Source organism: Dioscorea cayenensis, chromosome 17 (genome assembly GCF_009730915.1).
Source record: "Dioscorea cayenensis subsp. rotundata cultivar TDr96_F1 chromosome 17, TDr96_F1_v2_PseudoChromosome.rev07_lg8_w22 25.fasta, whole genome shotgun sequence".
Lineage (NCBI taxonomy): Eukaryota > Viridiplantae > Streptophyta > Magnoliopsida > Dioscoreales > Dioscoreaceae > Dioscorea > Dioscorea cayenensis.
In genome coordinates, this window is record NC_052487.1 from 17,827,279 (window position 1) to 17,891,088 (window position 63,810).

At 33.0% G+C, this 63,810-nt stretch overlaps 6 protein-coding genes across 12 annotated transcripts; 3 read left to right on the forward strand and 3 right to left on the reverse strand.

Annotated features, from left to right (window-relative positions):
* Positions 1-7,285: 7,285 nt before the first annotated feature.
* Positions 7,286-8,713, reverse strand: LOC120280244 (GATA transcription factor 12-like). The gene is made up of 2 exons (XM_039287018.1): positions 8,313-8,713; positions 7,286-8,066 (listed from the first exon to the last, which is right to left on the reverse strand). Exons 1-2 carry the CDS (start codon positions 8,625-8,627, stop codon positions 7,359-7,361), a joined length of 1,023 nt encoding a protein of 340 aa, XP_039142952.1. The 5' UTR covers positions 8,628-8,713; the 3' UTR covers positions 7,286-7,358.
* An 8,214-nt stretch (positions 8,714-16,927) lies between these two features.
* On the forward strand, positions 16,928-21,470 carry LOC120279981 (protein NONRESPONDING TO OXYLIPINS 2, mitochondrial-like). 4 transcript variants are annotated; one of them, XR_005542225.1, is made up of 5 exons: positions 17,091-17,116; positions 17,190-17,302; positions 19,406-20,951; positions 21,030-21,082; positions 21,150-21,470. XR_005542225.1 is itself a non-coding variant. In XM_039286670.1 (3 exons), the coding sequence occupies exons 1-3, from the start codon at positions 16,995-16,997 to the stop codon at positions 19,429-19,431; spliced, it is 261 nt and encodes an 86-aa protein (XP_039142604.1). In that variant the 5' UTR covers positions 16,928-16,994; the 3' UTR covers positions 19,432-19,678. The 4 variants fall into 4 exon arrangements, 1 of the variants encoding a protein (XP_039142604.1); XR_005542224.1 differs by having other exon boundaries at positions 19,406-20,943; positions 21,020-21,082; XR_005542223.1 differs by having other exon boundaries at positions 21,020-21,082; positions 21,150-21,469.
* A 600-nt stretch (positions 21,471-22,070) lies between these two features.
* LOC120280019 (nuclear pore complex protein NUP35-like) lies at positions 22,071-25,530 on the forward strand. The gene is made up of 3 exons (XM_039286719.1): positions 22,071-22,715; positions 24,359-24,470; positions 24,971-25,530. Exons 1-3 carry the CDS (start codon positions 22,159-22,161, stop codon positions 25,307-25,309), a joined length of 1,008 nt encoding a protein of 335 aa, XP_039142653.1. The 5' UTR covers positions 22,071-22,158; the 3' UTR covers positions 25,310-25,530.
* Positions 25,531-26,598: 1,068 nt separating this feature from the next.
* On the forward strand, positions 26,599-27,141 carry LOC120281196 (mavicyanin-like). Its single transcript, XM_039288084.1, has 2 exons — positions 26,599-26,737; positions 26,828-27,141. The coding sequence occupies exons 1-2, from the start codon at positions 26,599-26,601 to the stop codon at positions 27,139-27,141; spliced, it is 453 nt and encodes a 150-aa protein (XP_039144018.1).
* Positions 27,142-45,097: 17,956 nt separating this feature from the next.
* Positions 45,098-45,908, reverse strand: LOC120280831 (dehydration-responsive element-binding protein 3-like). The gene has a single exon (XM_039287785.1). The coding sequence runs from the start codon at positions 45,771-45,773 to the stop codon at positions 45,189-45,191; it is 585 nt and encodes a 194-aa protein (XP_039143719.1). The 5' UTR covers positions 45,774-45,908; the 3' UTR covers positions 45,098-45,188.
* Positions 45,909-49,391: 3,483 nt separating this feature from the next.
* On the reverse strand, positions 49,392-52,133 carry LOC120280656 (mannan endo-1,4-beta-mannosidase 2-like). Of its 4 annotated transcripts, XM_039287566.1 has the most exons (7): positions 52,017-52,131; positions 51,828-51,921; positions 51,494-51,739; positions 51,232-51,429; positions 51,035-51,157; positions 50,113-50,327; positions 49,392-50,036 (listed from the first exon to the last, which is right to left on the reverse strand). In XM_039287566.1, exons 1-7 carry the CDS (start codon positions 52,058-52,060, stop codon positions 49,631-49,633), a joined length of 1,326 nt encoding a protein of 441 aa, XP_039143500.1. In that variant the 5' UTR covers positions 52,061-52,131; the 3' UTR covers positions 49,392-49,630. The 4 variants fall into 4 exon arrangements, with proteins under 4 accessions (XP_039143500.1, XP_039143497.1, XP_039143499.1 ...); XM_039287563.1 differs by having other exon boundaries at positions 51,494-51,937; positions 52,075-52,133; XM_039287565.1 differs by having other exon boundaries at positions 51,494-51,921; positions 52,075-52,117.
* Between the last annotated feature and the right edge of the window lie 11,677 nt (positions 52,134-63,810).

Below are 63,810 nucleotides of genomic sequence, written 5' to 3' on the forward strand. Positions count from 1 at the left end.
AGTGTAAGATAAGAAATTATTTTAAAATGAAAAATGCAGTCAAATTTGAGTTTATACAAAGCTCTATGTCTTTAACTCAAATAAATTATTTATCTTTACAACCTTTTATTACACACCGGATTTTAATAATATATTATATGACCATAAAAGTTAATATTTCTGTTTGTTATAATTTTTTTAGGCATTGTACTTTACCTTATGTTCATTTTCATTTTTATATTTTAAAAAATATTTAATATAGTTCATATACTATATATTTTAATAAACTTTTCATTTAACACTACTCTAATGATCATAATTCACTCCTCTATCATCTGTCAAATGCATATATATTATCTTATAATGTTTCTATCCACATCAATTCTTAAACTTTGTCTTTAATTTTATTGTATATATAATACAGTTTTTTTTCCTCCTCATTCCACATAATTTAAACAAGGATACTAATGAGATGATTATAACATGCTATATGATAACTCATCTTTTATTTCTGCATAAGTTTATAACAATGAAGGATTATCTCTAAACCATGATTTTTATATGCTTCAACCTTTTTATATGGAAAGACTAGAGTGTGTGTATTTTTATTATAATCAAAGGGAGAAATTGATTACAATTGTATAACTTTCTTTGAAACATTGAGAAAGTGTATTCAATTAGTGTGTTATGTGAATTTTTGTAAGATAAATATGATATGATGAATTGTAGGTGTTTTGATTTGTGAGAGATGCTACTTAACAAAATTAAAAACTTCAAACTTATGAGTTGTTGTTCTATAATTTATTATCAAACATTAAGCACATAAATTTGAAAGAAAGCAACAGTTGGATGGGGTTAATACTCTTTTCCCTCTTCTTAATTTGTAGTTTTTCTTTATTTTGATCTCTTCATTTAATTTCATGATTGGCACCATCTATGATTGACGAAACAATTATTTTATGATGACATGGCATCTAATGTAAATAATTTTTCTAATTTTGTTTAAAAATATTTTTTTTTTCACAAAACATTTGATATCAATTATTTGTAATCACTTTAGTAACTATTGTACAGTATCAATTGTGAAAAAAATTTATCAACTGAGAAGCCAACTTGAACAATTTTTCTATAAGTTAAAAATCTAAATGTTATTTTTAAATCAATTCTTTTAATACTGTACAATGGCATGTTCTTCAAATACATTGTGAACAAATAGAAGTCACAAATAAAAATGTATGAATGTGTGATGTGTGACTAAGTAAATTAAATCATATTTAAACAAGAAAAAAAATGGGTTTAAAGCATTCAAAATTAATCTTAAGGTGTTGTAATTAAATAGTGTGCAATTATATTGATTAAAAAATAATTAAGCAAAAGTTAATTTTTGCTCAATAATTAAGCAATCATATTGATCCATTTTTAATCCGTTTGTTATTGTAGTACAAATAGATCTCCATATTCGTTTGTAATATTACAAATAGATCCCTGTCAGTTTGTAATATTAAAAACGGATCCTTGTATCCGTTTCTTTTTTCTTTTTACTTATAAATATTTTATTTTTTAAAATTCATTTTATCTTGAAATAGTCAATATATTTAGAAATGTAAACATCTTGAGTTTTTTGAAAAACTTCTTCTGAATGTTTATATATTTAAGTTATTATATATATATATTAACTATATATATATATAAATTCATTAAAGAAAATTATTGGTGTTGTTTATGTATATAAGCCATTTAAAAAATTTTCAAAATAATTTTTATCCTAAAAAGATATACATATAAAAGGAGTTAATAATCTTACAAAATTATATCTTCAAATAATTATTATATTTTAAAAATTTATATATTTGAAATGTTACACGGTTAAGAAAATTTTTAATTAATTAAATTATTTGTAAGCAATTATTTTTTTCAAAAAGATAATCAAATTTTGAAAATTTGGAACTAATATTCATTGAATCCTAATCCTATAAATAAGTATCTCCACATTAATTTTTTTTAATAAATATTTTTCAATTTAGCAACATAAGTTTTGTTTCCGTTTCTAATTTACAAATGGAATTATCTTCCGTTGTTAATATTAGAAACAGATTTGTAATCCGTTATTAATTCGTTGGTAATTTACAAATGGAGTTAGAGCCGTTTCTAAAATATAAACGTTTCAAATGTTGAAACGGATGTAAATTCCGTTTGTAAAATTGAATCGGATTGATAATTCATTATTAATCCATTTTAAATTGGTAACAAAACAAGTCGGTTACTAAATTACAGTTTGTAATTCAACATCTTCTCGTAGTGATTATGCACCAAGATGGATTTCATTTATCTCTATATGTGAGGTTTCCCAATAGTATCTCCAAGGAAATACTTAAATTTTTGAATTCATATGATAGTTAACTGATTAAGGATCCCATATTGATTAATGTAATATATATATATATATGTTATGCATCAAGATGGATTTCATTTATCTCTATATGTGAGGTTTCCCAATAGTATCTCCAAGGAAATACTTAAATTTTTGAATTCATATGATAGTTAACTGATTAAGGATCCCATATTGATTAATGTAATACATACATACATATATATAGATATATCTTATTAATTTCATTTCTATATTATCACTTAACCTAGAAAACACATTTACTTTGTATATTGGTCTACTAATCAGAAAATGAAGAGCAAGCTATAAACTCAATCTATAAGATAAAACTAGATGATTACAAAAATGTTTCGTTGAGATATGAAACATTGTTTTGATATTTAATCATAAGATTGAATTGATAATTTGATTAAATCAAATTAATTAATTGTGATTTTATCTTTTCTTTTTCTTTTTTTCCCCTCTTTCCCAAATTGAAATTGGACCAAACTCCACCTTTAATTACTTTTCTGTGATATATATCTACACACCAATAATAATAATAATAATAATAATAATAATAATAATAATAACAACAACTGAGCAAACTATGGGCCAACAATGACCATGAACTTCAAGTAAACAACTAGCTTGTGTACCTTTCAACTTGTGGAAATTAAAACTAAATTGTACACTTAATTTTTATTAAATGCAAAGAAAAATTCCAAAAGTTTTAACATGAAAAAGGATATACAGCTATATAAATATATTAAATTTAAACTAATGTAGCCAATTTTCCAAATAAATAAATAAATAAATAATGAGACATTTTTACAGCATGAGTTTTGTATGAAAATAACACTAACCAAATTTAGTACTATCCAACTTGTTGAATTTATAACTTAGTGCATAGAAAAGGAATATATGTATATATATATCGAAGGATGAATTAGGAAATAGAGCTATATTTAAATAAAAACTAATCCAAAAATAAAGAAATTAACTTTTCCTAATTTTTGCAAAAAAGACCCAAAAATAGAGCTTTAAAACTCTAGAAGCATGAGAATAGAATAAGTTGATATACTATATGGTTTGTTCTTATTTATGAATAATGTTTCATTCTTTTTTATATATATATATATATAGCCCTTTTTTATATATCATTTTATTTTCAGAGAATTTGCCTAAAATGATTCAGTTCTTTAAATAACTAAATTGAGTCAATTTTGAGCTTAGAAAGATGTGAACATAACTAAAGTTGAATTAAGATGAAATACTATCAACTGGATGCTAGTTTAATTATTTAAACAAATCTAAACTAAATTTGAACTTAAAAAAAAATATAAATCAACCAAAATACAATCAAATAAGAATGAAAATTCATCAATTATAATTAAAAAATTGTAATATATATATGCATATATATTATTAGAGTCTAGAGTAATATACTTAATTATGAAAAATCCAAACCAAGTGAAAACAATAAAATCAAACAAGATACAAATTTAAAATATAAAATAATACAAACTTTCAAATTAAAAATAATGGTCCAAAATATTCAAACATACAAGTACATCAAATTATTCAAAGGAAAAATTTACCAAAAACTCATTACTAACATGTTTAATTAATCAAGTACTTACATTATCACGACACAAACAAAATGAACAAAAATACAAACTCTTAAATCTTAAATCAAGAGGGAAAATGATGCAGCGGTATACTTGAACCCGTTGATTCGCCTTCAAATGTTGGTAACAAGTTGTCCAAACCCTATTGATCAAAGATAATCAGGAATTGGGAAGAGTAAGATCTTATTAGTCAAGAAAATGATGATCACAAAACTAATTTTCCTCTTACCTGTAGGCTTACATTAAATAAGCGAAAATAGCACTAAGAAATGAGATAATTCAAAAAATTTACAAAAAATAGTAAATTCTCAAATATCAGCAAGAAATAAAAGATCTAACAAAATAAAGAATATTGCCACAAATGGCTCACAAATAAGAGATTTATATCCTAAGATATAACGAAATCAATTATTACTAAAAACGGTAAAATTAAGGTTTTTGATGCCTAAATGATGGAATTGGGCCAAATTTTGGTATGACTCACTTGTGTTTTTTGTTCTTTGACATGTTTTCCATCAAATAGACCCGGTCAAATCATAAAATCCCATCGCCCGCCAAATTACCAAAAATGCCCTTGCCTCGTACTTCTCCATGTACGTACATGGCACGTCCTCTATACACCCGTTATCAGAAAATTCATAAAAAAAATTTAAATAAAAGATGAATATAAATAGATAGATAGATATGGTTGGGTCCAAGTGCATGTACCAAGGTTGTGTTTGAAGTGGTTGGGTCCATCAAGTTTAGTACATACTTTTTAGCACGTTAATGGTTGGGATGGTGGGTGTTCAATCAGATACAACTAATTCCAACCACTTGGATGCACCCTTATGCCCCTACCAAACCCTTCATCTTTAATTTTTTCAATTTCTCAAACTTATAATTCGGCCAAGCTTTAATTTTTCTCATTCAATTTATAAAATAAAATCAATAGTTTTATAACATTCGTTTTATTTTATCGAACACTTATGATATTGTACTATTTTATTCTAATATAGACAAAATTATAATTTACTTTTTACAGAGGATCAAATATTTAACATGAGTTTAAAGTTTTTTATATTTTTTCTTTGTCTTGATTTATTTTGTTCGTATCATATTGACATTATTCTATTTTGTATTTTTTCAAACTATTGACTTCTTATGAACATTGTATTGGTTTGAAAATGACTTAACTCAATATTTGCATTGTAGATGAACAGAGAGATGTTTTGTCCTCATATTTTTATGTTTTTTAGTCGATGTTCTTAATTAATATGTACATTAGAGAAATTATTTTGTTTGGGGAATATATATATATATATAGTCCTTTGAATTGGCGGATGAATTTATGAAAATTTATTAGTTAATAATTATATATATACAAACATACATAATTAATGAGAAGAATAAAAGCAAGGATGGAGGCATGCATGTGAGCACCTCTTGCTTTGTTCCCTTCTAAACAAACATTATAACACTATTTCATGTCTTATAGTTAAAAGTCATATCTAAAGGGAGTTTGGTTGGGAGTTTAAAGATAAGAGTTTGGAGATTTATTTTTTATTTTTGAAGTTGAAAGAAAAACATTTATTTATTTCAAACACCAACCAGAGTTAAATTCATAAATCTTTAAAATTCGATGTATTTGTATATACATATTCCACTTTACATATACAGATATACTATGAAAATAGTATAATACCCGAATTAATCTTTCTACTTTTCTTTCTCTTCAACTAGTCTTTATATTTTTAAGAATAAAAAAAAGCTAATTGAGAAGAGACTAAAAGAGTAAAAAAAACTAAGCAGCCCCATTTTCAAGAGTAGAGGGACAAAAAAAGAGAGAGAGAAAAATAGAGAAACCAATTCAGATATTATATCATGTGAAAATATATTAAAAAATATATGAGTGCTCCTTTAGTAATAAAAATAAAACTTTGTTAATTTTACATAGATGTAATGAATAATATATTTTTTTAAATGTAAAAATATATATAATTATTTTATCATTTTAAAATGTAATAATATACTCAAATAATTTTTTCTAAACAATGTTAATATATTGAATTTATAAAAATAAAAAAAGAACTTTAACAATAATTTAAGTAACACACTAAACCCAAGGTAGAAGATAATAATAATAATAATGGAGTAGTTATAAAGAAAAGGAGTAATAATAATGAAAGAGTGGTGTTGGATCGCGTGAGAAGGAAGCAGATACATCATACATGCCCATGGGTTTTAGGGCACTCACCCAACATTATTCCACACACCCCATCTTCTTCTTTCCTGTTTCCTTTCTCACCATCTTCATGTCTATACCATGTTCCTCCACCCTTTCCTTCTTTTTTTTTTCAATAAATAAATAATGGTGTAAAAAAAACAATATAAAAACAGTAATCATCTCATACGTTTTCCAATGCGCTTTATTTTATCTATTTATTTATTTATTTACAATAAATGACAGACTGTTACATAGATGCACTAGTTATAGTTCATATCAAGTTAATAAATTCTCCACTGAAAGACCTATCGGAGACCTGTTAAAATAATAGTGCATGAATAGTATTGATATATTAGCACGGCATAAGATTTTGACCTGGTGTCTGTTCACCTACTGCTATATGAATCCACTTTGCTATAGCACTATGAGGGAAGAGATTCATGTCTACTCCTGAAACTTTATTTTTCAAATTTTATTATTTTTTTAATAAATGTGATTAAACTTGTTATTTAATTTGAAATTATAACTTTCACTTTAATATTTTCAATAAATATTAATTAAATAAAAAAGACCAATATATATGTGGTCAAACAAATAATTTATCATTTATCAAAATAATGCGTAATTATTATTATTACTCATAGACATAAATGATTTTTTCCCCATGTTCATTATTACATAAAATGCCTAAAAAAGTTATGATTTTATTAACTGATATGAAAATATATATTAATTTTAGGAATTACTATTAAACTTTATTAATTAGAAAACAATTCATCAGTAAAGATAGTTGGCAGTTAGATGTCCGTACAAAACAATGACAATAATTAAAAAAGCGGTCTAGATGATTCGACCAAGTAGGCCATGATACCGAGCCATACCCTGCCCTTTTTTTTCAACTTAAGACCCTGGAAAAAATGGAAATTAAATCAAAGGGACTGTAATGAAAATTTTCAAATCATTTAATGGACCTGTTTTGAAATTTTAGCCATGTGCGCGGTTAGATGACTTCCGCCCATTTTTTATTCTTTTCTTTAAAGAAAAAAAAAAACAAAATAAAAAACAGAATTATATCATTTAAAGATCAAAATAGTTAAAAACACAAAGAAAAAAGGGACACAAAGAACAAGAGCTAGAGCTAGTGAACCTACCTAGCAATGGAGGAACTAGGGTTTTAGATGAGCTGACGGAAATCGGGGCCGATGCGGTGGTGGATCAAGAAGTCATCGCCGGGAACGGAGTCGTAGCCGCCGGCGGTGGAGATGAGGAACTGCTGCTGGTGAAGGACATCCTTCTGGCGCCGTAGTTCAAGCACTTTCCGATGAGAATTGGAGTGCTTGGAAAGCACGAAAGTAGGACTCGAAGCCGGTCGGTACTCCGGCACGAGCCGGCCGGACTTATACCGGACGCCGCACGCGTTGCAGAGCGTCTTCGGCCCCATCGGCCCCGTCCTCCACTGCGGCGTCTTCTCCGTTTGGCAGTGCAAGCACTTACGCCCGTCGGATGCGGCGTATGTCGGGCCTTCCGATGGATCCTTCTTCTTCTTCGCCGCCGTGGGTTTCTTAACCGGAATCTCAGAGACGGCGGCGGGGGAGGCGGCTGCATCGTCGGCGGTGGGGGAATCAAGAGGGGAGAGGGCGAGAAGGCGGGAGGACCAGTTACAAGGTGCGGCACGGGATCGTTTGCTACGGGCTTTGCCGGGGACGGGAGTTTCTGGGAGGAAGCGTGGCTGAGATGCGGCGGCGGAAACGTCGCCGTCGGCTGGGGTTGACGCCGATGAGGCCTTGACGCCGGAGATGAGCTGAAGCTTCTCCATGTCCTCGCTGGAGAACGACTCTTCTACCAAGTTCGAAAGCCATTCCAGATCCGCGAGCTCATCGTACTGTGAATTCATAAAATTATATATATATATAAAAAAAACAATTAATTAATTAATTAATTAATTAATTATAATAATTATATAATTCAAAACGGAATTCAGTTTCGGAGGATCCTCGATCATGCGTACGTTTGCTTGAATTGAAGAGGCGCGATAATTTGAATCTTAATCTAATTTTTTTAAAAATTTTTGGCGGAGAAATCAAATCTGAAGAAAATTCGAGAAAAAAAATGAGAGCGGGATCAGTACCACCGGTTCACAAAGGTCGCCGGAGAGAGAGAATTCACCGGAGAACCGAGCACCATAGCCGGAGAGCGATGAGTTGCAACTATCCACGGCGGTGATCATGGACGCCGACGATGAATCACCGCAGCTCCCACCTGAGGCATGTGATCCCCCCTCATCGGCATGGACGTCGGAAACGATGGGTTCCTCCTCATCATCGTCCTCGTTGGAGAAATCAAGCAGGTCCTCAACAGCAAACTGGTCCCCTTGCTTGTCGGCCGGGTACTGAGAGCCGCCGCCACGGCACAATCCGCCATGAAGGTACTCCGGAGCTTCCATCGGAGAAGAAGATCGAAGAAGACGTTAGGGTTTATTGTGAGCGTTTCAAAGACGAGACGAGACGAGACGAGAGAGAGAGAGAGAAAGAGAACGAAACGAAGGAGAGCTCGAATGGAGAATTTCAAAGAGTAAATAAAGCGAAAAAGAAAGGGGTGAAAATGGAAAATTACTAATTTCTTTTAATAAGTTCTACCATCTACCTCACCGAATTTACGATCCTACCCTTACTTTCCCACCGTTGATTCTACAGTTAACATCCATCACTCACCCGAAATGTCCAATTTGCCCATACCCGGAACTACGTCCACATGCGGGTGTTGGTAATAAAACAGTAAAATCGCAATGAATGCGAACGATAAGTGCAAAACCGTAATTACGGACCCAAAGAGTTGAGTTAAATGATGAATTTGGTTAAGGTTAACCAGTTAAACCACCTCCTTAGGACCCGATCTAGCGGAGCTTGTCCACGCGACTCGTGCATTAGCGTCCAAGTTTACAGCCGGATTCCCCTCTCTCCTCGGGAATCGCCCTTTTTTTTAAAAAAAAATATAAATATAAATATAAAAATTAATTATTTAATTAATTAATCAGTTGATTAGTTCTGATTAACCTGTTCTTAATCCACTGTTTACTTTAATGCATGAGGCCACGTTTAAGCACGACGGTTACAGCTTGGCTATGAGAGTGTCAACGGTGGGGATCTGGCCACGTGGACTGGGGTTATGGATTTGCGACACGTGGGAGTTGGACTACGTCAGCTGGGACCAAGGTGTTGATCCCGAGGTGAATCGTCGTTGGGAAACGGGATAGGAGAGTTTTCTTCTGGGTTTTCTATTATGATGGAATGGACGGTGGTGATTTGATGATTGATTTTGGGTGGGACCCGGGAGAGCGCACGTGATAGGAGAAGCACCAAACGTCGGTTGGGGATCTAGCGCTCGTGTCAAAAGCCATTGCGAGCGGTGGTCAAGGACACGTGGCGAGATCTGGTTCAATCGAATATTGTTCCGGGTTCTTTCCCGCACGTACTCGTGGGGATAGTCACGTGATCATGTCACGTGGAGCGCACGCGATGCACTAATTCATTGGATTTTTCTTTTTTTTTTTTTTTATTATTTTTTTTAAAGATCCAATTGATTGGAATTAAATAATACATGTTACACATGAGTGTAGGTTTATTGTTTATTTGTTTGGGAAAGAAGGGAGGTTCCTTTTATTTTATTATTATTAAACTTAAACATTTAATTATTTTTATATTTTAAATTAAAAAATTTATGGGCAAAATGTAGTATATTGATTCAAGTGTAGGTATGATGGTCAATTATGACCAATAAAATTTATATGTTAGATTTTCCATATTTGTTACAATTTGTTTCATGTTTATTTTGCATCAAATAGTCATTACTTTATAAAGGAAAATTGCATATGACAATTTAATAAACACAATTAATTAATAATATAAATTTTAAATTTTATTAAAAATATTCGTTAGGAAAATGATTATTTGACAAACCACATGTCATCAAATAGTATTGCCACATAATAGTGATAGGCAAAGACGTAAGGTTTAGTGGTATTGTTATTAGATTTAGGTATTGTTACTGTTTTAAACGAGTCCAATAATTCTCTGTCGTGACTTTTATCACTCATGTGATTCTTGTTGGGTTAATAAATTTTTAAATAGTCATTGAGTCACTGTAACTGTTATACTAATATATTTGTTTCTTGACAACTCTTTAACGAAATGACACTTTTCTCTTAAAAAAATTATTTTGGAAAAAATATAACAAAAATCTTTAGTGTTGTGTTAGTTTTCAATATTATTCTTATCTGTATATATATATATATATATTTTGAAACTATTTATTATGATATGGCTCTAATTGAGAATTTACACTATTTTAATTCCATTTGGACGGAGAATATTACTGATATTTGTAAGTCAGGTCACCATCTACATTATTTTTTAATTTGTTTAATGATTCAAAAAGTAGATAGAATAATAATTATATTTTTTTAGTTGTACATCAAGCCATAATCTCATCAGAAGAATATACATTTTCACATCAGAAAATAATAATAATAATAATAATAATAATACTGAAATCCCAAAAAACCCCTTTAAGTTTGTAAATATTACCAAAAAAATACCCCGTTAGTTTTTGCAATCCCTCAAAAACCCCTCTTTTTAAACTCCATGTTTTTTTCAAACTCCCCAAAGCCCTCGTAAATGGATGTCAACGGAGTGAGTTTTTAAATTTTATGAACGAAAATGCCCTTGCATGGGGAGTCGTGATCTGCAGCCCATCTCAGCGATTTGAGAGGAAGTTGGGGGTGGTTTTCCGTATGGGTAACTCCCGAGAGACGAATTTATTGGAGCCGCTTACTTGCTTTTTTTCTCAACTCGCCTCTTCAACTCTTTCCATTTCCAAAGCTCGCCTCCGAAGTTGTCTCTCACCGCTGAGCCTCTGTATTTGCAGCTTTTTCTCTTTCCACCCCAGTATCTCAAAGGAGAAGTCCCACGCAAGTAGTTGGCATTTCATCGGCTTGCAATCTAAGGTATTGAGTATGATTTTATGTTAACTATTCTCATACAAAAGAAAGATTTTTTTCGGTTTTGTTTTTGTGCTCCTATTTTTTTGTTGGAAGATATCAAGTCTGCATGGGGATTTCTACTGGGGTTTTTGTTAGTCTCAGGGAGATTTCTGGCTAGGGTTTTGTGTTTGTTTTTGCATTTTTGTTCTAGATACACTCATCGAAAAATAGTTTATTTTCGATTGTTATGATTTGTGTAATATTTATAATAGTACATTTCCCCATTCATTTGATATGGTATGCGCTTTTACAAAATGAGGTGTTACGCTTTAAAAATGAGATGTTGTCAGCTGTTTAAATTTTCTCGTCTCTGCTTTAATATTGTTGTCTCTGCTTTAACAATTTGATATCTCTCGCTTTAATAACTCGAAGGTTACCGCTTTAAAACCTTATATTTCCGCTTAAACATTTTGTGAATACCGCATGTTGAATGTGTTGTTATTGTCAGCAGTCTTGTGATTATGGCGGTCAACCCTAGTTAATGGGCGATGCTATTTGACACCCGGTGAGTGGAGACTTTAGTCGAATTGAAAAGATAACATGACCCCTCGACATCGGGAGATCATCCGACGGACACCGCTTTGCGTGCATTCATCGAGCTGTAAGCTATATACCAAGAGAGGGCTCTTCTTGATTCTCTCTCGCAGAAAGGTACGATGGTCGCACTCAATAAATTCGGGATCGAGGGAAAGCCTCGCTGAAGCTTTCAGCCCTCGAGATGTGGCCCTCGCTCTTGGTCTCAGTTGCGATGGCGACGCAGCTGGTCTTTCGTAAGAAGAAAACCCGGCCCGGGCTCAAGGGAGGTATTTATCAAAAACCCTACGAGAGACACAGAGACTCCATCAAGAGCACTCTGTGCAACTTGTTCGACTGTAGGGGAAGAAGATAATTTTTGTCAAACTCCCGATGGTGTACCTCATGGGTACGGTCCCTCTTCCCAAATACGTCATGCTCGGTTCCGAATCGGATCGCTGATTATGTCGATGATCTACCGACCCATGAGGGCGATACGCATTAGGGCGCAGGCGACGCACAAGTGGTTGATGGAGGACATTCCACACGCAGCCGCTCGAGTGCAAGATAGATGCTACGGGAAGAAGATCAACACGGGATATATTAAGGGGTGCTTGGTCGCGCTTAACGATAGTTTTTACTGAGATGACCGAACGGGAAAGAAAGTCCGCTTTCGCAAGATGCCAAGGATCTTTGTGCTACGGTGAAAGTAGTTACAGGAAGCAGCTGACCAGTGAAAAAAATGGGTTGCGATCGCGTCTTAACAAATACGAGCAGGAGTTGATGAGGATCTTCCTTAACTGCCTTATGGACAGGTAAGTTTAAAGTTTTTATAATAGTGTTTAACTTTTTTGTGATAGTGTTTAAATGTTTATATGTTATCATTTAATTTATCTACTTAACGTTTAATTATTTATAATATCATTTGAGCATTGATAATATCATTTAAATATTTAAAATATGGTCTAATTATATATGTTATCGTTTAATCTCAGCACTATCGTGTGGAAGAATCGACTGTCATCGACTCACACGGGACAAATTATACACTCGCTTGAGGGTAAGGAGATGGTCACGAGAGGATGTGATGGGACGCTTTTGTATGCATAATACAAAAAGTCGATGAGCAAAAATGCCATATCCCTACAAAAAGCGCCTCCCATCACAAGACCCATTGGCGCAGTTTATGTCAAAAGCGGGATGACGCATATGAAACAACTATGGCTATGATCGGAGATACTGTGCGCAGCTTGCATGAAGTTGAAATTGTCATCCTCCCGATAATAATGAATGGCCACTTCAATGTCGTCGTCCTTGACAATGACAAACAAGAATACAAGCATTATTCTTCATGCGCGGGGTACGAATAAGACGCGTTGGACATGGTAAGTTTTTTAATTATGTCCGATTGATAGTATTTGTTATTTAATCGGTATCTTAATCTCAACTTGCATATCTCGACAGTAGAATCTATTTGATACGGCTGTCGATATGCGAGTCGCTAGTCAGTGATCGCTAAGTACCCACTCGCTTTCTGACATGGAAACCCCACTGCAAAAAAACAAGGAAGTGTCGATTACTGCTGCGTCTATGTCATCGCGATTTATCGAGCAATTATTTTTGGGGGTGAGAAGCTACGACTCACCGCAGCATGACATTCCTTACCTGAGATTAAAGTTTGTTACCTGCATACTTAAGGAGGGGAGGGCAGTGGGCGTCCATGAGAAAGGGGGGTCGTCCGAAGCTTGTTAAATTTTGATTTCGCAGGACAGGACTTGTATATGTTAATGTCAATTTTGTTTTCGAATGTAAACCAGGACAAATTCAATTCATTGTTTTCATTTTTGAAGAACATGACTTGTATATGTTAATGTAAATTTTGTCTGTTTTCAATTGTAAAGTCAGACTAAATTCCATTCAAATTTAATTCATTGTTTAATTTACAGTGTCATTGTTTACATTTCAGTTTAAATGTTTAACTTTACCATCTATCGTTTAAATATCAGTTTGAAACATTTAAAATTACAGTTTCTCTGTTTAAAATAACACTATCTCTGTTTAAATAACTGATAACACTGTAAATAATAAGAGTTTAAATATGAAAAATTTCAATCAATTCAGATTGTTTCTCTTTAGAAGTCACCTTATTTACTAATGCCTAGTCTGCAGGCGGGCTTTCATTACTAAGATCTACGATCGTGACCGGATCCATGGCAGCAGTCGCAATGTAACTCGCGGACATCTAACGCTCGTGACTCGATCCTCTTTCGCCTAGGACGCCCAGTCGCCTTCTCGCCACAAAGCGGTCAGTAAACGAAGCTCACGATTTCCGCTCGAAGGCCTCGCTCATCTGGGTATGGGGAATATAGCTTCCTTATACGCTAGTTTGTAATTGTCGATCGTGAAGTAGCCGCTAATAAATCGATGAACGTTGGTGTCCCTGCTCGCAGTTATCGCAGTCATGCAAGCGTGTTTGCAAGGGATACCATAAACTCGCCACCTTCAACACGAAGAAGTTCGATGGCAAGATCTACAGAGTTGCTGCACTGGTCGATCACTTCGTAACGATCATCGACACAATGACCAACACGAAGATTTCGGCTATCCTCAACAATGATCTCTACCTTCGAATGTATGTCTGGGCATAAGTAGGGTCTCCCATTTGTTCTGCTTGCTCACGCCGGTTACATGGCATGCGCATCAACTCGAACTCGACAAATAAGGTTAAACAAAGACGAAAAGTGATGGTTAAATTATTCAGTAAAACATGTTTAAACATTATTTTTAAATAGTTAAACGAAAAGGATTAATATTTTTAAGTCGACAAGTCGAATTAAACAAAGATGGAAAAATGTTTAAAGGGTAACACTAAATGTTAAGTGTAAATCAACATTCGCAGACCTTATGGAGTCGACTATTTTCGCCATCGCTGAAATGTCGAGCTTCTTTGATCCAAGCATTGAACGACTTCGCGACATTTGAATACATCTCACCCCAACGATCACCTCTGAACAGATAACGGTTAACTGTGTATTTAAAGTCTATATCATGTAAATAATATGTAAACCGTTTAAATATAGTGATTTAACTGTTTTAAAATTTATGTTATTGTTTAAATTGAATGCTTTCACTGACATCACATTGAAGATGGGTACCTCCTGGGTCACTGTTTAAACATTTTTATGTATTTGCTTAAACACCGTTGTCATTGTTTAAAGAGTAAATCGATTATTGTTTAACTTTTTGTATTGTTTACAATGTCGTTCTTTGTTTCTCAAATTGTTTTTACTATGTCTCTGTTTAAATTTCACAAGTTATCACAAGGTGACACTCAAATAGGTTTGTTTGTTTAAAATATTTAAACGTTTACAATGGAGAATCTGATTAAATATCATAAGTTTACACTCAAATAAGCTTGTTTCATTTAAAATAAAACATTTACAACATTTACGACATTCACAACGTCTTCTCGGACCTTGGACACTCGCGACTCGACCCTCGTTCGTCAATTAAGATTTCGGTTTGACTCACCAAGTGTCTGTACATTCGAATGCTCACGGCGGTTGCATAACATGCGCATCAACTTGAACCTGCACAACGTAGAACGAAACAAATTAAAAAAGGTTAAGCAAACACATTTATGAAAACGTCTATTAATCAATGTGTCATGGTCTGACTTAAGCGAAGATCCTGATAGTTAAACACGTAAAAGTAATATTTGTACATCGACGTAAGGTTCTTAAACGAGTAACAAAAATTCTCAGTGATAAATATCAACTCCGTCTTTAAAGGATGTTTCTCGATCTTCCTCTTCTAGAGAATCCTCCGCAATCACGCAATAAGTGAAAACTTTCTTTTCTTACCCAAGTCGAAATGCCCGCTTAATTGCTTGCCCGTCATCCATCGCTGGAGAATCCTCTGCATTCAGGCAATTATGCCGGAATTTCGACTTGGGCAAGAAAAGATAGTTTAACTTGTTGCGTGATTACGGTTAATTGATTCTCAAGATGAGGTGGATCACGCGACATCCTTTAAGATAGAGTTGATCTTCGAATCTTCGTCTGACTCCAGCGAATATCATACACAGGAAGCAGATGAGGAGGAGGAAGAGGAGGAGGAGGAGGAGAAGGAGGATGAGGACGACGAGGAGTGGTTGTCCATGGAAGGGTTCTTCCTCGATTATCTTATGCTGAAATCCACGACGAGTCGACGCTTCATATCCGAGAAAAAAAGTGAAACGCACGAGTGGGACCGAGATCGATCGACTGACAACGAATCCGGGTGTTCGGATATTTATATTCGCGTGCACAAGAATTAATGCCGTCATTAATTCTTATGCACGGGATACCATAACCGTGCCACCTGCCACCTGCCACCTGCCAACACTTCAGTTCAGACGAAAAAGGTCAATATTTTAAGCAGAGACTTTGAGAATTTACACGTTAATATGAATAGTTAAACAATTAAAGATAAAGTTAAACGGAGACGACAATTATTAAACATATTTGTAATATATTTAAACAGATAATAGAAAATATTTAAACAGTATTTAAAATATACAAATAGATAACCATAAACGAGAATAAGTTTACAACGAAATGAACTCGTTTTTAGTAGGATTCGACAATGGCTCATGGTCTGTTTCGACAACAAAATCGACTACAGCTAATTTGAAGATGGAGTGCACTTGTCATTACCACAAATGAGCTGCCATAATAAACACCTGCAGAATGGTCAAACTGATAGCAACGAAGAGATTCTCACCGTATTACGAAACCGGCAGAACTGAAGTTGAACAAACCAAATGAGGAGAAATGAGGAGAAGAACAAGATGTAATGCAACTTCTAGGCATTGTCTATCAGAAACCAAGCAGAAAACCCTTGAAAAGGTTGAACATGATGTGATTTGGCGTTTTTTCCCCACCATTTTCAAAGGCAAAATTGGGATTTCACAACATGGACCGATTTGAAGTGAACGGTAGGGGGTAAAAAGAAAGTTAAACACTAACGGAAGGACTGTCCAGGGTGTGTAAAAGTAGGAGGGGGTTTTTGGGAAGTTTTGAAAATTACGATGGATGAACAGTAATTTTCCCTAATAAAAACACATCCTCAATAAATAAATTTCCCCAAATTTATTATTTGGTATAAGCGGGTCGGATCTAGAAGGACAAGATCTGAACCCGAACTAAACCCCTAAACCCTGAAATCCCATCACTGAATCCATCTAAGCCCCCATCTCCTCCTCCTCCTCCTCCTCCAATGGCGTCTCGCCTCCGCTCCATCTCGCGCCCCGCTCTCTCGATCCTCAACCACTCGGCGAGGAGTTCTAGCCGTTCTCTATGCCCAAATGCCCTCCCTCGCCCTTCAGCTCCATTCCAAAGGTATGCGATCTCTTGATTCTCTTTCCCCTTGATCCCTGATTGGGTTCTCTAGGCACTGATTCTTGATTTCCAGGGTACCGAACGGATTGCGATCTCTGAGCTCTCTTCTTCCGCTTCACAGCGCGGTGTCGTCGGCCAGGTTGACGTCGCGGCTAGGGTCCGACTGCGCGAGGTCACTGTACCAGGGTACGATATGCAGTTCATTCCCAGGAGTCTGATTTCCGTGTTTTCCTTTTGGTGTTTACAGTAAGCCACTGGTTCTATGCTTGGTTTATTGCCTTGAATTTTTGTGAAATTTAGGATCTTGGAATCTGTTTTGGTGTGTATGCTTGATGTGATACTAGCTTTGCTCGGTTACTGAGTTTATTTTTGTAATTTAGGATGCTTTATTTTTCTTCTTTTTTTTTCGTTTTTCCTCGCTAATTCGTGAGTTGAAATTTTGTGATTCGGATTTTTAGTAAGTTCTAATTTTGTTATATTCTAAGTCGCCTCGTATTCAAAGCTGACAATCAGAATGTTTTTCATATCAAATACACAGATGCTAAATCAAATCATTTACTAACATTATTAGTTGTCCAATCATGGCATACAACATGTTAGCCTGAGAAAGGTAACCTAGAATTTGTTTGGCCCATCAATCCTAAGCTTGATCAGAAACCGGAACTAATTAATGACCTAAATTTATATACTGAGCTGAACTAACACTTTCAAACTGATGACATTGTAGCCTTCTGTTTATCTTTTTAATAAATAATAATTACTTTGCAGTTCACCTGAGTGACTACAGCTCTCTTCCCTTAATTTTCTTGTTGTGGTTAAGCATAACATGTGGTCACACACAGATGCACACTTGGTTTCATCTGCCACAATCTCCACACATTTCATTCATTCTCCTATCCTTTGCATGCACAATTGAAGTAGCCAAATCTAGTTATAGGCCAATGGCTCATTACATCAAATTTTGTCGCCTTCTTTGCAAAGGTATACCGTCCAATGCAAGAGAGCGCCCAAGTTATGTGATACTTTGGCCCGTGTTTCTTGTACTGACAAATGAATAAATAACTAAATGAACAATTTGATCTTGTGAGTCAGCTTTTATGCACTCACTGCTATTTCAGGATGATTTACACAAAGAATTTCTATGAGATATAAAACTATTGGTTCTAATTATGCAATTTGGAAATACCTTCATCAAACTAGGGGTAATCATCACTAAATGATATTGCCAACACAATATTCCTGCATAATTCTGGAGGTGTTTTGAATAAATTTACCAAAAAATGAAGTTTGTACTTGCTTTCAGACTTTGGGAAAACTTTAGATGCCACTTGGAAACTTTTGAGACTTGAGAAGAGTTACTTTTCGTAGACAAAATTTTTCATTTCAGGCTCATGTTTCATTATCATTTTCAAGGCTCTTTTATTACGTCCAATGTCTACTTGCATTGCTATCATGTTGAGTATATGCTAAATGCACAATAATGTTATGTAATTTCCTTTGTCTGAAATATGTCAATACTGGTAGCATATGGGCCAAATGCAACCACCCAGTTTGATGTGCTGTTTGCAAGAAAGGTTTCTGTGTAGTGTTTTTTAAGGATGTTAGGAATGGTGACTTCATGAACTTGCTCCTATTTACTTGTTCTATAGAACTATAACCAAAGTAGGGTACTAGACACTTCCTTCAATTGTAAGATTTTTGCCTTATTTTTGCCCTATACATTACTCTTTCTCGATATTTTCTTTTTATATATTTTTATTGTTATCTGATTCAGGCATATTCAGAATTATATTTGTATTATTAGGGCCATTCAATGATGCATAACTATGGTCATACAGATAGACCGCCTGGTTGTATTGCTAATCTCAGCGTGGCATGTTAATTTTTGGCATAGGCAAGTGGTTTTTTTAAAAAAAAATTTTAAATTCTCATATTTTTAATTTATCAAAAGGACGTCTATTTTTCTTGAGCTAAATTCTACTAGTCATGTAATGGAGAACTTTATTGCCTATTTTTGCCTTATCCAAAACTTTTGCTCTTTGTTTTAGGCATCTTTGTGATCATTCTAATGACATCAGCTTAATTTAGTTAACCCACCAACTGTACCATTTTATGTGGTATCATCATCATGCTTGATTACTCCGTATATATCTCTTTACTTGCAAGAACAAATATCTAAGACATACTACCATTCTACTCTACTCATTCTGATAACAACCCTGTATCTAAGATTTGATCTTTCATAATTAATTTAGTTGATTCTGATAAGTGTTCCATGTATTCTTTCAGAACTATCTCTCTGTGTCCCTCGATAAAACACCAGTTCAGCGGCAAACGGAGTTTGCACCAGCCCGGTTCCCTTCAATAATCTCTATTTCCCTTATTTCTATCAATGTTGAATACTTGATTCAATCACTTTCAGGATCAAACCACTGTAATCTGTGGTATCATGTTAAGACTCATTCTATGCACCTTTTGTCTTCAATGTTCCAGGAAGTTTCTGCACAATTTGGTTATAATTTAATCTATTTGCCCATCAATTATATGATAATATTTTATGAATATCTTGATTCTTGTCATTGATCAATGGGTTTATTTTAGCCTGGACTTGTCTTAAACCTTAAGTTACTTAGCTTAATGAAATTCTCCAGTTAGCAGGCACCTCAAACGTATGCCAATGCAGCACTCTACGTATCTCACCAAACAGCACTCTAAAGCCATGCCCTTATTCCTCTACAAAACCATACCACATTGTCTTCCTAACCTACCAGCTACCTGATGGAGTCTGTTGGCTCGAGTTCACCACCTCCGGTGATCACTGCTGGCCGGTACAACTCGTCGCAGCTCATCGCCGACAGGATCGCCCGTGCCATCCACCACCGTCTTCGCCTTCTCCACAGATCCAACTCCCAGTTCTTCATCCTTGGTGCAACGGGCAATGTCTACACTGTTACACTCACCGCTACCCCCTCCTGCACTTGCCCTGACCGGACGATACCTTGCAAGCACATCCTCTTTGTGCTTCTCCGTGTTCTCCGACTGCCATTTGATGATGTCTGCCTGCGGAGACGGGTGTTGAGACCATGTCACCTCACCCGCCTGCTCGCCATACCTACTTCTGCTGCTACTCTTGCCGGTGCCCGTGCTAGGGAAAGGTTTCATCAACTATACTCAACTCCAGGTGGAATTTTAAATATGCACACACGGCCGAGACCGTTGGAGGAGGGTGCATTATGCCCTATATGTCTAGAGCCGATGAGTGACGATGATGAGGGAGGTACCCTAGTAACATGCAGAACATGCGGGAACTCGCTCCACGGCGAGTGTCTAGCCAAGTGGAGGAGAAGCAGGGGAAGGAGAGCCGCCACATGCGTTGTTTGCCGCTCCCGATGGCAGGAGCAGAGGGATCAAGAGAGATACATCAACTTGGCAGCGTTTGCAGGCGAAGATGACGACAACAATGACTACATGTCCACGGACAACACCGAAGTTTCTTGCTCAACAAACGGGCAATAGTGGACTCGATTCAACCTAAAAACTTAGACTAATAAAATCCCTGACATGTATATATATTTATATATATAATCCATCAAATATTTAATTAATTATTGCATGGTTGATCCTATGTATCACGGGATCTAAATGCCTTGGAAGATTTGCATGGCCATAGGCCACAAATACTTGTCTTTTTTAACCCGTGAAGCTCTTTCTCTTTCTCTATTTAACCTTCAATGTCTGAATATTTGTATATGCTTGGATGACAATGGAAGGCCTTGGCTGCTCAATTGATATGGAACCAAGAACTCTAAATGGAGGAGAACTCAAGAGTGCCATAGTAACCTTTCTTTTATTCCTTTCTTGTAATGTCTTCTTTCTTACATCTTATTAATTAGCTTATTGTAGGTGGCTGCAGTGGATGTAATTCAGAGCAAGAACCCAAATGAAGCAGCAAGTATTTTTACAGAGGTGATGAAGTAACAAGCACACTGTGCATTGATGTTTAGATTCTGAATTTTATTTTATTTTGTTTTAGGGAATGGAGGCTGTGATTTCAATTAAAGGAATGGAGAAGAAGCTGGAGAAAAGAGACAAGTTTCATAAGCTTGTGGAGAAGAGTTACAAGGAAGGAAGTGATATTCATGGAGGTTCATGGGATTGTCATTGTACTAACTCTAACCCTGACCATAGTTCTCTTATTGAAGAGTGGTGTGATTCAGTGAAGACAAGAGAGCCTTTATCTTCTCCATTTTGAGATTCTCATTTTCTTTTTCTTTCTTCTTTCTCTACTTGTTTATGAATCTCTTATTTATGTTGTGTGTTGTGTTTGTTTTATGCTTATGTATAATGTATTGATAATTTAATTTAATGGATATAAATAAATTAAAATTTCTTGAAGTAAATTGTGTCCAGGTTTCTGATTTTTTTTTTTTTATAATACAATGCGGATAAGCTACAGTACACATAGACTTGCAACTTGAAATTTAAATTTATTTCTGAAAAATAAGCGTATCAATTTTAATTTTTATATTTATTTCTTTAGAAATGTAGACAAAATATCTTTATAAATATATACAAAACATGGATGCACTCTCAATCTTTGACTCGGGATTTTATATTTATTAAAAAAATATCCTGTGATATTTAGTATTAATTATTATTAGTAAAATTTAATTTTTTTAATTATGAAGCATTTTTTAAAATTAATCTTTATTAAATCAAAGTTTGATAATTTTTTAAAAATTCAAGGGTCACTTTAACACCAGATACATTACAAATTTACAATAGACAAGAAAAATAATAAAAGGAAAAAAAGTCAATTAATATTTAAAAACAAAATTATTCCCAAATAAAATAAATAAAACCTTATCCAAAAAAAAAATTAAATTAGGGAAAAAAATTTAGAAATATAAAATATAAATAAACTCTCGAGAGTGAAACGAAGAAATTCAAAAAGGGAAACGAAACGAAGAAATTGAATCAAAGCTGAGAACTTTCGTCGGTTTTAGGGTTTTGGATCGCGTTCTCCGTCCGCGATCTCCGAGATGAGCTCCGCCGCCGTGCCGCAGAGGACCTCCAGATCCGGCGCTGGCCGGCCGCAGTCTCTCTTCTACCGTGATCTCGCCTCTCCGATCTCCTTCAATCGTTCCGGTGCCGGCGGAAGGTTGGCGACTCCTGGACAGGCCGCTGCCGCCTCTTCTCTATGGCGCGAGAACTTCGCCGCTGAATCGGAGCCACCTCCTCCCCCGGTCTTCACTTTGGAGGATCGCGTCGACTTCTCACCAGAGCCCGTGCTCGCCGAGTCCCCTGCCACGCCCCGGACCCCCACACCGCCTCCGTCGGGATCGCCTTTCAGGAGTCAGGCGGAGCCCAGTGGGTCGCCTGGGAAAACGGGCTGGTGGTCTTCGTTGAAGAGTGATGGTGTTGAGAGGAGGCAAGGGTCACCGGTGGATGGCGTGGTTCAGCCGGCTGCTGCCGGTGCGTTGCTTGCGCTGCCGCCGCCGCCACCGCCTCAGCCACAGGAGGTGGTGAGACCGGATGTTGAGATGAGTGATGGGTTGCCGACTAGAGGGCTTGATGAGGAATGGATCACTGTTTTTGGGTATGATTTTTTTCAATGCTGAAGAAAATTCATTTTTTTTTTCATTGTTTAAACTTTAAAGTATGATTTTATTATGACTCTGAATGCAATGAAGATACCTGAAAGTTTTGATTTTTAATTGTCTTCAGTGAGTCGGAAGATGCAGTCTTTGTTGTGATGGTTTTTGGGTAGATTCTGTGCTTAGTTTGGATTCATATATTCCCGGAGATTAGCCGATAACTATGCTCTTAGGTTTTGATTTCTTTTTTTCTCTGTTTGTTCTTTGAAGAATCTTATGAAAAGTATAAATTGGGTGAAAAGAAGTTCGATTTTGGTCTTTGGATGTGTTTCATGAGTTTTTTCCCTAGTTTGTTTGGTGCTTAATTGTTTTCTTCTTAGTTAATGGATGAACTGGTTGTGGATGGTTTGGATAACTTCTGTGTGGAGTTTGCATACATGTGCCTTCTGTGCCCTTAGGCTTGTAGTGCCCTCTTCCTAGAGGAAATAAAGTTGGTGAGAAGAGTTCCACTTCTTGTGGTTTAGGATCTATTTCTTTTGTCATCCTCTGTTTTGCTCTTTTCAGATTCAAATTAAGGGTTTATTTTTTTATCAACTTGAGAATTGCGTTTTAATGGTTTTCTTCTTGATTCTATTTGAAGCATGATTGTGCCATTTAATAAATGCAAACTAATATCCTCATGTCTATCACCAATACGTAGGGTTTCTTGTTTCTTTAATTTGTAAGTTAGTTTGGTGCACAGTCAGCTGAAAACTTTATATTTTCAGTTTAAGGGGCTACACAAAGGGTGTAGCTCTCCCTGCCACATATGAACAACTTGGAGATAGTGACACAAAATGTTTAACCACCAAGGTCCAAACACAAGGCCTTGCTAACATGATTCATTATGATTTAGATAGTGCTTAAAGCATGGAAAACAGTATGATACTGTTACACTTTGTTGAATGGATTTTTTTTTTAAGCCAACTTGTAATTTTTCACCATAGTGACTAGAGCGAAGCAATGCCTATTTAGTCTTAATTGAGGCATTAATACTGTTCATAGAGAACCCAGACTAAATACAAGTTAGTAGACTGCAATCCCTTTCCCGTTTGTCTTGCCTTGCTTTGGAATTTCATCTTACTTTTATAACTTGGTTTCTTGTTTTGCTTTCACAGGTACTATGTTAACTTTTTGAAAGCATAAGGTTTCTAACAATTTCAGTTATTTAATTATTTCTTCTAGAAGAATTCTGACATGATGTTATGTCCTTGGTTAAAAGTTGAGTGTATATTTGATTGTCTTGTGTATTTTAAATAAGAAAACAATAGCATACATTTGCTATGTCAAAATTTATGAAATGTAAAAATTATTTTTGTAGATGCATTTAATAGTGCAACCATGACAAATCCTAAATTGAATCTTTTTTTTATTTAAATGCCTTATCACTTATTTAATTTCATTTCTAACTTTGTGAAAATGTTCTGCACCATGTTCTCGGACCTTAAGATTTTGGAATTGATTCTGGCTTGATATCATCCTGTAATGGTGGTCTTATCTTTTTTCAATCCTATTGGACAACTGCTAATTATTTTCAATGGAAGCATGGACTTTAAATTTGGATGGTCTGTTCATCTTTAACTCCTCGCCTTTTGTTCTGTTCCAGCTTTTCTCCTGTGGATACAAACGTGGTCCTTCGTGAGTTTGAAAAATGTGGTTTAATATTGAAACACATTCCTGGTCCAAGGGGTTCAAATTGGATGCATGTTTTATATCAGGTAAATTTTTTTTTCCCTTTGGTGATGTGTTTTAACATATGCACTAGGATAGATGGAATTCGTGTTTGCAATTTGTGTATGCTTGTTTAATTTGGGAAGATGATAACTCATATTTTCAGACAAATGAAGTTCCATAATTTCATGACTTCCACTGAGGAGTGAAGACAAATAATGAAGCCCTTGCTGGTGTTTCATAGTTGATTCCTTGTGTGGGGGTATATGATGGCTAGGAAACCGAATTTACCTTGTATTATTAAAACTTCAAATTATCTTCTTTCAAACAGTAAACGAAATTGCATTTTTTAAAAATGGTATACTATGGAAGCTCATTGCAAACTAAATATAATAAGCAGAAGTCCTCGCTTATATAATGTTAACTTATTTCATTGAGTTATAGAAGCAAACTCTCATTTTTAGAATCATTTCAATTCTAATATTGATTGTACATTGGCATGCAGTCTCATCCCATTTGATTCATCTTGATTTTGTGCACAATGCAGAGAGGATACGACGCACATAAGGCTCTTAAAAAGGACGGCATACAAATAAACAATGTTCTCATCGTCGGAGTGAAGCCCGTGGATCCAGCAGAACGGCATTCCCTGAATGAAAAATTGAAAAACAGCACCAATGGAGGTTTCAATATTTTGAGGCCACCGCAGCCTGCAACCGGGAAAAGCTCCACTGTTCGAAGCCCATTCACAGCTACTCCTCACCATCGTTACCAACAAAACGGTAATACCGTTTCCATTGACAGCGGCCGACAAGCAATGGGAGCCATTGCTTTGCCAGCAAAGTCAGTTGTGTTAAAAGTCATTGACTTGATGTTCGGCATCTGACCTTATTTATTCTCAAAATCAACTCAGACCAACTGAAGACTTACAAATCTCTTACACCATCTCTATTTATACCGACTTCTGTATCATTTGTGTATCAATGTTTGATGAGAATTCTCAAATTTGCACAGCAGGCTCAAAGTTATTTCTTGTACTCTGTAACCAGGATACCAACAATGTATGTTTTAGTCTATTCTCTCATAATAAATAGACTACCGCCACTTTTTAAAGGTTTCTTTTTGGCATGTTACTTTGATATTATTATTATTATTATTATTATTATTATTTTTTTGTATAATTGCATATTGCTCCTTCAAAATTTTGTTGTTAGGTATTTATATTGTCAGTGAAATGGTGAAACTTTCAATATATTATTGTTAATCATGGTTTAATTTTCATTAGAAGTTGAATGAAGGGTAAGGAGAGAAATGTTTTTAATCTATAGGAGATGGGAAACAAATGGAGGAAATATTCAAATCAATGCTTTTAATTAATCATTTTATTCCCGAAATATTTTCAGTAATTATGAAGGAAATCAGAGAGTTATTTGCATATTTTAAAGGTTTTTGCAGAGTTATTACATGCAAATATTAATATATATATTAATAAAATAAAAGCCTATTGTTGAATAAAAAAGCTCATATTAATATACTTAGAAAAACATAAAATTTAGCACACTTGTACGTTTTAACTTTTGACAAGAGTAGATCAAGATTTAATTTAGAAATTAATGTACCACTTAAATAATTTATCATGCATATGTCTTGTTGAAAGTATTGGTTTGAATATTATTTTTTAATATAAATACAAATACTCATTAATTTGTCTCAAATCTCACTTTCTACCCCTTGAAAATTAGCAAAATTGCTAATGAAGTATAAATATATATTATTTAAAAATATATTTTATATAAATAAAGTGTAAAACATCATTTTTAATCCAAGGTAAACCTCAAAAATAAAATGAAAATAAAGAAAAGAAAGAGGATTTCAAGCAATATTTGAAAAATCAGTGGTGATAATTAAAAACCCCTCCTTTTTAGATTTCATCAAACTATAACCAAATGCATAAATACTGAAAACCAGTTACATAACTACCAAAACACAAACCGCCAAACCAACACCACGTTCTCCAATTTTTCTGGTTCAATGGCCATCCATAACTGCAACAATTCCTTCAATTAAAAAAGAGAAAAACACTCATACTTGATCTCATTTACCAATTAAAAAAGGCACTCAAAAATGTTCTCATCCTTGAAGATGAACCCACTCCTTATTCTCATCATCCTAACCATGATCACCACCACCATTAAAGCATCCAAAGAGTTCAATGTTGGAGATGATTCAGGTTGGCAAGTCCTACAAAAGAACAACTCAAACATGTATCTCAAATGGGCTGATAAGAATACATTCCATGTTGGTGATTCACTTGGTCAGTAATAATTAATTAATCCTTTTTTTTTTCTATTATTCAAAATTAACAATGTTTTTTTCTTGTTAATATTAACTTATGATGCATCAGTGTTCAAGTATCAGAACAATTCAGTTGTGATGGTGGACAAGAGAGGATACTATCACTGCAACCATAGTTCTCATGATCGAGTTTTCGAAGACGGTAATACCGTATTTGTGCTCGATAAACCGGGTTTTTATTACTTTGAGAGTGGTGACTTCCAACATTGCAAGAATGGGCAGAGATTGATGATCAATGTCAAGGATTCTAATTTTAAAGTTTCAAGCTTTGGAGTCTCTTCTAGTGTTAGTCCTTTTCTTGTTCTTATAGTCTTTATAAGCACTGTCACTGGCCTTGATCTTATTCATGCCAAGACTCATTAGACTCCAATTTAAGTTATTATTTCTTGTTGTTCTTGTTATTATTATTGTATTCATGATTTAATAGAACAAGTTCTGATTTAATTACTATTAATTCCATAAGTACTGATAATTCACAGTGGTAAATTTTGGAAGTTCAAGACAGAATTTTTTAATGAAGTTACTTCATTGATCAATGATTTCATGAATGATTGATGGTGCCATTAAATGTTGTGGTTAATTTGATGGGCCATTAATTCAATCTTTTGTGGTTCATTGATTAAAAGAAATGGACTGGCACAGTATAATGTGTCACAGACTCACAATTATATAATGTTCTATCATCTATCAAGTGAAACATTGCTAGAAAAAAAAATAATTATTTTAAAGGCATGTCGGCATAAAAGATTGTGGTTTAAAATTGTTCCATCAAATAATGCACTTTAATTCCATTTTTTTAACTCTTGTTATTTATGATTAACTGTAAAACCATAAATATACCCTTGAGTACTGTAGAACAAAAACAATTGCACGTAAACCCAGGAATTTATTTATTTATTGTGTGTATATATTATAAATATACAAATGGAAAAAAGATTCTCTCAATAAAATCAAACTAATCATATGCATATAAAATGACACGATTGCCCTTTCTTTAATTAATTTAATTTTTTTCAAACATAATTACAAAAGTTTTCAAAAATAAATCTTCCAATTCCCTAAACTAAATATCTGGAGAAGACTAGCTAGATCATCATTGTGATATAATTTTATTAATTTATCTTTTGATTATATATATTTTGTATTGCTGCATTAATTTCATTTTACTATAAAACTGTTTAACTATATTAAAAACAAACTCTAATATATAATAGTGTATATATATATTTGATAAAGTATCTATATATATATATATATATATGAGATCCAATATCATGTATGAATATTAATAGATAAGAAATCTAAAATCATTTGTATCAGTAGTTAGATTGAGATCCAATGACTACGCCATTGCATATAATAGATACAGTACTTATATGATGAACACTGTTTTTCAGAAATAGTGTAAATTATGGTGAAGTAATACTTTATTTTATATTCTTCAAAAAAAAATTATAGATAAACCCCAATCTTACCTGATCCAATAAAAGATTAGTACAAATAAATAGTAATTGTTTATATTACTGTTTATGTTTCTTTGTGTCTCTCTCTTATAATTACTCTCTTATTTATTTATTTATTTTTATCTAGGCACGTCCTATAAAGGTTCTTAATTGACGTTTTGGTTTTATATTAATATATACATATATATTTATATATTTGTATGAAATTAAAAAGTGACTTCCAAGAATCCAAATTATGAGCAAGTAGACATGCAAATTTATGCACGTAGAGACACTACTACCTACTCTACGTACATCCATCATCAAAGACTTTGAGGAAGAGTTACCATATATATTATATATATATATATATTTAGGGTTTTCATATAGTATTCCCAGGAATTAACATCACCATTGAATGTCCACATTATGGCTTTAACAAAAACGCATGTCAGTTGTCCACTTTGCAAAGCTCTTTGTTTGCATGCATGGTTACATCGTCATGCAAATAGCTGCCGTACGTGCTATGTTCTCGTCTCTTTTTTCTTTTGGCCCTACTTACACACTGCTACCTTCTATCCTTGTCGGACAACTTGCCCTTAACCTTTCATCTTTTTCACATTATTGGTTCTACTCTCTCATACACCATTTTTATATATTTCTTATGTATATATATTACCTGTGCGAAAGATCACTACAGTACTATATATATAAGTTTTTTAAGAAGTATGTGAAATGTTGAATGATAATTTTATTTATCCATCAATTAATATTATGATGGAGTCTTACTTTTAAAAAATTTTGCTATGTCTTATTTTTATATTTTTATTTCTTTTACTAATAGGTGACAAGTACCCTCTATTTAAGGGATTGTCAAAAAAACAGATAGGTACGGAGATATACTAGTTACGATGGCTTACAGACCTTCTAAAAAAAATCTCTATACTCTGTAACTCTGGAGGAGTGAAACTACTATTTTTCCAGCATGAGACCCATACTCAGACCTGTGAACAGTACATAAATAATACATGACCCAAATGTATTATATATGAATAATATAGGAATAGTATTGTGGGGAATGATTCGGCTCTTTTCTTTGCACTCTTTGTGTTATAACATTGGGTTATCTAATAGTTGATTTTCTTGTGAAATTTTAAATAATGTATTTCCCATGGAATTAATGTGCCATGAGAAACTTAATTATAATGATAATGATTTGAATTGAATTATTCGTTTTCATCATATGGTTTTGTCTTGTTGTATTCTCTATTACTAACAGGCACCGTGTTATGTTGAGGATTGCGTACAACATGTGAAACTTTTAAGAGCTAGTCATATTCAATTTGATATTTTCTTTTTTTTTATACTAATATTTTTATTATAGTTTATATATATATATATATATATATTATGACGGGAAAGTGCATATATATGACAAACAAATAAATTTTTGTTTTCTATAATTCTATTTTATGATGGTGAATAATCACATGGCCACAAGTGTTAATCTCTTTGTTTCCTTCCAAACTTCGTCTTCTTGATATAATTATGTTATGAGTGAAGAGATCTTAAGATCAAGATGACAAAGAAAATATCCAATGCAAAAGCAACAAACACAATGAAGTATAAAACACAAAGCAAAAAAAAAGATAAGAGCACACAAGATGTATGAGGAAACCCCAATGCAGGAAGAAAACCTTGGATAGTAAGCCGATGAAGATATCCAATAATATGATTACAAAGCTCTCACAATCATCAACGACGGCAGAAAACCCTAATTCTCATAACACATATAAGCCTAACCAATTCACCAATTTCATAAAAGCTTATATTTTAAATTCATAACTCTTTGATGTGGCTAATCAAACATAACTTAATTTGGGCTAACTCAAATTATTGAGACAAACTTAACAAATTATTTGTAAAAAAGAAAAATATGGTTTAGCATATAATTAGAGCAATTAGGGTTAAGTATGACCACCCTATATAGTACTCCATGCCAGATATTAACATGGTGCTACCATGATGAACTCTTCACTAACCATCAGTGGAAAGTTGACCCACATACAGGGGCGGAGGGAGAGGGGCAAGGGGCGGCCGCCCCCCTGCTCAGCGAACCCCTCCCCGCTCCTTCTTACCCCTCTCTCTCGCCGCCCTCCCCATCGCCGGTGAACCCCTCGCCCTCCGTTTATCCCTTTCTCTCTCTCTCCGCCATCCTCGTCACCCGGCGAACCACCGCCCCCTTCCCGTCCCCCATTTCTGTTTTTATTTTTTTATTTTCTCTCTCTCTCTATATATATATATATATATATCTATATATTTATCTGGTAAAAATCCCCTTTTTTTGTATTTTTTTATTTTTTCAAAAAACTGTCTCTCTCTCTCCAATATCCCTCCCTTTTTTAGGGGTTTTTATTTTAAAAAAAATATTTTTTAAACTTCCCTCCCTTTTTAAGGGTTTTTATTTAAAAAAAATATTTTTTAACAAATTAATACTTATCCTCTAAAGAGTAATAATTTTTTAAAAATTTATTTACAAACTTTTTTATTTGATTTATTAATATTTTATAAATTAACAAATTAATAACTATCCTCTAAAGCGTAATAATTTTTTAAAAATTATTTTCAAATTTTTTATTTGATCTATTAATATTTTATAAATTATTTCATATAGTATATTTAAAAAAAATCTATGTTTTAGTTTTTGGTTTTTATAAATTAGTTTATATAATATATAAAATTATATTCGGAGTATAGAGTTTTTTTAAAAATGTATGATTTAAAATTAACATATGGATAAATTTAAAAAAAATTAAAAATTTTATTAATTAATTAATTTTTTCGTAATTCGCCCCCCTGCCCCATAATCTCTGGCTCCGCCACTGCCCACATACATCCAACACTTTACCCACTGTCTCTCCTCAATATTTACAAGACAAGATACAACAGGGCATGTACATAGGTATGCTTTTCAACACAAACATTGCAACCCTACTTTGTTTTCAATCATCCAAGTACTTGCCACTATCCTTGTTAAGTCTCCTCTATCCCATTATTCAACCTTCTCTATATATGTTTATAAATACATATATATGCACATTATATGTTGTTTACTAATTTGTTTGCCACCTTTATAGTTAGTACAAGAGAAGCAATGAATGGGTAGTGATGCATCAACCAAGAAAGGACATGAAACAAACTCATGTCTGTAGGCTTGTTTTCTAGACTTGAATGCTAGCTTGAGATGGCAGTTGAGCTTGCCAACAAAACATTTAAGCTTGTTGCCATGTGTACATACAACCACATCATTCTTATTTTTGTGCTTGTACTATTTTAATGGCTTTCATTCATCTTAAAAAGCCTTGCCATTAATGGTTCTAAATAATATGTGACAATGTAATAAATTTAGGGGGTGTTTGTTTGAGTGGATTTGAAAGTCAAAAGATTTGAAAATCCTTGGATTTGAGAAATCCTTTGTTTGTTTCAAAGGATTTGAATTTACTTTGTATTTCCGAATCCAAAAGTCATGGGATTATGGAATTCGGCCAAAATGACCGAATTCCAAAATCCCATCCAATGAATCCTTCACATGCAAGTATATATTAATTATATTAATTACTTATAATATTTAAAATTTGAATTCATATTTATTATATTAATTACTCATAATATTAATTACACTATAATTATATTTTATAAAATATTAAATATAATATAATTATAGTGTAATTAATATTAGTAATATAATATATAATTGATATATTATATTATATTAACTATTTTAATAAATTATTAATAAATTGTATTTATTATAACAAATTAAGTATATATTAATTATTTTAATTACTCATAATATTAATTACACTATAATTATATTTTATAAAATATGAAATATAATATAATTACAGTGTAATTAATATTAGTAATATAATATATAATTGATTATTATATTATATTAATTAATTTAATAAATTATTAATAAATTATATTTATTATAATAAACTAAGTATATATTAATTATATTAATTACTCATGATATTAATTACACTGATTATATTTTATAAAATATTAAATATAAAAATAATTAATATATGATATTTTATTATAATAAATTAAATATATATTAATTATGTTAATTACTCATGATATTAATTACACTATAATTATATTTTATAAAAATATTAAATAAAATGTAATATAGTGTAATTAATATTAGTAATATAGTATATAATTGATTTATTATATTATATTACTTATTTTTAATAAATAATTAATATATTATATTTTATTATAATAAATTAAGTTTATATTAATTATATTAATTACTAATAATATTTTAAATTTGTAAACACAATATTCTGTGATCCAGTATTACAAATACATCTAACCAAACACTGGATTTGACTCTCCTAAATTATCAAATCCAAAGATTTGTAAATACAAATCCACTGCATTTTCAACTACATTCAACCAAACGCCCCCTTATTTGCTCCACACATGGATGTGTAGGACATGGGTCACCTACTTACTTGGTTGATTGTGTCTAATAAATGATTTCTATCAACCTAATTTGATTTGAAGTCTTTAATTTTAACATTAATGTCTTTGGTCGGGAGCTAAAATAAGATAATTTTATGTTTGGATTGATATAGTTCGGTTTTAGAAATAAAACTTTGATTAGCAAATAAATTATTAATTTATATAAGATTATAGATTTTTGATGTAAACTTAATTGTAACCAATCTAGATACTTAAAACTTTATTTGGATTTAACTGGTGTGACTTTGTTTAATGAAATAGATATTTTTATTCAAAAAAATAAAAACAAAAAAATAGATATTTGAAAATTTTATATTTATTTCCTTACAAGGAGAATATACATGCACTTATGCACTTTTTTAAGGGGTTTAGTTGCAAATTAGTGCAATTTTAAAGAAAATATGGATGTAAATTTAATTAGACCAATTTATAAGATGAATTTTTCAGTGGTCTAAACTCTAAAGTCTAAATTGGCCCAAAATTTCAACTGGGCCATTTAAAGATGCGGCGTAAATTTCTTACATTCTTGTTTTTCTAAATTTATTTTTACAGCTTTAAAACTAATTAATAATCAAATTTAACACATATTTGAAATTTTATGTTATTCAATTTTAAAAATTTTGACTAAAATTAATTAAATGGGGCCCACAGTCTGATACGGCCGTTTGACAAAGTCGTGGTCCCCCGCACGGGACATGGCGCGATGTCGGCGTTCGACACGTGCCATGATGACGCGTGTCACCATCACACACGTGCCTATGGTTCCCACATGCCACGACAACCTCCTTCAAAATTTCTCTTCTATTAATTTTATTAATAAATGAATTTCAATTATTGTAAAATTTTATTTTATTTTTCTATTTTTTCGTAATATCATTAATAAAAACTTAATTAAAAAAATTAATTATATAAAAATGATTTTTTTTACATGAAACCATGTTTAAAGTGATTGTATTGTCACTAAAGATTTCGGTTGAAAAACTTAACTCACATAGAGTGAGAATATAAGATATTAATTTTTCGACTATACACATTCTTATACTTTGTTAATAATAATAATAATAATAATAATAATAATAATAATAATAATTTCAGATAATGAGATATATTTAATTCTTTGCACACCCATCATGCACCATCTTCTTATTCTCCTCCATTTGTACATTGAAATATTTAAATTATATTTTGTTTATATTTTTGTTTAAAATCGAAAAAATAACCCCTACTCCTTTGGGTGTGTGTATATAGGATTTAGATATGCAAAATCTATAAAGATTACTAAACTAATTTAAAATAGGGTTGTATTCAAAGTGGTCACAATAATAATATATAACTCGCATTTCATTAATGAATGATAGGGAAAGCTACCCCAAATTCAATCTTCTTTGCAAAGTCCTGTCGGTAAATTAATTACCTAAACTCATGAATACTTTGTCTAATTCTCTTTTAATTATACTTAAAATTAAGCAAATATAATTAATCACTAAAGCTAAGACATATCTTCTTGTTTATTAATTTAAGTTTTAATTGTGTAAATAATTGGATATATATATATATATATATATATACACGGTATAAATGACAAAAATACTCATTGGAGTATGTTATAATTTCCATAATTTCATAAATGAATAAGAAAAGAAATTTTTAATCATATGATTCATGTATAATTTATTATAAAAGCTTTCATGTAAGACATCTATTAATTCAATCAATTATATATCAAAATACAATTACTTGACAGAGATGCAAACATGAAGATCTAGTTACGCAAATTAAGACTCCATTAAATGCAACTTAAGTTACTAAGTATATATCACAGTCGGTACTTGAATGACTACTTGACTAATTTAGAATCCTCATTCTCTTTCCTAAAATTTCATAGCATTGATGTCCCAAAGCTATAAAAACGTATAGTGGACCTATATGGTCCCATATGTGATATAATATAAATAAATATTTTTTCATTTGATACTTGATTATTTTTCTTGTTGATCTTTGGTAAATTCTATCATTGTCTAAAGAATTTTAATACACTTCCCCTTGAAAAACTAAAAACTTTTCATTAATTAATTTATCCTCTAAAATCTCACACAACAATATGTATTCATTGTAATTGAAATTGTATTAATTCTCTCATTTGAATCAAATCTCTCTATCTCTACTTCACATGCATTTAGTCAATCATTCTAATGCAATGAGTTTGCATTATTAAAAGATTAATGTATTATATATATATATATATATTAATGTATTATATATATATATATATATGTGTGTGTGTGTGTGTATATATACATAACCCAATTAGATGGATACTGAATAAATTCCAAGTCTTAATTAACTAATTCTTTTGACTTATTTGTAGGTGGATTATTGGTGGATGATTTAAAGGTTTTACATTGACAGGCTAAACCTAATAATTAGTTTTACTAAATAGTTTGGACATGTCACATATGAGGGTTGATATTTCCATGCTTAGATGATGACATTTGGTTATTTTCAGTCATATCTGCTTTATAATTGTTACCATGCAGTACACTCTTTATGACGTCAATGTGTCATTTCATGTATGTGGACTATGATATATCATTATTATGTGACATTGAATTATCAGTACCCTAATATGAACCTAGTAACATCAATTAATAATTGATATAACAGCATAAAATTCCTCATCATGTTATGACATTTGATGAGGATGAATATGATATATGACTCTAATTTGCTAGAGAATTATTAGCTCCATAATATGACCATAGCTTGTTAGCTCCACTATATATAAATATATACATATTTATGTAATTATATTTTATTCAAGAAGAATATGATATAATTAAGCAGTAATGTGACACTGATTAATTAGCTTTATATAAATTGATAACCATGCATGACTAAATTGCACATATCGACGTTGGGTTCTAAGCTAGATGATTACAATTAATCATTTTATCTAGGAAGAATATGAAGCATGGTTCTGAATTGGCCGGCAAGTTAATTATTAGTAGCTCAATAATATATATGAAGTTTAGCTAGCTAGCTAGCTTTGCCAAATGAATATTTATAATTCACTCATTTACGTTGCCTTGTTAAGTCTAATAATAGAAACTAATTAAAACATTGAGCTTTAACAATTATATGTATATCTATATTTTTTTTTCAAAATTCATTAATAATTTATAGTTAAATTATTTTTGTAATGTTTCCTCTATTCACAATTTAACAACCCCTAGGATTTTACTCTAACAACATAAAAGTAATATATTTATTAGTAATATTTCAATGGAATATTATTAATGAAACAACAACCAGACAGTTTAGTGGTCCAGCATCTGAATGGTGGATGAATGATATATATGGGGTCAAATCCCCGTATCATGACATTGTAGCACTACTGTTCATTTAATGTTCACTAAATCTCTTGTGAAAGTAACTATACTCACTATTTCTTCAGAGTTGTAGAGTAAGGGGATTGATTATTGGGTACATACGGTAGACTATCATTATCCCAAGTATTAATCCATTATATATAATAAATTCGTAGAAGATTGTTAAGGCAGTGTAAATAATGCATCACAGTGTAAATAATGCATCACAGTACCTGTTTGTGTTTTTGAAGTGGTGCTTATTGCCTTGTAAAAAAAAAGTCATGAGAATTTAATTTTTTTTTTTTTAATTTCGACGCCGGTGAAACTATTTAATGATCGTTCTCTAACGGATATATTTTTTATAATATATATATATATGTTTTAATTAATGTGATTTAATATTGAAATTAAATAATTTAATGCGACAATTGAATAAATCAAAACGGGAATGATGAGTGACGTGAATTGAAGATGAAAGTGAGTGGATTCAACCAAGTTCAGAAGGCGCTTTCCAAAGCCGCAAATCTTGAAAAAAAGGGCAAAACCCTAAAAAAGCCATGCAAAGAAGTGGGGCCCACGTAAATCTAAGAAGGTGTCTCTAAGTCCACACAAGGCCTTTTTGACCGTCCACTTTCATAGATTGACACGTGTCACGTGGCGGCAGTGCCGACAGTCGCTTTCGCCGTGTTTCCCGCCAGCTTTCTCTTTGGTACTTTGTGTTCACAGTGCAGACAGTTATCTAATCCTACACGTAAACTCTAAAAGCTCTGAAAAAAATATAAAAACAAAAAAACAAAATTTAGGGTTTGCGGCAGAAGTGACCAGAGAGTGACTGCTGTCAAAACCCTACTACATGGGCTTTTTAGAGTTAGGGTTTAGATGGAGCTTTCCATGGTTTGATTGAGAGCAAACTCTTATTAGGGTTTCTAGAATAAGTGAAAAGAGAGTAATTAACTGGTAGCTAACAAACCCTAATGCATGGTCCCCTCTTTATCTTACAGCAATAGATTAGAATTAGGGTTTATTAAGTGACAAAAGGTTGACTGCTGTAAAACACTAATTGCATGCTTCTTAGTTTTTTTAGTGTATACATACATACATACATACATACATACACACACAACACGTGTATGTGTGACAGTTAAACCCTAAAAAACTCCTTCTAGGTTTTGTAGTAGAAGTGCAAGCAGCTGGCAGTGACTGCTGTTAAACCCTAATATTGTTTGCTTTCTCCTCTCTATGATTATTGATTAGTAGCTTAGAATGATACTATATATTTATATATAAATAAACAAGATAAATATTAATCTAGAGTATATGTGGTTTGTTGTGAAAGGATAATTCAGAAGCTTAGATTTAATTTAGATTATTACTAGTGGGGGGACATATCACTTTCTAGCGCCACCAACCCACATTAAATGCAGATAGATTATTACAATTCCAGCATGGATGAATGGTTGGAATGGCACTGGCTAGCTAGCATTTGGCCATGCATGGCTTGACTAGTAAAAAGTTAGGGGGAACAAACCACATCAGGAGATACCATTTATAAGAATTCAACAATGAACAGATATTGTTGAATGAGAGTGATGCCCATGCTGTCTTGTCAATTCATCTAATTTATATTTATATTACATGGTCTTCTTGTTAGAGATATGATTGTGTAAGTCATTGACTAAAAAAATTATATATCTTGCAAATTAAAGCATTCAAACAGTGTGCAAGATTTGCATAAGTTGATGGGAGATCAAGCTCAGTGTACATCAACATGCATTAGAATCCAAAGTCAAGATTTGTATATATATGCATATATTTCATAAAAAGATTGTGTTCTGTTGTCCCTTTGCTTTCTGGCCAAACTCTTTAAAAGTAGGGCTGGTTACTTACCAAGCTTGCACAGGAATGTGAAGCCAAATGCGAAGGACTTTAGAGTTTATTATTGCACGGAAAGTCTTGTATATATATGAGAACATAACCTTCCCACATTGTTGGAGCCCACCATGATAACAACTTGGCTTAACTATGTCTCTTTGCACGTGTGGACATTGACAAGGAGCTAGTACTTTATTAATCACTTAATTCTGATTTAAGTGAGTTGATAAGTTGTTAATTCTGATTAATTAGTTGAAGATTGAGAGATGTACATGTACTTTTGTTCAATTCTTTTCTCATATTTGGATGCATATATATATATGTCTTCATCTTCATGTGGCCTGGTAGGTGGTGTAGGTATATGTAGGTAATAAGGTATAACAGGGAAATATAATTAATGCTATGGATATCTGCATGAGCGGCAAGAACTTGCATATATGTAGGTCGGCAGCCCCTATGGCTATGTACCTTACCATGCATGCATGATAGAGATAAATGTTCAATATATGCTACATATTAATTTTTAAATAATGTTAAAAAATATAAACTAGTACTCTAGCTATAGTTTTTTAAATAATGATAGGTATTAAACATGTTAGTTTTTAATTTAAGAATTTAGTGCATTTTCAATCATGATATTTTGATTTAACAACATAAAAACTAATTAATTAGCTCAAAGAACAATATCATTGTTTACATATATTATGAATTAATAGTAAGTCTTGGATTGTATGCCAAATGATATTCATGATGAACATTATAAAAGAACAAATTAAGACATGAAAAAACAAAATACAAATACCATATTAATTGAATAATTTAAAAATTAATTTAAGAACTAAAGTGAATGATAACAATAAACTACAAACGCAACAAAACTACTATTAAACCTTAATCTAATATCAAATTTAAAAAAAGAAAAAGATTTTGTAGGAATTTATTTGAAAATCATACACATCACACAAATATAATATAAAATCTAAGTGAGAATCTCACTAGATCTTGGCAACCAGCTAGACAAATCAATACTCATACTAAACAATATTAATGTCGTGAAAACAAAGAGTAGATGAGTTGCAATTAGTTGGTGAATAAGTACAGTTAATGAAAATGGTCCAAAAACATTGTTTAGTACTACATGCATGAACCTGTTATGAGAATTAGAGGACAAGGTTTCACACAAAATGCAAAGATATATATGTTTGATTGAAAGTGTGGTTTCTTGTTCAATTCACTTGTCTCTCTCTTTACTTTTGATTAAAAGGGAATCAATAAAAAGTGTTGCTTTTGTAACATTGTATGGCCATCTGTCCATTGACCACTTTCTCAGAGCTTTGACATAAACCTGGAAAATGTGTAGAAATATAGACAATGAGATCCAAATATATCATGCAATATATGGTTTATCAAAAAAGATAAATTAATAAATAGAGTCAAGACCAAATATATATAAGACCAAATATATATATATATATATCATATATGTATATATGTATCTTTGAATGGAGAAAAGGAAAGGGAGAAGTTTAGCAGCACTACAGACATGGTGGACAATTTAAGGAATGGTGTGTGTGGGGATAGCAAGCTTTATATTGTAAACTAATAATTGGTTGAATGGAAACAAATTTTGGCATATGTTTTATTATTTACATTTTTATTTATTAATAAATTTTCTTACAATTTTAAATAAAATGGTAGGGAAAAAATTAAAAAATATTTTATGATTTCATTGAAAAGCTATTTAAAATTAATGAGAAGTTTGGCCCACAAGACATCATGTCTTATCTAAAAATTCTATTGTTTCAGACGCTAACAATGACCCAAGAATAAAAAAAAATTGATATTTTTTGAAAAAAATTGGCTTTACTTCTAATTGGCTTATTAATTCTCCCAAAGTAATCTTTGATTCCATCATTGGTTGTGTTAGATTATATTTCTAGTTTGAAATTAAATAAATTTAAGGTGCTTTAAATTATTTTATTTAGTTTTGATAAAAATAAATAAATCACTATTTTATTAGAAACACGAAATACATGACGAGACTAACACATAGAAGAAAACGAGCACCAAAAACAAAGAAGAATAAAGCAGCTGAGGTCTCACTAGCGGTGATGCACTCTAAACAAAAATTATTTATTTTTAATAACAAAAAAATTTAGAAAAATCTTAATAATTAATTAATCTTCATATATATATAACTCGTCTCCCAAATTAGAACATCTAAAATGAGATACTTCTTATCACCACTACTAATTTGAAGAAAGAATTAAAAAAGGAAAAAAAAACATGTTTTATTCAAGTAAAAAACAAAGGATCATTTGAACAAAAATTCAAGGTCGGCAAAGTTAAAAAGGAGTGGCACATAATTAATGCTAATATATTTCAAACAACTTTAAAAAGAAATATTAACACTATAAGAAAAGTATAACACAATAATAAATAAAAGAATTTTATAATATTGCAATAACTCATCAAACTACAATGTTTTAGTAGAAAGTTTTCTTGGCTTTTCACTTACATTATTGGCATACAAAATGGAAAATTTCTAATAAATTCTTATAAAAATTATTTTTTGATATAACTCTATAAAATATTGAAATTTGTTTATATATATATATACATATTAATATATATGTATACAAAAAAAATAATTAAAAAAATCTATAAAAATAGCCAAATGATCCCCTCATTCCCTTCCTCATTAATTTGGGATGATGAGAAAAAGTAAAGATAAATATCAAAAGAGTGTGTGTATATATATTAAATTAATATTTTATTGTGAGATGTATAAAACATCAATAATCACAAACTTCTGTGAGGGTATATATAAAAGAAGTTTTCTCATTTTTATTTAATTATATGACTCAAATTGACCAAAAGAATGATAAATAAATAAAATGAAAACAGATGATTGTTAACACTAATTAAAAAAAAGGAAAAAAAAAAAGGGCATTCTTTAGTTAAGAAACGAATAGGAAGGGAGAGACCAGGTTGGTAAGTGAAATGACAGGTTTTGTCCAATCCATAATGCTACTTTGAAGTCTAACAGCTAGAGACAAGGTTGGGTTCCAAGTATCACACTAGTTAAAATAAAAGTTTATTAGTAATAAATTTTTATGTGTAAATTTTAATTATATATTTTTTTAATATAAAAATAAAATGAATAAACTGAATTTTCTAATTAATAGATAAAATGATAATTACATGATAGGATAACCTGATAGAATGTTTGGTTAGAAGAATTTGGGGTTTGGAATTTATAAATTTAAAATTAAACTGAAATCTAATGTTTAGTTGTTTTTGGTGAATATTCAAATTTAAATTTTGATTTTAAAAATATAATTTTGGCTTATGCTTTCAGGAAATTTTTATAATAAAAATTTGTTTAATATATATATATATTCATTCTGTATTATTTGTTTAAAAATACGATAAACTTAAAGGAGATGCTTGTGAAATGTTTAGCTTTTATTTTAAAAAGTATTTCCACCCCCTTTTTTTTTACTTAAAATGTGTTTTTAAAAACATTAAATTATTTATTTTATAAAGTCACCACCCCACATACACATCAAACAACATTAAAACATTTCAAAGGAGGGAAGACAAATTGCCTAAAACACATGCAAAGATTGGAAAGATTGGTCCACATTGAAATGAACCAAAAATTTACTTAGCTCCGAGAATTTAGAGTTTATCCCTTCAAGAGAAAGTTTGGTGACTAATATTTGACATTATACGGAAACAAAATTGGGGTTTAAGGTTATTTTATTATAAATTATCTATGTAAATGTGATTGTGATATTTAAATGAAACATATGTATTTTTTGAGTGAAGTATTAAATAAAAATATTTTGAGAAATATTATATAAAAAAATATATCTCAATCATGAATTTACTTCGTAAATGGATATCTTGTTAAAAAAAAATATAGAGTTAAATATGGCAATGCACATTTACACATTTATGAACTATGAATGAAAATAGGCTTGTATTAAATATTACTACTACTAACAAAATAATAATAATAATAATAATAATAATAATAAGGGAAAATTACTCATTACCCCTCGATAATTTCAAAACTTCCCAAACAGCCCCTGTGAGTTTTGCATACCTCAGACAACCCTTCCTTTATTGTTTCACTTCCTTTTTACCCCCTGCATTATGAAATTCCATCATCGCTCTTAAACCCTTTTTGCATACATTTTTCATTCTTTTTCGATTCCTTTTGCATGTACTCATTTCTTAAACAGAGAGTTCATTTCTTAAACAGAAACCTCATTTCTTAAATGAAAACTCATTTCTTAAACGTAAACATCATTTTTCTTAAACATAAAACTCATTTTTTAAACAAAAAAACATTAATATTTAAACGGAAAAACAAATATTTACATGATAAATTAATCCCGGATATAAAACCAATTAATTTTTGGCCACTCGTGACATATTTAAATAGAAACAACGATATTTAAGCACTTTTTTTAAAGCGTAAAACGCAATATATTAAACGAAAACATCGATAGTTAAACAAAGACAAACAAGCATATAAAGCAGAGAACTCATTTCTTAAACAGAGAGCTTTATTTTTTTAAACAAAGACCCTCATTTTTTAAACGTAAACCCTCATTGAGTAGGGACATTGAGTATCTCATCGTCGCCGATCTCGCGTGAACGCTGAGTGCCGAGCTCCGGATCCCGGCGAGCGATCTCGAGGTGGCATGCTCGTGTGGGGTCTTAAAAGGAGAAATCTTTATCGGCGCTGGCGATCCGATTAGCGACGTTCCTCGGCTGTCGGAGTGGTGAGGTCTTCGGGCGACGCTCGGATAAGACGAGTCGAACTTGAACGGAACCATTCTCGATCGCGGAGACCGTGAATATGGATAGCAATAGGGTTAGGGTTAGGGGATCATTCCGGTTTCGATCCATGGCGCCTAAGTCTGCGATGGTGAACGGAGGGAGGAAGCGGCGCCGATGAGGGTTCGATCTCGCCGTCTTCGTCTTCATCTTCATCGTCTTCCCTGTCGTCGACCTCATCTCTTTCATCTTCTTCGTCGCCGACCTCGGGAAGACCGCATGCTCCTCGTCGTCGAGCGAAGGCATCGAAGGTTGCACTCGTACATATTTAAATAGAAACAACTAGATTTAAGCACTTTTTAAACGTAAAACGCAATATATTAAACAAAAAAACATCGATAGTTAAACAAAGACAAAAGAAGCATATAAACAGAGAACTCATTTCTTAAACAGAGAACTCATTTCTTAAACGGAGAGCTTATTTTTTAAACAGAGACCCTCATCGAGTAGGGACATTGAGTATCTCATCGTCGCCGATCTCGCCGAACTCTTGAGTGCCGAGCTCCAGCATCCGGGCGAGCGATCTCGGCTGGCCTCGCTCATGCTGGGGTCTTAAAGGAGAAATCTTTTATCGGCGTTGGCGATCCGATTGAGCGACGCTCCTCGGCGGTCGGAGTGGTGAGGTCTTCGCTGGCGACGCTCGGATAAGACGGGTCGAACTCGAAACGGAACCATTCTCGATCATGCGAGACCGTAATCATGGATAGCAATAGGGTTAGGGTTAGGGATCATTCCCGGGTTTCGATCCATGGCGCCTAAGTTGCGACAGGAACGGAGGGAGGAAGCGGCTGCCGAGTGAGGGTTCGATCTCGCCGCCTCGTCTTCGCCTTCATCGCCTTCCCTCGCCGTCGACCTCATCTCTTTCATCTTCTTCGTTGTCGACCTCGGGAAAACCGCACGCTCCTCGTCGTCGAAGCGAGGCATCGAAAGGTCGCACCTTTTTCTCTCGAACATGAAATCCCATTTTTCATGCAACGTGATCGCTGATTGTGAGCCGCATGCTTTGTCTCACTAGCCCAGATCCAACCGCATAAAAGAGATTTTGGGAGGGTGATAAATACACCACAAAAAAACTCATTTCTTAAACAGAGACCTCATTTTTTTAAACAAAACCCCTCATTTCTTAAACGAAAACTCATTTCTTAAACGAGACCCTCATTTTTTTAAATGTAAACCTCTTTTTCTTAAACAGAAAACTCATTTTTTTAAACAGAAAACTCAATTTTTAAACAAAAAAACTCATTTTTTTAAATAGAAAACTCATTTTTTTAAACAGAAACTCATTTTTAAACAGTAACCTCATACCTCATATTTTAAATAGAGCTTTCATTTTCAAATAGAAACTCATCAGACTGCCAAGGGCATTATAGTCAAACCCCGCCACACTTGCCATAACTTCCCAATGAAGTGACAATTTCATCCAAAAATTCCAAATTAACTCTATCAATCACTATTAGATGTTTCGGGCTTTAAAAAAATCATCAGATTCAAAAGCGAGGTTTTTGAGGAGTGCAAAAACTAACGGGTGTTTTGTAATATCGCAAACTTAGGTGCTTTTTAGCAATTTCCACTAATAATAATAATAATAATTTGGAATTAAACAATAAAGGCTACATAAATGCAAAAGAGAAATAGAGGAAAGTGGCCACAAAAATACAAGAAAGTTTGGTACAAGGACAACACATTGTACACAGGACAACAAAGCACAACCCATATGAAGAAAGTAAAAAAAAAAAAGAAGTTCATTTATTAAAGAAGTAAGGAAGCATTTTTTTTTTTATTCCCAATTATTATACATTTTATTCTCTGATCACAATAAATAAATAAATATCCGAAAAATACTAAAGGTTTAATTTTTATTCAAGAGAATACAAATTCTAGCCAACATTAATTTATACTAAAATAAGTGTCAAAGTAGAAAAATATATATTAGAAAATGAAAGAAACCTTTAAACATGACAATAAATTCTCTATCCTTTTATTTTATATTAATTTCTCAAAAAAGAAACACCCTATAAATAATATTTAAAAAAAAGTAAAATTTCCAAAACAAAATGCTCATAAATTCAACAATGCAAATTCACACATTTCAATCTACATTATTCCCTCTTCCCACTCTATTTTTCCTCCTCCCCTTTTTTTACCAACAATATACATTAATCCAATTTTTTTACATAGAGAGAAAGAGAGATAAATAAAACCCACACCCCCACACCCACACACACAAACACATGAACTAAAAAAAGAAAATAAATAAAAAAGAAAAAGAAAAAAAAGGGTGAAAATTATAGCCCCAAGAGGAAAAAAGAAAAGGGCCATTGTTAGCGGAGCTCCATTAATAATCCCAAAGAAGATCCGCAAACCCAAACCCGTCAGGCCAACCCGAATCCGATAAGAACAAGTCGGCATCCATCAACGGCGGCGAGCACTCCCACGTGTCATGATCGTGAAACACGAACTCAGCCGACTCAAACAACTCGTCACCGAGTCTTGGCAATTGAACGATCTCACCGAGTCCATCCTCCGGAGAAGACGGCGCAGCCGGGTCCATAGCCGCGGCTTTAGCCGCCGCCGCCTGCACATCACGAGGCGAGCAAGAAGCCGGCTTGGGCAGCAGCGCAGCTAGCTCAGGGAAGTTAAGTATAGCCGAGTCACCCTTGACTGTTAGCGCGGCGGCGTCGTGGGCTCGAGCAGCCATCTCCGGCGTTGGGAAGGTGCCGAGCCATATGCGCGACTTCTTTCGCGGCTCGCGGATCTCGGAAACCCATTTCCCCCAAGTCCGCATGCGAACGCCCCGGTATAACGGGTGGCGGCTGGAGCTGGCTCGGCTCCGCTTACCGGGTTTCGGGTTGGAGGTTTCAATTGGGTCGGAGTTGCTGCTGGTATCGGATTCGGATCTGTTTGAATGGTTATCACCCATTAAGGAGTTTTCAGACCCGATAAGCAGAGGAGGAGAAGGAGAAGGAGAAGGAGAAGGAGAAGGTGGTGGAAATGTAGTTCATGGAAAGGAAGGAGGGGGTTTAGTATTTAGTAATGGTTGTGGGAAAAGAGTAAGAGAGAGATGAAATAGTGACACATGAACCGACCAGAGAATGCATCATTTGGTGATGACATGAGGGATGGGAAATTGGGAATGGGACCCATAAAGTTGGGACATGTGGGACCATGAACATATGGACCCACATAAGTGTACGTTATACTATGCTTATGATCTTGGTAGCATTAGCATCCTCCCTCTTGTTCTTCTTTTCTTCATCATCATGATGATCATTTTTTTGGTTCTTGTTTTGCTGATTGGTGTTTTGAGAATTTGATGTTTTTTTTTTAAAAAAAAAAACTCTATTTTTGGCTTGTGGAGAAGAATTATATATGTCATGCAAAACTTTCTTTTTATTTCACTTGCAATGTGCCATAAAAAAAGAAGAAGATGTATGTAATGTAATGTAATGTAATGGGTTTATTAAATGCATGAGTGAGAGTGTGTGGCAGAGGATCAGCCACATTAGTATGGCACAATATATATATATATATAGTGTATAGAGAGAATGTCTGGTTTGTCTATTTAGAAAACTTGGCGTCATTTGTTGGTATTACCTATTTGATCCATGCCATATTAAAAATACAAAAAAATAAAAAAATAAAAATAAAAAAAGGAAGTATTCTTGAATATATATTCTTTGGTCTTTGAATTCAATAAAATATCAATGAGACCCTGTTGTACAATTCTATTCTTGGTTTTGCTAAAAATTCTATCAATTAAGAAATTATGGGTTTATTATTTTTATATATATATATATATATAATGGGAACTATCATTTTGAAGACGGGCATGGATTTTATCCAGAAGGACTGTTAGATCACTATTTGACAGTCTCAATGTTTCTTTTACTTTCATGTACTTTTTTTTTAAAAAAAAAACATAACTCATTTTTTTGTTTTTTTTAATGGATGTTTATAGAGACCTCCACAGATGTTTCATAATATACAGTAAATTTAATCATGGATTAGTATGCTATCAATAAAATAGTAGAATGAACTCGTGTAATTTAAATGAGGTTTTTGTGGGCGGTTGAGAAGGTATAAGCTTGAGATTGATTAGAATATGTTAAATTTGGTTGGTTGAAAGTACAGGTATTAACAATTATTATTTGAAAATTTTCAAAATTAAAGGCATGTAAATTGGATTCAACAAAAAGAAGAAGTACATCTTTTATTTCACTCAAAATGCAATGCTTCTTGTTCAATTTTGCTCTTGCCATGCCAAAGAATTGTCTTCCACTGCTTTCTTTTTATTTCATTTGACATACCATGCCAACATATAATTATTTTTTTTATAAAAAAATTAATAAAAAATATGTTAAAACAAAACAGATGTGTACTGAGATCAATTTTAACGATCATAAATAATTAAGTGGTCAAATTACAAAATAAAATGTGAAAAATATGGAGAAAAGAAAAAGAAGAAAAATAATGACAGAGGGATTAATATATTCAAACATGCCTTCCAACTCGCATCATTGTTTGTACATTAATTTAGTACAAGAAAGACAATAAAATATCACTCTTACATTGTAAGAAAATTGTACTATTTTAATATTAAATTGATAGGATTTTTATCACAAAACATAAGAACAGGATTTAATAGAATGGAGTGTGAGAGCTAAAAAAATGTTTTTATTTATAATTTATAAACCATTGGTCTACTTTCATCTATTTTTTGTTATTTGATTTTAAGGAACGACTTTGTTCTAAGGCACTTATGATCTATCTCCTTCATAACCAACATGTAAGCTTGAACTTAGTGTGTTCAATTGTCTAATTTTAATTCAAATTATGTAAGAAATTAGATTAGATTTATTGCACCCTTTTTTAACATATGATAGTAAGTCATTTTAACAATATATTTATGGGTTTTTTTTTATTTTATTTTTTTTTTTATAAAAGAACGATATATAATTAGTTTTAGTAAAGAAATCTTTGGTTTACCACTTGCTTAGTATATTGTTAAAGACATTTGGTAATGTATAGGAATGCGCAGGTGCCAAAATTCATGCCTGTCACTGTTTATAGTACATTGTTTTATATAAATATATTATTTATAGTGCTGGTTAAATAGATTCCAAAATTCATATTAGTTTTATATATTATTTTATAGAAATATACTATTTATAGTACTATTTAAATATATTTTTATAAGTTTCATGTGAGAAGACCCGTATTTCTTATATTTTATGTTATATAGCAGAGAAGATTTATTAATTTGGTATAATTTTTGTAAATTTTTTAGGTGTACATGTCATAGAGTTTTATTGCCACATGTGGTGTCTGATTAAATTAATAAATTTTTAAAATTAATAAATCATTATAACCGATGCATTTTTGTATATGTCATACCTTAACAAAACTGCTGTTAAAACAAAAAAAAGAAAAGAAATCTTTGGTTTCATAATTGTCTTTTTGAGCACTTACTCTCTTGAATACTTTATTAATGACCTTTTCAGATGCAATAATAGAGTTGGAAACTGATAAATTGCAGATTAGATTGAAAGGTTTACGTCTCTTTATTTAATATAAATTACATCAGGTTGACTTGAAAACAGTTTAAAGTACTGCATTTCTTGTCTTCTAATTGATTTTAACCAGTCTGAGTTCCAATTTTTTTCTGAAGATTGTGAAAGCATGGTACTAAATTTATTAATATTAAGCTCTTTCAGTTTCATTTCAATTTCATTTAGATAAACATGGTCATTCTGAATTTAAAAAAACTCCAAAAAAGAGAAGAGATAAGATAAGAATGATGCAAAACAAGGTTGTGATTCTCTCAGAAGGATGTTGTGGTTCTCTAAATTCTCCCAAATTTAGTACAACTAAACTTAATACTTCATATCTCTGCCATTCATTTTTTTTTTGGTTTTCTAAAAGTACTGAAACTATGTGATCTTTTGAAGACTGAGATATAGACATGAGAGGTCTAAGTGAAGCCATTGTTGAGATTCCTTTTGGATGGTTAATAGAGGCGTGTGCCAGCCACAAAACAACTAAAAAAGAAGCGTGTATCACCCAAGCACTTACTGATAAAATTCCTATAAATTCAGATCATCTCTTCATCACTAAATTCATTCCACTGCATTGTAGTATTTTCTCATTTCTTCTTCTTCTTCTTCTTCTTCGTCTTCTAATTCGATCAACATGTCGTCTTGTGGCAACTGCGATTGCGCTGATAAGAGCCAGTGTGTGTAAGTGCAACAATCATCGTATTTCTGCAGTTTCTGAAACAGAGTTGTTTTTCTAAACATATATACAATGTGTTGTTGCAGGAAGAAGGGAAACAGCTATGGAGTTGTGATCACTGAAACTGAGAAGAGCTATTTCGCTGAGGTTGTTGAGGCCCCAGCCTCAGCAACCGGTGCAGAGCATGACGGCAAGTGCAAGTGCGGCGCTAGCTGCACTTGTACAGATTGTACCTGTGGCAAGTGAAGACCTCTGATACTTTTAAGGAATCGGTGATACTAAGTAAAATAAAGATGTAATCGTTGTGTTTGTGTGTCTTGTGTTCTAAGACAGGAGTAAGCCATCTAGTTTTTTCCTGTCGAACTTTATCGTGCTCAATAAATATAAGTCTGCTATTATAAACGAATGTGTTTTTCTTCGTAAAGAATCCTCCGGTTTTTTACAATACAAAGGATAACAAGAAAGAGTAACATGACATCCAAATTATACAGATTTCATTGTGTAAGAATCAAAGAAATGATGAAATTTAAGAAGTAGTCGGAAATACTAGTTCTTTTGGCAGATATCTTTGTAAGGTGTTTTTAGAATGTCCTGCTTGTAGTTTACTTCAGCTATCCGGCAGGACTGATGTTTGATTAGTTCATACATGGGTTGCCTCGAATCGGGAAAGATACCGAAATCATCATTGTATTTTTCCATACCTCTTGCTAGGAATTGCCAAATGAGGGCACCTCCTCCGGCTCCATTGTTTTTCGCGGAGTTATGGACGGCGTCGTATATGGATTTGTAAAATATATGCCTTTTGGCAGGATCATAGTCCTTGTGATCACTCGAGAGGCCGAATTCAGTAAATAAGACTGGTTTTTTCAGTTCTGTATCACAGTCTTCGATGTGTATGCTCACCCATTTGGAGATGTACTTCATTTTCTCACTGAAATTGGCTTTCTTCAACCTACAGAAGAACAAATTTTCAACATATTTATTTCCATTGATTCACATGGAAATGATTTGTGTCGTTTGTAAGTTACCATTGATCCGGATAGATATGCACAGAAGTGAAATCAATGTTCGAAATTTTAGAATTGCGGATGAAATCTGCTCCTGTTCTTCCATAAAATTCCGACGGATTCATGCTAAGCCTTTCTGGAGGGCTTGCTGGGCCATAGAACCCCTCGAATCCAACTGTCAAGAGGTGCTTCTTATCGATTGATTTAACATATGCTGCCATTTCTTCAAGCCAATCCTACAATTGCCACAACCAAAAGATTAATCACAATGAAACCATTCTTTTAGCAGGAAACAGTATAATTTAGCAAATATGTAAAGGTAGGCCATTTAAACGTTCATCATCAGTTTAAAACAATTTTGAATGCTATTCACGGGTACCGTGCATGTTGCAGGACACAATCGAAAAAAACTCATCAGATAAATACTGAACAGTAATCCTAGAAACTTTCAAGCACTCTTTATAATAGCAAGACCAGTTTATCAGATATACTACTGATAACTAGAGTCTACACATCAATTCTCACATTTTGCATTAATCTTCGGCAAAATGCATTCAAGGAAGTAAAATGATCTACATCAATATGATCAAAAGATCGTTCCAATAGCACAACAATCAGTGATTCTTCAGGATTTCTTTGCCAACAAAAATAAAAGTTGATCAAATTTTTTCTCTGTTCATCAATTCAAAGATCAATATCAACTTGGAGCTTCAGAAATTAGTTCAGCATTTGGTAATAACTCATTCCATAATAAGACAAATTTTGTTTTAAATACTCAAAGGATCTAGCAAGATCAACATTTTGCTGAAATCAAACCACCACATGCCTCCAAAGAGTATAAAACAAAAAATACTACACAAATTGCAAGTGCAGTTTGATGTTTGAAGTTTTTCCCAACAAAATGCTGACAATGCATGTTTTGGAATTTTAGTTGAACACTTACTTGGAGTGTGTCACCAGTTGCATCAGACAAGCATGCAGGTTCATTAATCAATTCCCACGCAAAGATCGCCGGATCATCTCTATACTCTATACCAGTCAAGTGGTTTTTCCTCGTCAAAATCGTCTATCAAAACATCAACAATTTCCACTCAAACATCTTGTTTTTTTAATAAAATTGAATCAAAAGCAGAAAATTACCTTCAAATAAACCTTGAAATAACTGCGAATGGCCGGATCAAAGAAGAACGAATCATTCGAAGATGTCAAACTAATTCCTTCCTCCCATGCCCATCTAACATACTGACTCTTCCCACCAAATGCATCTAAATTATTAACCAAACTAAGAAGCAATCTAATCCCATGTCTTCTTGCTTCCACAACAACTTTATCTAATGCCTGTGAACACATTATTAATCAGCAAAAACAAGCAAAATATACCACCAAAAAAAAAAAATCATACCTTGAAAACCCTTTCATTGAATCTACCAAGAGAAACCTGGAGAGCATGATAAGCACCATCATTGAAAGCCCAAGACCTGCAAACACTAAGCCCCATATTTTCCCCAATCTGGAACATCTCCAAAACCCTAGGCCAGCTATAATCCTCCACTGCCTGATCCATGAGCCAGTAAGAATTCCAGCCATTAACATAGAAAGGCTTTCCATCCAACATGAGCTGAGTACCATTAACCCTCACAAAATTCATCTTTGGTAGTTCAGGATGGAATCCAATGTAACCAATGGAAATATATATGAAAACAATACATGAAAGAATGCCAAGAACAACAAGATACCATCCTCTCTGACCAACAAGAACTGGTTTGTGACCAGAGAGAGGCCTGTAAAAGCTCCACCTCTGAGAGTTCCTTGATTGAAGAAGTGCCATTTCTGAGTTCCTCAAAATCTAAGCTTTGTTTAGAAAAAAGCAAATCTAAGCATGAAACAGAAAGTAAATAGTGTTTTATACATATATGTATGTATACATGTGTTGGAAGTAGATCAGAAAGCAAACTTCACAGAGAAGCATGTGAGAGAGACTACCTGCTTGGATCAAGATCAACTTTTTCTTTTTCTTGCTTACCCTTTTTTTTTGTTTTAATTTTTGTCAAGTGAAGAATAGGGCAATGTTAGAATGTGTAGTGTACAAAAGGAAGGGAAGTACATTGACCAGGGAAGTGTTTATATAGTGACTGTTGTTGAAGAGAGAGCATTGATATTTGTTTTGTGTTTTGCAATTATAGCCACTGGTTCACAAATCATGAACTTTTAATCCAATAAAAAACCAAATTATGAACTTTTTCTTATCCAATTTATGATTTGCCCATTTTTATTATTATATATATTACAATATGTTTTTTTTTTTTGGGACATCTTTAGAAAACGAATCTAAGGACATCCCATAGCAGCAGTTAGATTATTCATCTAATGACTGTTAGTTTTATTACTAACCCCGGACCACCTCCGGGATTATATTTATAATAAAATAATAACCGTTAGATGATGATCTACTGTTGTGGATGTCCTTAAATTTTTAAATTTAGGGACATCTCTAGATTACCGGACATATATATATATATATATAATTAGAAGTGTATATGATTTAAATTTGACTATCAAGAGAAGTCTTGAGTTTTTGAAGTCCCATATGATGGATCATGAGAAACCAATTTCTAACATCTATACTTATTAAGTTTCTCTAAAAATCTTGTTTCACATCATATGGTCGATTATCTCTTCCATATTTCTATATATGTTCTTTTTTTCATTTTATTTTTTTCTTATTAATTATATTTGTGGTTATAAGTTCCTTTATTTTGTTTTTTTTATTTTTAAATAGAAGAAATGGTTTATTCATTTTTGTTAATAAAGAAAATAATGTTAATGATCAATTTTTATAAATAAAAGTATAAAAACTAAACCGGTTGATTTTGATGATGTTCAAAATGGATAAGTAATATTATATATATTAAAATAAGAACAAATTGCATCTAACTAATACAAGTTATGGCTTTCATCATGTATGACCGGAGAAAATAATTGATCTCTAAAAAAACACATATTTTTCTTTATATCTTTTAGAAAATAAGGTTCTTTTGGTATACATGTGAGACACCGACCCCATGTCCAATTGAGTTATTTATTATAATAATATTTTTTAATTTAAACTTTTTATTATTTTTTCTATTGTGATCTAAAACATCTCCACTCTATATATTAATTTTTTATGGTTTCAACTATTTATTTATGTTAATAAATCCCTGAGTGTTAAAATGCACAAATTTGTAGATTTTTTATTTCTTATTTATATAACTTTTAACATTTTTAAAGGTTGTAAGATGAAGACTTTCAAAAAGTGATCATGGGCAAGGGTTTTTTTTTAATCACTTCACAACTTTAAAAAAATATTTTATTCAATAAATCAGTTGAGGTGGACCCACACGGCCATACGAAATATTTTTAATAAAAATAAATAAATAATTATTTTATTAAATAATTAAGAAAAAAAATTAAACTGTTAAAAATACAATATATATAATAGAAAAAAAATATTGGCTCTGTAATTCAATAATAAAAGTAAAACCAAGCAGACAAATATATCAGTTATATATAAAAAATAATTATATGGCGATGGATCATTTTATTTAAACAAAAAATAAAGTGAATTAGTGGTTAAATTAGCTTTATGTTATCATAATAAATACTAGAAAAACTACATAAGTGAAAGTTTTATTTGATTGTTGCAAAGACTAAGTTTTCAGTTTATTTTTTTTAATTTAACACTTCGAGGAGCATAATATTTTTTTATGAAATAAATAAAAAATATATTTCATTTTACTGTAGATAAACGAAAAAGGAAACTTTTTATATAATAGGTTGATATTTATTTTAGAACTTGTAATTTGGCTTGTGAACAGGAGGAGACACAAGTCAATAAGAAGACCCTTGAATAAATAATTCAAGCCAACACAGACATAAGATAACATGCAAGTTCCCTTTTTAAAAAGAATAGACATATAATCCGAATCTTGCATTACTATGCAAAACTAAAAATAATTTATAGATAAGGACAATTGTGGATGCTTTATGCTTTGGATTGTGAGTTGAGATGTGATTATCAAAAGCTTAGACACAGTGCATGCAAGATTGTCAGATCTTAATGGATCATCTACCTAATAATAATAATGCCCAACCAATCTTATATATATATATATATATATATTTGGACTTAAAATTCATTACCTTCATCTTCAATGACATCCACCATGCACCCCTAAAATCAAGATTTTTCCTTTTATTTATATGGTTTGGAATGACAAATTTTTTTTGTGGGGTCCTTCATGTTAGTTGCCAGTGGCTACACAATGCAAAGATGGTCAGAATCTCATTATTTTAACTTGTTATATTATGAAATATATATTATAAAGTTATTATATACTTTTATTTTGAGATCAATAGTAAATGAGTGAAAATTAGAGAGATTTGTTCCAATTTCTTTCCGAATGCATGTGGTTTATTCATTTTATTTAAAAAAAATTAGAGATATAGTGTATGTCAAGAGCTAATTTATGATAAAGACTAAAGAGATGTTAATATTTAAAGAAAAAAAATAAAATAAAACAACCACGTGCCGTGATTAGGATCTCTACAATATATTAAAGTCGCTAGTTGAATAGAAGAAATCAAGGATACTTTAATAGTGCATATTGTCTCTTCAAAACTCGTGCTTATTTGATTCCTGATCCACAGATAACTAAACAAGAAATATATGATAAATTTTAATAATAATATAGTGGAAAGGGCATATTGATAGAAAATATGGTTGTTTTTTTGTTAGAGTAAACAAGGACCGAGGAAGAAGAATTTGGTGGATTTTGAGGCGTATAAATATAGTATATATTACAGAAATTTATCATCCACAAGTCTGCACTAGGTTTGCAATAATATAATTCTCTCAAAATACAATAAAATCCTACATATTAAAATTCAATAGAAAAAAATTAATCTTCTGTGAGAAAGTTTCTGTTTTTAAAGAAGAAAAATAATGAGTACTCATCATAGATTTAAATAATATATATATATATATATATATTTTATATGTACATTCTTCTCTTTATCTAATGTGGGCCTAAACTTTTCACACATACTACATTAACAATCCCCCACTTAGTATGTGTAAAGTTGATATAGTCATATTATGACTAAACGCATTTATAAAAGTAACTTTCATTTTAAACATAATTCAATAATTTAGTAAAAATCACAAGTGGCTTAAGTTTAAACTGTAATTCTATCTGCCAAATTGGAATTGTCACACATGTTTTGCCATTAATGGCATTTCAAACAGAAGTTCTCTATGAAATTAAAATAACACTATTAAGGCCTTATGCTCCATCTTAACTTTATAAAAAAATTTATTAAATATACTTAACTTTGATAAAAGCGGCACCACTTCTCAATTTTTTTTTATATAGGTGAAGTTTTTAAATATTTTATTTGCTTCATTAAGAGTTTAATTTATACACTCACTCTCTTAATAGCCTTGGTACTAATTTGCTAATCAACAAAACCTAGTATGTAGAAACATTTATCACTAACTTGTTATTACCCTTTAAACTTCTAAATCAGTAGTAATATTAAAATAAAAGTTGGGTTCCTATTAATAATAAGTTTAGCTAAAAGGTCGTAGACCCATCTCAACAACAATGTTTCTTATTAAATCTCTTAATAGAGCTTTAGTTAATGAATTTGTTAGATTCTTGCACGATCTCACATAGTAAAGGTAATAATACCATCTGCGATCAATTGTCTCACATAATCATACCTTAGATTTATATATCTTGACTTACCATTATATATTTTATTGAGTGCTCTTGACATAGTCCCTTGACTATCACAGTGCAAGGAAATGGCTACCATTGGTTGTGGCCACAACTTTATATCTAATGATCAGTTTCTCAACCAATCTCCTTCCTTGCCTGCTGCTGCTAAGGCAATAAATTCAAACTCCATAGTTGAGTGTGTTATACATGTTTGCTTCTTTGATGCCCACGCCACATCCATATGTTAAAATCCATCCACTAGTGGACATTTTGTCACTAGTACTTCTTATCCAACTAGCATCAAAATATACTTTTAATACAACAGGAAAACTATCATAGAATAAGCCCAAGTATTGTCTTCTTAAGGTATCTTAAGACCCTTTTTATTGCATTCCAGTGTAACAAACCTGGATTTTTAGTAAATCATGACAATTTACAAACTACAAATGCTATATCAGGTCTACTGCAATGCATAGCATACATAAGACTACTTGTAGTACTAGCACATTCAAGTTGAGCTATTACTTTATCAGGATTTTCAGTCAAATTAATGGAAACATCATAAGGAGTATTTGTTTCTTTAATGTTCAAATGATTAAACTTATTTAACACTTTGTTTTATGTAATGAGATAAATAGAGTGCAAAACCCCCCACTATGTCTTCTAACTTAGGCGTGAGAGGATTTTAAGGCTGTAAACGTGCCGAGCCGAGCCGAGTATCACCAACCTTGAGCTCGGCTTGAGTATATTATTCGAAGGCTCGAGGTCAGCTCGAGCTCGTTCGAGCCATTTTTTTTTTGTGCTCGAGCTCGACTCGCTAAAAGATCCCAAGTAGCTCGATCTCGGCTTGTTTAAGCTCGAGTTAGGATAATATATATAATGTAAGTAATTTAATATAGTTATATAATTATATATTTTTGTAATTAATATATAAATAATTTAATATTATATATATAAGCTCGTTTAGGCTTGCGAGCCTCACGAGCTGAGTATGTTTAGGCTCGAGCTCGGCTCGACAATGTAGACGAGTAGCTCGAGCTCGGCTTGGCTCGTGAAAATTCAAATCGAATTCAAGCACTGATCGAGCCGATCTCGAGTAGCTCACGAGTAGCTTGACTCATTTACACCCCTATTAGCATTCAAGGGAAGGTCAAACATGAGAAAGGGGTGATTTGGACAAAGAATCCCCCTAGGGTTGACATTAAGCCCTAAATTATGGATGATGTATTGTGATGGTAGTTTAGGCTAAGAGAATACTAAAGTAAGTTAAACCCGATGGTCACGGCGATTAACCCCTAATCACATACAAGTATTAGCTCGAAATCTCTTCAGACCAAATCCTGCTATGATTGCATTACACCTAAGAAAATCTCTAATTAGAGTCAAATACAATATCTAGGTTCATCCCTAATGGTTGGAGGGGTACGAAATATCCGATGGTCACGGTGTATTCATACATGAATCCCTTTTAAGCTAAGTGAGTCTAATACAAGGGCGATGATCACGCAACCAAATACAATCTAGAAATTGAACCACAGAGTTCTCATGCAATCCAATACATCCAAGAACACATAGCAAGAACCACAAACTACAAGATTCTATAAAAAAATCCAACATTCAACAATACATCAACACAGATGATCATCCAAATTACAACAAAACAACCCTAGAGTTCATCAAGTCCAAATCACAAATAAGTTAGTTCCTTATGAAAGAGGAACACTCATACAACTCCAAGAAATAACAAACAAGAAAAGAAGCAAGAAATACTCCATCTAGCTTTGGATCCCCTTGGATGGATGAAGATCTTGAAGGTTCGCCAGAATTTCTCCTCAAACAATGCTTTGATGTCTTGAATCTTCCCCCTATCCCCTCCTCTGATGTTTGCCTCCCTCTTGATGAAGCTTTGCACAGTAGATCGCTAGAAATCATGGGCAAGAAAGATGGGGCGGCGGCCCAAGAGGCCCTAGAAGAAAAAGATCCCCAAAACAATGCCCTAGAATTGACTTAAAACCCTACTTGGGTTCGCTTCATAGCCTGGCTCACGGGCGAAAGTTTGCCCGTGAGAGCCTTGGGATTTTTGTCGATTTTTTTAGTAAAGTGATACAGTACATGCATAGTACTTTTGCTACAGTACATTGCTATAGTTGCTATAGTACAGGTATGTAATTTCTCTAGCTAGCTTACGGGGCTTCTTCACGGCCGTGATGTTGCTCGTAAGGAAAACTCGAGGCTTCACAAATTCTTCATCCCTGTTGTGATACAATGCTTGCTACAATACTGCTATAGTGCCTGAGGCCCTAAACTGTCATTTTTGGTGTAGATTTCTTTCTGAATGTGTTATTGGGCTCACCTAGGTTTCTTTTTAAGCCTGTGACACAAATAGAAACGATTAAACTATGCAAAAGGCATCGATTCATCAAAATGTTCATGAATAGTACAAACTATATACGTATAAGATAAGTACATTTAGGTGTTTATTACAAATTGCAAAATAACATTGCAAAAATAAGTGATTGGTTGTTTTCATGACTATATGACTAAACACATATAATTGTAAGTAAATGATTGCAATCTCACTTGGTCAAATTATCCAGGAGTAGGATTTTATCATCGTGTGCACGAAAAATGAAAATGATATAATTTTGTTTAGCAAGCAACTTTGTAGAACTTGGGGCCCAACAACCATTTTAGTTCACTAATGTTGAGAAATTTGCATATATTGGCCAAGTTTTGATGGATCATTAAACTAAAAAAATAAAATAAAATACAAATGTGGTAAATGATTTGACTATTTTTCAGGGGTTGATAAGTCAAAAACTTTTGTACTCTTCTCAATTGACACTTAAATGGACATTACTCCATATTTCTAATTTTTGAACATCACTCTATTAAAAGCCCATTAAATGCTTGAAGGCACATATTATTTTCCTAAAAGCAAGTGGTGATCCATCATCCATGCATGAATTAAATAATTTGAAGCCAACTATCTTTTAAATATGAAAATGATATTTAATTGAGTGATATTATTGGATGTCATTTTTATGGTTGCTGTGTATGTACTACTTGTCTGATTTTTAAAATTCTTAATTTTCTTAAAAATTACATAGCTTTTCTCTCATCGCTAATTAATCCCCTCTTCACTTGACTTATAAAAAATATTTATTTTGATTTTGACTATATATATTTAATAATCTGTTAAGTGTGGACTCATTTAGACAGGCAATTTGTTTGGTTAGACTTAGGAGATAAAACAAAAAGATTAACGTAAAATTATGTATAGAGTAATGCTATATAGAACGAAAACCTCACACGAAACCAGTCACACGAATGATGTGGTTGGTGACGTGTTTTTAATTTTAAAAATTAAAAAGAGAAGAGAGCCACACATGATCTCTCTTCTCTGTCTCGCTCTCTCTCTCTCTCTCTCTCTCTCTCTCTCTCTCTCTCTCTCGTTTGAGTGTATACTCCTGGCCGATCTTGGTCTCCCCCGCTCCCGGCCGTCGTCGGTCTCCCGGCCGCCGTCGGTCTCCCCGCTCCTGGCCTCCGTCGGTCTCCCCGCTCCGGGCCCGTCATGCTCCCCGCCTCCCGGGTCCCCGTCTGTCTCCCGCCTCCCGGCCCCGGTCCAGTCTCCCCGTTCCCGGCCCCGTCTGTCTTCCCCGCTCCCGGCCCTGTCCCCGCCGCTTCCCTCCCCGCTCCCGGCCCCCATCCAGGGCCCTGCTTTCCCGGCCCCATCCCGGCTGCGGCTTCCTCCTCAGCTCCTGGCCGTAATTTCCTTGACCGTAATTTCCTACTTGATTTGTTCAAATCCCTCCAAAAAATTGAGATTAAAAAAAAAATTTAAAAAAATAATCCATATTTAATTCTATTAGCATTGGGATAAAATTGAATTGAATTTATCTTTATTTTCAAAATTAATAGTTGAAGAAATAATAATTAGAAACAAGAAAAAGGTATTTTTAAGTAGTATCATAATCATTACTTGTTTAGTTTTTGTTTTCGATGAACTTATTTTTTAGTGTATGACACCCGCGTTATTATTGGCAGAAGGCACAAACAAAGGGAGATGCATCATCTCAAAAATTTGCGCCCAATGATCATTGGACACAAGAGAGCGTGGTAATTCTCTTGTAACTGTCATTAATGTCCAAATTACGATTTTCAATCATTTAATTTCAAATGATGATTTAATTGAACTATAATCTCTTTTTTTAGGTGAATTCAAATTCTATATCGATCAATCTGGACAAGCATCATAGTTCTTCTCTAGGTTTTTACAAGCCATCCCAACGATTTTACGAGGTGAGTTGCACTCGGGGTACAATTTATATTTTTTTGCTCAATACTTACTCGATCAAGATTTTTTTGGTGTTGTGAATTTCTCATGTATTATCCATTTTAATTTTTTTCGTGGAATCGTATGGTGATGCAAGTTGCTTGTGTTGCTTAATTTTTGTGTTTGTATTTGTGTTCATGTTCGTGGAGGAAAAACATTGTGTTCATGTTCATGTTTAGTTGTTTGTGTTGCTTATGTTTGTTATTAAGATTTAATTTTTGTGTAAGGTATTTGTGTTCATGTTCGTGGAGGAAAAACAAAAAAATTTGTGTTCATGTTCATGTTTAGTTGTTTGTGTTGCTTATGTTTGTTATTAAGATTTAATTGTTGTGTAAGGTATTTGTGTTCATGTTCGTGGAGGAAAAACAAAAAAATTTGTGTTCATGTTCATCTTCTAAGTTTGTGTTGATTATGTTTGAATACGATTTTGTAATGTTGTTTGATTTTGTAGTAAGGGAAGGTGTCCATGTTGTTTGATTTTGTAATGTTATTATTTTTGACCCTACAGAATACGAAAATTTGAATGTGTGTGTTGCTTATTATTGCTCAACAAAATACGATTTTGTAATGTTGTTTGATTTTTGTGTTTGATTTTGTAGTAAGGGAAGGTGTCCATGTTTGTTATGTGTGTGTCGCTTATTATTCTCTAAGGCATAACAGAATACGAAAATTTGAATGTGTGTTGCTTATTATTGCTCAACAGAATACGATTTATAAAACATATTGAACAAACAAACAAACAAAATCTAGAAAAATCTCATCTCCAAATTACACAAATTAAATTGGAACTTAGAACAGATCCTTATACACATATGGAACATGATCTTCTTCTAAGTCATGCCATTTCTTGCTTGCTTGCACAGTGTAAATCATAATGGTGCAGACTTTTGATCATCTTCATCACTTTCTAAGCCCTGCAAGAAAACAGAAAAATGGAAACTTTTATTTGGTCTGTCTCTAAGGTCTACACTCAAGTCTAGATTATCATTAGAACAACTTTCATACTAACTTTTGCCAATCCTACATTAAACCAATAGAACACAGAGCATAATACAGATTTCAAGAAGCATGACCAAATCCTCAACTTTGGCAGGCAACAACCCAGACAGTTTTAGATAGTGTTAACTTAAACGTTTTGCAATTCAATATTTCATTATGAAATTTAATTGAAAACAGAACCAGAATACGGTCATATATGAATAAGCGACACAATTGGAAATAAAGACAACTAATGGAACGGGTAATAAAAGAGAGAAAACCTTATCATATACAGGGATGAAGTAATAACCACTGGGAGCACACTGAGTCCTCTCCTTGACTAGTCCATCTGTCGTGCGAAGCTCAACCTGCAACAATAGACAATAATTTATTTCTAATTTTGTGAACACATGAACACTCATATAACCAATAACAGAATCTCCGCAATTTAGCAGCACGCATAGGGATGGCATGGAGTACCTTAACTATCTTCATGAATAAGTGAATCCAAAATGTGCAATAATTTATTTCTAATCCTGTCAAAAAATGAATACTCATATAACCAATAACAGAGTCTCCACAATTTAGCAGCACTCACAGAGATGGCACATAAATCCTTAACTATCTTCATGAAGAAGTGAATCCAAAAGCAAGAATGGCATGTTGACAATTATGTCCCAAATAACACATCCACTAATACAATGGATTCTTAAATCATACACTTAAACATTCAACAAGAGTTCAAGATGCTCAATTTCATTAAAAATCATACTAAAAACATTACTCTACGCAAAGAAAACACATCACAACAAAGCAAGAGACAATCATACAGTAATGTGCGAGTAATCCAGCTTCACATCAGTTGCCTTCCTAGCTTTGATCAGCGTCGGACTCGCCTAGAAAACAAGAATCAAACAAATATTTATCAAAAACACCTCCATAAACCGAATCCTATACTACAAACAAAGTTTTACGAGATTCGGGATCACCTCAATGAATCCACCGCAACCATGGATCAAATTGGCAGCAACCGAGCACACCGAAATGGGGACCAAAAGGCAAAGAAAAACATCCTTAATCCCCCAAAACCAATAGGACCAAACCAATAGGATCAAACCAATAGGACAATGCTCTATAATTCATCAAAGGCTCAGATCTTGCCCCCTATTCTTTCGAATGGATAAACATGTATCAAGGGCTGCAACTAAAGTTGCCACGCCACCCAATCTATATACTCTTTTATAAGGCAAATCATCATGGCCACAATAACATCATTACTAAAGAGTAAGAGTAATGCTATATAGAACGAAAACATCACACGAAACCAGCCACATCGACATAAAGAAATAGACCATGCAACAAAATGATTCCTGCTGAATGTATATAAAATATCAAGCAATAGAATCAAAACAGAGGCTCAGATTCAACATACATGATTTTCTCCCATCCTTCCCCCTTCCTCTACAATAATAACAGTAGCGGTTGCCTACTAGGCCATCCAAGCTACTATGCCATCATTATAGAGAAACGAGGGCAGGAGAGAAATTTAGGGCATCATCATTGCCTCTATACCTGATTTCAAGGCGAACCGGGCCTTTTGTCCCAAGAATTCAGAGATCCAGCCACACGAGAGAGAGGAGAAGCGATCTCGTGCCCTAGCTTCTCGTGCACCACCGGACCGGCCGCCGCTCTCTATCTCTTGTGTACCACTGACCCGTGCCCTAGTTTCTCTTCAAAGCCAAACAAGAGAGAGGCGGCGGCCGGGACGAGGGCCGGGAGCGGGGGGACAGACGGGGGCCGGGAGCGGGGAAGACGGACGCGGGCCAGGAGCACACACTCAAACGAGAGAGAGAGAGAGAGAGCCAAACGAGAGAGAGAAGAGAGATCACGGGGGAAGCGAAGGCTAGGAGCGGCGCCCGGTCGCGGGGGAGGGAAGAGGCAGCCAGTCGCGATGGAAGGAAGAGGCGGCCGGTCGCGGGGGAGGGAAGAGGCGGCCGGTCACGAGGGAGGGAAGAGGCGGCCGGTCGCGATGGAAGGAAGAGGTTTTCGGTTGCCCTGGAGGGAAGCGGCGGCCGAGAGCCACACGAGAGAGAGACACATAAATTAGGACAAGTTGTGCGATTGTGCCCTAGAGAAGAGAGATCACATGTGGCTCTCTTCTCTTTTTAATTTTTAAATTAAAAACACGTCACCGGCCACATCATTCGTGTGGCTGGTTTCGTGTGAGGTTTTCATTCTATATAGCATTACTCTTATGTATATATATTATCTTTCTCAAAATAACAACCAAACCAACTTTTATTCAACTAAACATCCACATGGCATCAGACAACTAATTATAAATAAAACATTAATTTAATCGTGCACTATATGAATAAAGATCATCCACAAAGACATCCCCGATTTGAAAAAGATAGAAGAGTGAGAGTAAGAATGAGAGAGATAGGTACATCTTGGTGCATAAACAGTATCATGAACAAAGCTCGACTATGGTACTCTGTTCATTAGAGTTGTTTTAGTGTCCCCTATGTTCTTATTTAAGTATTTTTTTGATTTGCAATGGTAAGACTAGTAGAAAACATTAATTTAATCGATGCATCATTGTAGTTCAATTTTGGATCTTCCCAAAATAAATACTTTATG

Coding starts and splice junctions, on each gene's coding strand:
- LOC120280656 (XM_039287563.1), bottom strand. CDS start 51,919: ATGGCACTTCTTCAATCAAGGAACTCTCAGAGGTGGAGCTTTTACAGG. Junction 51,158..51,231: donor ATTTCAAGGTTTATTTGAAG/GTAATTTTCTGC, acceptor ATGTTTTGATAG/ACGATTTTGACGAGGAAAAA. Junction 50,037..50,112: donor CATATCTATCCGGATCAATG/GTAACTTACAAA, acceptor GTTCTTCTGTAG/GTTGAAGAAAGCCAATTTCA.
- LOC120280244 (XM_039287018.1), bottom strand. CDS start 8,627: ATGGAAGCTCCGGAGTACCTTCATGGCGGATTGTGCCGTGGCGGCGGC. Junction 8,067..8,312: donor GCGACCTTTGTGAACCGGTG/GTACTGATCCCG, acceptor ATGAATTCACAG/TACGATGAGCTCGCGGATCT.
- LOC120280831 (XM_039287785.1), bottom strand. CDS start 45,773: ATGGGTGATAACCATTCAAACAGATCCGAATCCGATACCAGCAGCAAC.
- LOC120281196 (XM_039288084.1), top strand. CDS start 26,599: ATGATCACCACCACCATTAAAGCATCCAAAGAGTTCAATGTTGGAGAT. Junction 26,738..26,827: donor CCATGTTGGTGATTCACTTG/GTCAGTAATAAT, acceptor ATGATGCATCAG/TGTTCAAGTATCAGAACAAT.
- LOC120279981 (XM_039286670.1), top strand. CDS start 16,995: ATGGCGTCTCGCCTCCGCTCCATCTCGCGCCCCGCTCTCTCGATCCTC. Junction 17,117..17,189: donor CCTTCAGCTCCATTCCAAAG/GTATGCGATCTC, acceptor CTTGATTTCCAG/GGTACCGAACGGATTGCGAT. Junction 17,303..19,405: donor CGCGAGGTCACTGTACCAGG/GTACGATATGCA, acceptor GTATTCTTTCAG/AACTATCTCTCTGTGTCCCT.
- LOC120280019 (XM_039286719.1), top strand. CDS start 22,159: ATGAGCTCCGCCGCCGTGCCGCAGAGGACCTCCAGATCCGGCGCTGGC. Junction 22,716..24,358: donor GAATGGATCACTGTTTTTGG/GTATGATTTTTT, acceptor GTTCTGTTCCAG/CTTTTCTCCTGTGGATACAA. Junction 24,471..24,970: donor GGATGCATGTTTTATATCAG/GTAAATTTTTTT, acceptor TGCACAATGCAG/AGAGGATACGACGCACATAA.